Here is a 72,089-nt window from a genome sequence, read left to right as displayed (position 1 = left end):
GTGGTGATGTGTGTGTGCTGTATTCTTTTGCCTCTCCTCTCTGATCTGGTGATTGCCCTTCTCTTCTGGAGTGTTGCAAAGGATTGTGGTTAGGGAAGGGGCTCGTGTTATACTCAGCTATGTGGGTGTGTCCATATGGGGGAGTGCTGTCAGGTGTGTTGTGTGGGTTGTCCTGGGATTTGTATTTTTCTTTTTGCCATGTGGTTGTGTCATTGGGGTGTTATTTTTTGTTTTTTGGGGGGCATGGCTGGTTTGCTTTGTGCACTTTTTGGCCTTATTGTGGATTTTTTCATTTGGCCGCCATATTTTTCACGGATCGTCCGCAGCGGTGGCTATGCAGCTCTTCAGCTGGCTCTCCCATTCATCCCTATGTGCACCCACAGCGGTCAGAAACAGCGGAACGTACCGTGGGACCATCTGGGATATCCTAATTTCCTGTGCGGTGTCTCTGCTATACTTGCGGCAGGTTGGTGTTTTTCCGCTGCGGTTCCGACTGTAGCGGACGGATTTTGGCCATCTCCGCCTGCTACTGGCAGTTTTTCTTGGCCCTGTTCTACCGCGGTCTGTGTTTTTTGGCAGTTGATCCTAATTTGGCCGGTGATTTTTCCACGGTACAGGCGGGCGGTGTTTTTCCGCTTCCATGGCGGTCGGGTGGTTTTCCGACCGCCATCCTAATATGCCCCCAAGTTTCAGTTTGAATTTCAATGTAATGACGTCAGCGCGCCATGCGCACGATCATTATTACATTGAAAAAAAATACCTCGGGAGGCAGGAGAAGCTCTTCCCCACCTCCCGAGCCCCCCATCCCAAAAAAAAGAAACAGCAGAGGGATTCAGTAAGCTTGTGCCCATGACGGAATGGTTCTGTCATGAGCGCACAAGCATTGGTGCTCATGACGGAACCATTCCATCATGCGCACCGAAAGGGTTAATACCAGTACAACCTATTTCAATGTGCAAAATGACAACTGTATGTGTAGTAAGGATAATGTCAGAAAGCATGACTCCAGTGGCTGCCATATTACTTTTCAGAGTTCCAATGAACTCACCTCATTGCTGTTAGATTCACCCAAGGTGACCTCTCCGACATCCCTGAGTCAGAGATACGTGGTTAGGCAGGTCCTAGAACCCATGCCCACGCTTATCGATAACAGGTCACCGGTGGGGTCCCTCATAAATTACAGGCAAACACACACACAGTGAAAACCCTGGTCGATTCCACAGATAGATAGTTTCACCACAAATAAGTCCGAGATAATTAGCCCCAATAACCCCAGAAATACCACAAAGCTATATACCACATGTAAATAAGTACACCAACCCAATCAGGACACGTCATGCACACCACACGTAATCATGCGCTCCTCACATCGGACATCTAGACACATACATACTGACCCACATTAGCTCTCCCCAAGATCGAGAGTCATCTGTGTCCTTATCAGATGCAGACATGTGATTGATTTATGACTAGGGTACCCTTATGGAATGTAGAGAAAATTTTATTGTAGCTCATGAACTGTATACATTGACGCCCAAAACATTGTACCTGAGAGATTTTGAGCAGAGGCATTCTGACTATGCTCTCCTCACCACAGCATTTAATTAAACCAACATGTTCCCGTTTTTTTAGTTAATTAAGGTAAATTTATATTCAAGCAACAATTTGGCTCAGATACGTCAAAAAAACACCAAGGTTATAAGCCATCCCAAATGACCTTTATATAGGGTAATCTATAGAACAATTACTATAGGGTGTGATTCGCGACTTTGTAATATATAAATTATCATAATCCATTAAAATTCCCTGTCACATCGCATATGGTTGACAAGTGGTTTGGAAAGAAGACACAATTATTTTTTAAATGGCACCAGATATCAACACTTTTATATTCACATTCCTAATTACATGCTAAAAAAGAGGTCACAGGGAAACTGTCAGAAAGTAGCTTTTGGCAGTAAGCCAGCATAATTGACCCATGTGATCCTGGTGAAAAATAAAAATAAAAGCATGAAATGGAAGTAAAATGAAAATGTTATCTTTGTGTTCCAGGACGGGTCCACGGGTGGACTTGCAGAAAATGCTCGATTTATTCAGTTAGAAACTGAATCCTGCCTAATTCCATGATGCATGAGAATTGATAGCAAAGAAAATCAGTTTTAAAATGTTAGATCTGACACTTCTTCAGGAAAGGTTTTCAGCACGCAAATAAATACGCATTACTAATATAAAATCGGAAACAAAACGATTATCCGATCAATTCCTATAAGCCGGGATGCAGCCAGTACCCATCAAGAGAGGAGTCACAACCCTGTGACCCCTAGGTATCTTGTTGTCATGGTTACCCTGCACACTCTGGATCTGTGTTAGGGTTGATATGCTTTGTTGCTTTGGTGACAGATCGTTAGCCTCTCATGCTGTATATTAGATGAATAACAATTTACAGATGTCGACCAAGTCTCATCGTGATTTATTTCATGGAGGGAACTATTTATAGCTTCTTATTTGCTTATCCATACAGTGGCCATGGTAATAAGCTAAGAAAAGCAACCCAAAATAAATCATTTCAAGTGCTCATACCGACTCTCAAACTCTTTCTCACCAAATCTATAAGCGTAGAATGAGATCGACGAGAAGTAACCCCGTGGGCCGAAAGGAAGCAAACATGAATAGGTACATGAACACAAATCAACCTGAGGTGTGTATTGATAGCTCATACGCAATAGAAGGATGAACCGTAATAATCCAGGACTTTCCTCCTACAATTACATCCGAATACAAAACAAAATGTTCTAGGTTTATTTGGTCTCCTACTTAGTCCAACCTATTTCTAGGAATGCCCTCACCCACGTAAAAATGTGGCATGCTTCATCATTGGGGTTCCCACACCCTGGTCTTGATGGAGCCCAGGGTGGGCTCTACCACTGTTAATGGGAGTGAGGGTTTTTTAAAGAAAATTGCAGAATGCATACTCCACACATTCGGACCAGAGATAAATTAAATGATGTGTGATGCTTAGTAGTTGGAATATATACTTTTATAACGCGTTTTTTACACTGCAATACAATCATAGCACGGTTGTTACAACGCCCTTTGTGACCACGCAGTTCCATTACAATGCAAGTCGTTATAACGACTTGCGCTAGATGGCGTGCTGAACTTCGGAATAGTATGATGTCCTATACGAACTCCAGTGTGTGCAACACTAGCAAAGGTGTTGGAATAGTAAATCATACTATTCCTTAGTCTAAAGCGCCATCTAGCGCAAGTCGTTGTAACAACTTGCATTGTAATGGCTCTGCGTGGTCACAACGCGGTCGTGGTAACGGCTGCATTGTGATTGTATTGCGGTGTAAAAACCGCGTAGTAAAAGTTGTTCCCCTATAGTTGTGTTGATATTGGCATTAGCAGTGCCGGCAAGGGTAATGGGTGGTGCACGCTGCAGTGGACTCCTGACGAAGGCCCGGCACTTATTTTTTTCACAATTTAAGCACTGGATTCAGTCACATGAAAATCAATCTTGACCCCAATTCAGTCGGAACAGTCTAGCCTGATCTTCCAGAACTAGAACAGGAGCAACCAAAGACTAGTTCCACTCTTCAGTCAGCTGTAGCTTGGTTTCAGTGGCATATTGAGCACGGGACCCACTTCTGGGCACACCCTTGCCACGTAGGGTGATTCTTTTGCACACCATGCCACCTCAGTTTGGATCCAGCTACAGTCTTCACCCAGTTTCAATAAGAAAAGTCTTTCTTAAACAGCCTGGCCATTTCCCCCCTGAACAAGAAAACAAGTAATCTAAGACTGGTTTCACACTGATTGGAGCAGTGCTTTTTTGTATACGTCTCGATGCAGCCCAAGTAATTACCCATGGCTGAGATTAATTCAAGTATTCCAATCATCATTTCTTGTATACTTCAGTGCAATGCCTTAAGTAGGATGGATATGAACGGATTTGGGCACCATGACCCACTGGAACCAAGCTATGTGCTACTGATAAGCCAAAATAAGGGCGAAACCACTCTTATTTATTTATTTATTTATTTAGAAAGTTTTATAGAGCGCGAACAAGATCCTAAACGGATATCAGAGCGTTATACAATCAATAAAGGTTACTATACAACAAATAAATGTTACACATAGCACATACACAGAGCATCTTGTGTAGGCAGAGCAATAATCAACCTGAGGAAAAAACAAAAAGTCTAGTTGCTTAGATGGTCTATTATGACCGTCTTGTTAGGGACACGGATGTGATTGGAACCCAGATGTCTATAGTCCATAGTTAGGTGAATTTGGCCATCAGTATCAATTTTACCTCCCTTTTGAAAGAAGCAGTGGAGGGGTTAAGTCTGGTTTCAGGAGGTAAGGCATTCCAGATTCTGGGTGCCATCCCGGAGAAGGATCTGTTATATGTTTTCTTCTTGTGGAACCTTTGTGGTTTCAGTAGTAGGTTATCCGCACTTCTTGAAGGTCTGATCCCGCCAGAGATAGTCAGTTTCTGTGCCAGATATGTGGGTGCATTATGATGCACAGCTTTGTGTGTCATACACGCTATTTTCAGATGAATTCTGGCTTCAAGGGGTAGCCAGTTCAGGGATTGAAGATCCAGGGTGATGTGGGAGTTTCTTTTGGAGCCAGTGATGAGTCTAGCTGCCGAATTGATAGAGGCTCTTAAAGGTGCAGTTGATACTTTGGGAAGGCCACAAAGAGAGATAATACCGTATTCCAGTCTTGGTATGACTAGTGCTTGTACTGCCTGTTTGAAGTCGTTGGGTGGTAGGAAAGGTTTAAGTTTCCTTAGTGTATTTATCTGGAAGTTTGCTCCCTTTGTTGCTCATGTTCCGGCTCTGGTAGGACCTGGTCTGGCACTTCGATCAAGACTAATTTACATATGACTGGGCCCAAACTAAGTTGGCATGGTGTGCAAATTAATGATGGACTAGTATGGAACCCAGAGTAATAATCAATGGCTAAGATTAATACAAGCACTCCAGCCATCTTTTTTGTATACCTCTTTCCTCAGAGGCCAAAATACAATATGTTAAAATGTAGCAGCAGTCATGGAGTGGCGTTTTTCTCCTGACACTTCTACAGCATCAACCTGTGGTCCTCATCTTCTATGTGATGTGTGACGGTATTCCGCAAGGTGGAATCACCCTGTGCCTTCACAGCACTGTCATTAGAACAAATGCGTCTTTAGTATGCATTGGTTCACCACACAGGTCATTAAAAAACGTGCCTTTGGGAGGCGCTGGATTTTGGAATGGGTTATTTTACTATTTCAACTCCAGTATGCCCAACTGTAGAGAAGGTGTTGGACTTTAAATCCAACACCATTCCACCAATGTGCCCCCCTAGGGCAAGTCGTAACGACTTGCATGCATAACGAGTGCGCACAAAAAACGCGTTCGTTCTTTTGCCGGTGCTGTAAAGGCACAGCGGGATTCTGGATTCAATTTGAAGGACTTTACCCCTTAATGTATCTGAATTTGGCACTGTAGGTTTGAAAACTAAAAATATAGCTATCAGCTATGCTACGCAGTGATCTGTGAAACATGGCGCTATACTGGCGGATAACATATGCAGTTCCAAGAGGCACCGTGACAAAATGACTACCAAAGGTACCCAGAATCCCAAATATGGACATTCAGCCCCTTTACTAAACCAACCGAGAATCTAAATGCGATACAATGGAATGTCACCCAAAGGAAATCTCAGTAGCTATTATTAGTTTCAGGAAATTGGTTTATTATTAATTTTGTGTCATTGCAATCTATGACAACACAGGTCAGGGGAGCATCCCTAAATGAGTATGATGTTGGGGCCTGGGACAGACGGTGCAAACACCTGCCAACCCCTCTCCCCTGTGATCAATATCACTGTGATCTCCAGATCTCATCCTGATAAAATAGAAAGGAGGAAAAAGTGCCAGACATGGAAAATATTGTTACCATTACGTAAGATGCGTTGGCCTCATTCACCAATTTTAAAGACCACTTGAGTTGAACTTAAGAGTGTCAAAAATTCGTTTACATTTGTAAGCATATATCATTTACTAAAATTGAGAGTCTGAAAAATGCGATGGCTTTTCTGCATTGATATGTTTAAGTTAGGTCATTGGAAAAAGGGTGCACAGGGTATGGCCACACACAATTCGTGCATCACACTCAAATGTGTAAGTCATCATGGTATTTCCCAGGCACATAAAATTGCAAAAAGGCATTATCTATGGTAATGCATACATTCAGTAATCACTGCCCACGTTACACACCAAGAACAGAAAAATGATTGAGAGTGGAAAAGGACACAATTCATGGGGGTTTAAAATGTCGATAAAAATGGAGATCTAGAGTAGAATTCAAACTTTCTTTCTTCTATTTTTTTAAAGGGCCCTGTATTTTCTCATGTTAATCGAGACCAAGAAATGCAGTGACAAAGCTAAAAGGCTGGCAGCCGTGGTCAACACCAGACCTATTGGTTTCGCCAATGCTTATTACTTGTGCACTGCAGGTTTTTACTGAAGAATGGTTTTGGATCAAAAAATTGCATTTACCATCTCTGCACCCCTCAAATATTTGTTTTTTTGTTACTGAATATCTTGAACAGTTTCTGTCTTTAGCAATTCCAACATAATTTCCAGCATAAAATATTGACAATAAAACAAGCACTGACAAAGCCAATAGGTGTGGCTTGCATTTTGATTTCGGAGCAAAGCATTACAGGAGCTTCCTGTAGCGAAAAAACAAAACAAACATCAATTGGTTTCTGTATACATAAGGAATGTAATATATCATGAGTTAGTCTAATTTTGAGATGTAATTTAGTCCCTTAATAAAGAAGGCGGAATGTTGCATTAAGCAGCCAATAGATTGAGATGAGAGAGAAATAGTCATCTGGGGTGGGTCAAAGCCTACTCTATGTATATGCCAAAGAATTGGTAACAATAGGTTATGTAGAAAGCTGTGCTGTCTACCTAGACCTAAAAATGAAAGGCCTCAAAAGAAAACGTGGAAGGGTGAAAGAAAAGTGCATGTAACAGCAAAGATTGTGGCTAAATGAATAGCCAGAAAAAGACAAATTACCCAATACCAATGATTTGTAGCAGAAGTCAAAATTAAATTGTGGAGTATTACAGGGCACCTTATACTCACATAATAGTTAGGATTCAGGCCTGCTTTAACAACATTTTTCAAAAGACGTGTTACAAAATGAACAGTGAACATAAAATCCGTGGAGGTCTGACTACTGGAATACTGAAGTATTCCCTGATAGACTCCTCAGGCCTCAGAGTTTCGATTCAGAGCTGAATTCATGTAGTCATTAAAGCAGCAATGCCCAGATAAAGCACAGCTCCCATCAGACAATGCCCTACATGATGGGAAATGTACAAGCACTCCAGGGGCCATGCTCACACACGGGGCCTCATTTACGAGGCCCCTGGTGGCACTTTTGTGCCGCCCGATCATCGCTTTTTTAAAGCTCCTGTGGCGCAATGTTCCGCAGCATATTTACAAGGCCACACAAAGCCACCTTTGTGGCTTTTAATGGCCTTGTAAATATGTGCTCCTTTCACACAGAACAGTGCGTGAAAGGAACGTTCCATGGGTGTTGCTGTGAGTATTCCCACGCAACACCCAAGGGATCTGAAGCATTCCCAGATTTACGAGGAATCGCAAGCCTGGGAATGTGTCAGATATTAACGCCACTCCAGGGGTGGTGTTAGGGAGGCGCAACGAGGAGAAATGCTTTCATTTTTACTTGTTTTATCATCTTTCTATGTATGGTGCATTGTGCAGCACACATAGAAAGAGGACATTGCCTCAATTGATTGATTTTGTGCAGAAAGGTGTCCCTTCCTGCACAAAATCAATCTGCCCCGCAACGCAGGCACCCTTGCAACATGGCCCAAGGGTACCTGTGTTGGCTCATTGCAGCCCATTGTGCGTCAGCGCAGGGAGGAAGTACAGGAATGCGCCGTATCTCATAGATACAGCCCATTCCTGCCCCTTTCTTTTGACTCAGGGCAGCACAGCAAGATTACTTGCAGGGCTGCCCGGCGCCAAATCCTCATAAATGAGGCCCATGATTTTGACAGAAAGCACAGGCCTGGAACAGAGTGTCCAATCAACATGTGCCTTGCACCCTCATGGCATCTTGACACTATTCAATCTTGGGGCATGAATGTATATGTGTGTGCTCCTGATTGTGTGCTCCTGTGTCTGTGTGTGTTTGTGTGGGTTGGTGCATGTCTGTTTGAGTGTGTGAGTGTGTGGGTGTGTGTATTTGCATGTGTGTAAGTGCAGGGGCATCTTAAATCTCCTGCTTTAGCAGCTAAGGCAGGGATGGAGTTCATGATGGGCCTCTATTGTCTGCAGTTCAGCAGAAAAAAAGGCTCTACTGTGAATTGGCTGGTTGGTTGAGTGAGCGAAATGACTGATGACCAGGTATGTTAGCGAAAGGGTGGATAGATGGATGAATGAAAGAGTGAAAAGATGAAGGTAAGGATGGGTGAGTGAATGCATGGATGATTAAAAGGGGGTTGGATGGATGGATAAAAGTGTGGATGGATGGATAAGTGAAAGAATAGATGAACGATTAAAAGGAGGGGTCGTTAGGTGGATAAAAGGGTGAGAGCCTGGAAGAATGAAAGGGAGGGTGGATGAATGGATGGATGAAAGTGTGGATGGATGTATAAGTATAAGAATGAATGACTGAATGAATGAATGAATGGGAGGGTAGATGCATGGGTGGAGGGATGAAAGGATGAATGGATGGATGAGTGAAAAGGTGAAAGGAAGGATGACTGAAAAGGGTAAATAGATGATGAGAAAGAATGGATGGATGAGTGAAAGGGTGGATGGGTGAATTGAAAGGGTGGACAGATGGATGAACAAAGGATGAATTAATTGATGGATAGATGGTTAGATGGATGGATGAATGATGGATGGATGGATGGATGGATGGATGGATGGATGGATGGATGGATGGATGGATGGATGGATGAAAGGGTGGATGCTGGGACATTGTGATCCCCCCAACTTTAAAAGCTACAGTGGGCTGGAGTTCGTGATAGGCCTCTTCTGTCTGCAACTTGGAAGACAAAGAGGAGTGAGGGAGTGAGAAGATGGATATGTGAGTGAAATGGTGGATGGATGTGAGTTAAAGGGTGGATGGATGGGTGAGTGAAAGGATTGTTGATGGGTAGATGGGTAGATGAATGCCTTAAAGGATGGATGAAAGGATGGATGAGTGAAATAATCAATGCATTAGCGAAAGGGTAGATGGATGAAAGGATGGAATAGATGGATGGGTGGGTGAAAGGGAGGGTAGATTGATGATACATTCATCTGAGTAAAAGGGTGGATGAATGAGAGATCGAAAGAATGGATGGCTGAGTGAAAAAGAAAAAGACACACAATTGATGGACCGAATACAGAACAAATCAAAACATTCACCCTCAGTCAAGAGATCTGGGTTAAATCCATCATTCTTTTGCTCACCATGCCACCCCAGTTCGGACCAGGCCATATGCAAATCAGTCTTGACCCTGTGACTCATGGGAACAGTCAAGCTCAAACTGCCAAGCCAGGTCCTACCTGGACCGGAAACAAGCATCCTAGGACCGGTTTCGGGGTTTCACCCCTCTTCAGCCAGAATAGCTTGATTCAAGTGGCACAGTGAGCGCAGGACCCACGTCTGGCATACCTGGCGCACTAAGGGTGAGAAAGCAAAAGACACACAATTGATTGTTCTGCATTCTGTCAATCAACTGTTGTTTATGCATTTGTCACCCCGAGTGGGACGGGTATGCCCAGACGTGGGTCTCGTGCTCTCCATGTCACTGGAGTCAAGATAGCCTGGCTAATGAGGGTTGATACCCTGAAACAGGCCCCAGAATGCTGTTTCCACCCTGGTAGGACCTAGCCTGGCAGTTCGGGCTGGACTGTTCCCATGAGGAACAGGGTCAAGAGTGAAAAAGAAGGTAGATGGAGTGATGGGTGGGATGAGTGAAAGGGAGGATGGACAGATAGATGGCAGCGTGAATAGGTGCATGGGTGAGGGAAAGTATGAATGAATGAGTGAAGAATGGATTAAATAAAGGGTGGATGGAAGAGTTAAAGGCAGGGTGGATGGAAGGATTAAAGGGCGGATGGATGTATGAGTGAAAGAATGTATGGCTGAGGAAAGGGAGGGTGAGTTGTTTTTGCCTTCCTCACTTCCCTTTCAATATATCCAATATACGTCAGTTGACTTAATCTCTCTCTTATGACCCTATCCCTCTCTGTGCCTACATCTAATATCACCTACAATCCTCTCTTCTTACCTCAACTTTCTCTCCGCATCACTCCTCTCTCTGACCTCCTTGCTTTTTTTCCATCTGACCCCATGTTTCTCTCATCTACATCTCCTCTCACACACCATCTTTAGATTTCCTTCACCTGTCTCGCTCTCCGTGTCTTTTATCTTTTTCTCTACCTTACCATTTCCCTTACCTCTCTAACTCATTTCTATCTCAAATCTCAAATTCCCCTCACTACCTCATCTCTTTCTACCGCAACCCTTTGTCCCTCACTGCCTATCCTTTCATTTTACCTTGCCAATAGGTCACTGCCTCATTTCTTTTGTTCTAACTCAGTCCCCTTTCCTTCACCTCTCTAAATAGCCAACTTCTTTTTTTACCTCTAACCCCTCTATCTACCTTCCTCTCTTCCACACTATGGGGCATATTGGCGAGGATGAAAGCTGTTGTACAGCAGTAAACAGTTCTTGGCTGTGACCTTGAAATGTGTGGAGGTCTTCAAAGTCCCTTCATCTGGATATATATTGAGATCCAGAAAAACCAAGTTGTCCCTAGAAGTGGTGTTCGTAAATTTAAGGAAGGCATTCTGTTGGTTGAGCCAGATCATAAAGGCTTCTGTAGATGGAACGTCCCCTTCCCATATCACCAACACGTCACCAATATAATGTTTCCAAGTTTTTATGTTGGAAAAGAAAGGATTGCTGTGATGTAGGATTTTCTTTGTTTCCAGATGGTGCACGTAGAGACCAGCTATGCTGGGAGCAAAAGTGCTCCCCATGCTGGTCTAGTGCTTTTGTACGTAGATGATTTCCTCGTACATAAAGAAATTCTTTGTGAGTGCTAGTGACACACACCCCACTGAATTCCACATAAAATACTATTGTCAATAAGAATCTAGACCCAAACAAAAAAAAATAGCTTTACGAATGCCTGTTCAAGCTTTACTTGCTACTATTTGGCTAACACATGACAAGCAGCTCGAGCTTTCGACTGTTTTGAAATGCCCACGTTCCTAAAGGTTTAAAATATAATTCCATATTTCTTGGCCTCACAAGGACATGAATGAGCAAAACAGGGGTAAAACATTCAAAATTGCTCCAAATAGTAGGCCTCAAAATATTTCTTCACAGGGCCCTACAAATCCTTACAATGTCAATGATTAGGTGCCTTTTCCCCTCTTAAGGTGATTTTCCTTTGAAAATCGTGGGCATTCCAGACATCATGTGGGCCCATACCCGGGCCCCACAACCAGGGTGTACTGTGTGCATTCTATTATGTAAGTAAGTAAGTAAGTAAGTAAAGTCTTTATTGCTCAGTTAATTAAAACCATTGCAATTGTTAGCATATAAAAACCATAAGTTAAATACAATTGGTGTTTAAAAAAGACAATGACAAATATATGTATGTAACGAGATTAGCTTCGAGTGATAAAAAGAGAATAATTATAATGAATACAGAAATTTGTGCTTATTTCGGACTGAGCATAGAAATTAAAAGAAGGACTGTCTGTTGTTTTGCGCCTGGGTGTTAGGCCGAGCTATGGTATTTATTGCTGGGTCTGTTGAATCATGACAGTCCCCTGCAGTGTTATTGTGTCCTATTTTACCATTTGGGTGTCGGGCCATTACCCATATCGAATGAGATGATTCCTTTTCAGTTTTGGATTTCACTTCGTTAGTTGGCGTCGGCCTATTTTGGCCCTCTGTCATTCTTGTTTCTTTTCTGCTTTCTCCAAGAATTTGACGACATGGTTTGCTAATTGAATGTTCGTTCCGACCAAGCATGCCTTTACTGCCTGCCGGCGTGTTCTTATGCCCAGCCTGTTGAAGTACTTTTTTAAAAGGGATCTGCGCTCTGCGTCCATACCTTTGCAGGTGCGTAGTAGATGCAGGATGTCTTCCTTTGAGTTCCCACAGACTCGGCAGTTGATTGTTTCTTTGGGCCTTGTCCATGGGGGGAGATGATTTTGAACTGGAAGTTGGCCCAGCCGTAGACGTAGGAACTTCTCCTTTGTGCGCCTAGTAAACCTGACTCCTAAGTAGCTTTACAACAAACAAATGATGGACGGAATGCTGACAATGCATACATTCTCCCCCAGTCAAGAGATCTGGGTTAAATCCATCGTTCTTTTGCCCACTACACCACCCCAGTTTAGACATGGCTATATGCAAATCAGTCTTGACCCTGTGCCTCATGGGAACAGTCCAGCCCGAACTGCCAAGCCATGTCTTCCCTGGACCGGAATCAAGCATCCTAGGACCGGTTTCTGGCTCTCAGCCGTCATCAGCCAGGATAGCTTGATTCCAGTGGCGTAGTGAGCACGGGTCCCACGTCTGGGAATACCCATCCCACTTAGGGCGAAAAGTGTTACAACAAACAAATGATGGACGGAATGCTGACAATGCATACATTCTCCCCCAGTCAAGAGATCTGGGTTAAATCCATCGTTCTTTTGCCCACTACACCACCACAGTTTAGACATGGCCATATGCAAATCAGTCTTGACCCTGTGCCTCATGGGAACAGTCCAGCCCGAACTGCCAAGCCATGTCTTCCCTGGACCGGAATCAAGCATCCTAGGACCGGTTTCTGGCTATCAGCCGTCATCAGCCAGGATAGCTTGATTCCAGTGGCGTAGTGAGCACGGGTCCCACGTCTGGGAATACCCATCCCACTTAGGGCGAGAAGTGTTACAACAAACAAATGATGGAGGGAATGCTGACAATGCATACATTCTCCCCCAGTCAAGAGATCTGGGTTAAATCCATCGTTCTTTTGCCCACTACACCACCCCAGTTTAGACATGGCCATATGCAAATCAGTCTTGACCCTGTGCCTCATGGGAACAGTCCAGCCCGAACTGCCAAGCCATGTCTTCCCTGGACCGGAATCAAGCATCCTAGGACCGGTTTCTGGCTATCAGCCGTCATCAGCCAGGATAGCTTGATTCCTGTGGCGTAGTGAGCACGGGTCCCACGTCTGGGAATACCCATCCCACTTAGGGCGAAAAGTGTTACAACAAACAAATGATGGACGGAATGCTGACAATGCATACATTCTCCCCCAGTCAAGAGATCTGGGTTAAATCCATCGTTCTTTTGCCCACTAGACCACCCCAGTTTAGACATGGCCATATGCAAATCAGTCTTGACCCTGTGCCTCATGGGAACAGTCCAGCCCGAACTGCCAAGCCATGTCTTCCCTGGACCGGAATCAAGCATCCTAGGACCGGTTTCTGGCTATCAGCCGTCATCAGCCAGGATAGCTTGATTCCAGTGGCGTAGTGAGCACGGGTCCCACGTCTGGGAATACCCATCCCACTTAGGGCGAAAAGTGTTACAACAAACAAATGATGGAGGGAATGCTGACAATGCATACATTCTCCCCCAGTCAAGAGATCTGGGTTAAATCCATCGTTCTTTTGCCAACTACACCACCCCAGTTTAGACATGGCCATATGCAAATCAGTCTTGACCCTGTGCCTCATGGGAACAGTCCAGCCCGAACTGCCAAGCCATGTCTTCCCTGGACCGGAATCAAGCATCCTAGGACCGGTTTCTGGCTATCAGCCGTCATCAGCCAGGATAGCTTGATTCCAGTGGCGTAGTGAGCACGGGTCCCACGTCTGGGAATACCCATCCCACTTAGGGCGAAAAGTGTTACAACAAACAAATGATGGACGGAATGCTGACAATGCATACATTCTCCCCCAGTCAAGAGATCTGGGTTAAATCCATCGTTCTTTTGCCCACAACACCACCCCAGTTTAGACATGGCCATATGCAAATCAGTCTTGACCCTGTGCCTCATGGGAACAGTCCAGCCCGAACTGCCAAGCCATGTCTTCCCTGGACCGGAATCAAGCATCCCAGACATGGGACCCGTGCTCACTACGCCACTGGAGTCAAGCTATCCTGGCTGATGACGGCTGATAGCCAGAAACCGGTCCTAGGATGCTTGATTCCGGTCCAGGGAAGACATGGCTTGGCAGTTCGGGCTGGACTGTTCCCATGAGGCACAGGGTCAAGACTGATTTGCATATGGCCATGTCTAAACTGGGGTGGTGTAGTGGGCAAAAGAACGATGGATTTAACCCAGATCTCTTGACTGGGGGAGAATGTATGCATTGTCAGCATTCCGTCCATCATTTGTTTGTTGTAACGCTTTTCGCCCTAAGTGGGATGGGTATTCCCAGACGTGGGACCCGTGCTCACTACGCCACTGGAGTCAAGCTATCCTGGCTGATGACGGCTGATAGCCAGAAACCGGTCCTAGGATGCTTGATTCCGGTCCAGGGAAGACATGGCTTGGCAGTTCGGGCTGGACTGTTCCCATGAGGCACAGGGTCAAGACTGATTTGCATATGTCCATGTCTAAACTGGGGTGGTGTAGTGGGCAAAAGAACGATGGATTTAACCCAGATCTCTTGACTGGGGGAGAATGTATGCATTGTCAGCATTCCGTCCATCATTTGTTTGTTGTAACGCTTTTCGCCCTAAGTGGGATGGGTATTCCCAGACGTGGGACCCGTGCTCACTACGCCACTGGAGTCAAGCTATCCTGGCTGATGACGGCTGATAGCCAGAAACCGGTCCTAGGATGCTTGATTCCGGTCCAGGGAAGACATGGCTTGGCAGTTCGGGCTGGACTGTTCCCATGAGGCACAGGGTCAAGACTGATTTGCATATGGCCATGTCTAAACTGGGGTGGTGTAGTGGGCAAAAGAACGATGGATTTAACCCAGATCTCTTGACTGGGGGAGAATGTATGCATTGTCAGCATTCCGTCCATCATTTGTTTGTTGTAACGCTTTTCGCCCTAAGTGGGATGGGTATTCCCAGACGTGGGACCCGTGCTCACTACGCCACTGGAGTCAAGCTATCCTGGCTGATGACGGCTGATAGCCAGAAACCGGTCCTAGGATGCTTGATTCCGGTCCAGGGAAGACATGGCTTGGCAGTTCGGGCTGGACTGTGCCCATGAGGCACAGGGTCAAGACTGATTTGCATATGGCCATGTCTAAACTGGGGCGGTGTAGTGGGCAAAAGAACAATGGATTTAACCCAGATCTCTTGACTGGGGGAGAATGTATGCATTGTCAGCATTCCGTCCATCATTTGTTTGTTGTAATCCTAAGTAGCTTTGGCAGAGGCTGGTTGTATAGCTTTGGATAACTGTCCAGCCATGGGCCCGGGTTGCTAGGCTTGCTTTGTCCTCAATTAACGACATGGATCTAACTGATTTGTTAGCTGATTGTTTAAAGATGTTGTGAGATCCACTGCTCATCCAGGCTTCTTGTAGGCTCAGGGAATTTAAAGAGTGGTTGAGGTATAGCGCAGCCGCACTCTTACTCTTACTTTCCATCTCTTTCCATAGGTGGTGATTTAGGCTTGTGGATTCCCCTCTCTGTATCTTGTGCCATCTTTTGGCATAGGCACCCATTCGCTCTAGAGTTTGATTTCTCAGGCCAAATTCCAGCCTAATTTGTGCCTGGGAGGTGTAATTGGGCAGACTGAAAATTATTCTCATGGCCTTCGCTATTGTGCTGTTCAGTTGCTCGGCATCCCTTCCTCGGAGGCATTCGCTTCCGTAGGTCAGGGCCGGTGTTAGTTTTGCCTGTAGCACTTGAAGCAGGGGTGTGAAGTTTCGGCCGACTGCTTTGGTTTTGAGGTTCCTTAGTGCAATCCCTACGCTGATGCCCCTCCGTTTTATTGCTTCCTTTTGCTGGTTGAATGAGCCCTTTCTATCAAGAATTACCCCCAGGTACCTGTACTCCTCTACTGTTTCAAGTGTAGTCCCTCCCATGTGCCAATGAAAACCTGCTGATGATCTTTTTTCATTGATCCTCATTGTTTTGGTTTTTGAGAGGTTGATGGTAAGGTTGTTGTCTGTTGAGTACTTAAACGTGGTGCTGATCAGATGTTGTAGCCCTATCGGTGTTCTGCTTATTAGGACAATGTCATCAGCATACATTAGGTTGGAAATAGTAAGGCCGCCTAGGCTAGGGGCGTGAGAGTTAGTTTCGTCCAGCAGCTGTGCCAGGTCGGACATAAAGATGTTGAAAAGTGTTGGAGCTAGGACACAGCCTTGTTTTAAGCCTTTCGTGGTCGTTATTTTTCTTGAAAGGAAATCTCCTGGCCCTAGCTTTACTTGGACCCATGTGTCCGTGTGAAGTAGAATCAGCTGTGTGAGAAGGCCTGATGGGATGTTCCTTTTTTCCAGTTTTGACCATAGTAAGTTTCTGTTGACAGTGTCAAACGCTGAGGTGAAGTCAATGAAGCATACGTACAGGGGGAGATTAGCTGCCTTTGTGGCGTCAATGAGGAGCGAGAGAGCTAGCATGTTTGATGTTGTGCCCATTTGTTTGCGGAATCCTGTCTGGGTAATAGGAATTACTGCATTTCCTTCTGTCCAGTCCAGAAGCTCCTCTAATAGGAGACCAGCATAATATTTGGCTTCGTTGTCGATTAGGGCTATTAGTCTGTAGTTTTTTGGGTCCTTTACGTTGCTCTTCTTGTGTATTGGTGCTATAATAGACCCTTTCCATGACGCTGGGATTGTTGCAGTGTCTGTTATCTGTTTGAAGAGTGGCGCTAGGGCTGCTGCCCAGTAATCCAGGTTTTGTTTATACAGTATTGGGGGGAATCCCATTAGGGCCTGGCGCCCCCTCCGCTTTCCCCATCGTGATCCTGCTTATTATTTGTTTTTCCGTTGGGTCAAATGCGTTACTGCCCAATTGTAACGTCCGTGTTGGACTTTTTTTGGCCTTGTCCGGTCGACTAGTAGTTGTGGGCAGTGGCACTATGTTGAAATGTGCCTGAAGATGGTTGGCCCATGCTTCCTCGGATACATAAGAGTCAATGGTCAGAGTCCTGGAGTTCTGGAGTGAGTTAACTGTTTTCCAGAATCTTCCGCTTGTGTTGGTTCCTTTAGCGTCGTGTAGAAGTCTTGCCCACAGTTCATCCTCTACTTCCCTTTTGTCCTGCCAAATTGCTCTCTTTTTTTTCTGTTTTAAGTTTTGCATCTCCAATTGAATTGTGGGATCCGGTCCGTCACAGTGTAGTTTACGCAGCAGTTTGTTGATATTACTTTTCAGGTGCTTTATCTTGATGTTTTGGTTTGAAGCCTTGTCACAGTTGCCAGTTGAATCAGTTCCCTTTCCTTGACTTTTGTGGCTTTGACGACGAGTCTTAGGTTTCCTTGTGTGGGCCTGTCCCAGGCTCCTCGTGAAGTGTTCCCAGGCGTTTAGGTACTCAGAGTTGTTTGTGATGCTCTTTTCCCACCGGCTTTTTGCATCAGTTGTAAAGCCTTCCAGGTTTAACGTGTTACATTTGATTCTTTTCTGTGCCACCAGCAGTGAACAACCCAAGTTTATCGCCGGTCTGGCTTGCACCACCCCCTGGAGGTTAAGGCCAAATTCTTGGGGCTGGTGGTCGCTAGCTGACTTTGTGCCAATTCGGAAGTCCGTGATTTTCGCGAAGAGATGCAGGGATACAAATGTGAAATCTATGGAGGAGCTAACTGTTGAATTGTGAAACGTGGCTGACGGGGGGCTGTCATTTGTGAAGCGGCCATTTAATGCTGCCAGATTGAGGTGTTCTAGATCCTTAGTGCTTGAGATTGACAACCGGTTTTGGTTACCCCATTTGCTTGTTGTGGGATATCCCATGCAAGGAACAGTTCTTCTAACGATGTGTCCCTTGTTTGAGGCCCTCCCAAAAACATATTGAAGTCCCCTGTTACTATGAGGCTAGTGTTCGCTGTCTCTGTCAGTGTTTTTGAGATCTCTTCTACCAGGAGGTTCATTCCTGTTTTTTTTTCCCAGGGATGTAGGTATACATTCATCAGCCTTAGATTTTGTTTTGAATCTTTTCCCCTCACTTCTAGTTCTATTGTGAGGGAGCAGTTGTTACCTGTCTGTTTTGCGTTTATGTACTTAGATTCGTTGAAGGTCTTTATAGCAGTGTATATTGTAAGACCGCCCTTTGGATGGCCGTAGTTAGTAATTTGTGTCGCTGGGAGGTGATATGTGTTGAAGCCTTGGATGTGATGTGGTTGTTCTAGCCAGGTCTCCTGTCGGGCTATTATGTCAAATTTTTGAAGGTAGGAAAATAGCTGAAGGTCGTCTCTTTTGTTTCCTAAGCCGTTAATGTTCCAAGAGCATGTTCTTAGTTGTTGCTGTATGGCTGGATTTTTTTGAGTATTTTGTCAAGACTTTTCGGCCCTTGTGTTTATTGTCCTCGCTATCCAGTTCCAGTCGGTTTGATCAATTAGGTGTTGCTCTTGCCTATTTGATTGATGGGTCATCCTGGATACTGAGTGGCTTCTGGCCCCCTTTAGGACGCTTTCAGTTTTTTCTGATAGTAGCTTGCTCGTTGGCTCGTGAATTTGTCTCTCTTTTTGTGCCTTGCGTAGTGGTTCCGGGTAACCGTTTTTTTCCATTCTTTTTAAGCGTATCCCCCATGATAGAAAAATTGACTCGAATTCCATAATTCTCTTCGCGGTTTCATTCTTAACCATGTTGTTGTTGTGACCTCCAAGTTTGACAAGTGGTAACTGTGGATAAATTCCACCGCCGCTAGGTCTTTAGTGCTGATGTCAGTCAGACTTCTAATAGTCGATAGTAGGAGTAAGATGTTGCCTCGATTGAGGATGTCTCCGCTCCCTCTTGAGTTATAGTCTGGAATGAACAGTATTATGCTGCTATCGGTTTCCGCCTGGGTGGACTCCCATTGATTGTCATCTTTTATGCCCTTGTCCCTATGTGGGATATCATGTCTTATGACAGATTTTAGGTCCTCCCCCTGCCCTACCCAGTTTGTCATGTTGGCCTTGGCTCTGGAGTCTTCTTTTGGGGGCGGGCCTTTGCTTCTATCTGCTGTTGGTCCCTCCCTTGGGGTTGTGAGGGTGGGGTTTTTAATTTGTGGTGGCTCTTCCACCTTCCTGGCCGATGGGATTGTTATAGTTGTGGGCGGATTTACTGTGTCTTCTGCTGCTTCTTCTTCTGATGCTTCTTCTGCTGCAGCTTCTGGGATAGTGGTTGCCCTGTGGAAAAAAGTTTGTGTGTTGGCCATCTTATTTCTTCCTTTCCTTTTTTGTTTTCGTAGTCTTTTGTTTGCTGCCTTGGATTCCTCCTTACTTGCCTTTCCTGTAGCGTCATTGAGGGCAGTTGTCGTTGTGTCGGGTACATGCCCTTGCGTGTGTTCTTCCTTGATTGCCTTTCCAGTAGCATCATTGAGGGCAGTTGTCGCTGTGTTAGGTTCATGCCCTTGCGTGTGTTCAAGTTGTGTATTTGTTTGTGGCAGGGCTTCACTCTTTTGATTGGCAAGAGGCTGTCTTAAGGATTTCCCTAGGGTCTCCGCGTTAACTTCTAGGCCAGTTGGGCTGTTTGGCTCGAATTGTCCTTTTTGGCTATTTGGTGTAGTTGATGGGTTCTGTGTGTTTGTGGTAACTAAGTGTTCTCTGGGGAATTTAAGGTGTTGGATTTGACCCTCTTTCCCAATTCCTGGGTTACTGTGAGTTGTATTTTCCGTTTTTTGTTTTAGGTCTGCTAGGATGTCTCCCAGGAGTTGGGGGAAGGTAGTAAGTTTGTCTACTATTGTATAGCATGCACAGCTCGGCTGCTCTATTTTTGTTTCCGCTTGCACCCTCTTGATCATGCAGTTCATGTCTGCCAGCTTGTTATCAATTTTGGCTACGTGGATGGCCAAGAAGTTCAGGAGGGATAGTTGGATATCCATTTTTTCCGAATGGTACTGCATGGCCTTTATGTATAGTTGGAGCGTGTTTAGCAAAGATGACCATAATGCATCTGCACTTTTTGGGAGGTCATCAGTTGACGGGGCCTTCTCGGAATTATCAGTTGATGGAGTCTTCTCGGGATCTAGCTTTCTCTCTGGAGTACTGGCGTCGAGCTGTTTAGCAGGTGGTAAGTATGATGCTACCAACCTCTCCCGTTCTTCTGTTGTTAGCTGAGCGTGCTCTTCCATGTTGGAGGATGCAGGTTGGATAAGGACCAGGCTTGTGTCTGTACTTCTGTTTTTTTCCGAAGGATCGATTGCTTCTATAAGCTCCCTTACCCGTGTTTTCTCTGGCTTGTTTACCCGCCCCGTGTGGACTGGGGCAGGGGTTAAGATTTTTACCATGTCCTCGGTTGCTTCAGTTTCCTCACCTTCCGGCTTTGATTCTGTCTCTCTGTCCCACCTCAAGTCCGTATAATCTCTGCCTGACTGAATCCCCGGATTGTAAAGCTGATCCTGAAGTGTGGCCTGTGCAGACCTCGTGGTACTGCTGCTACTCCCTATGTTGGATTCTGCTTTGTTTTTTGTCTCAGTCTTGTTAGGGGGCTCTGGGTGTGGCTCGGTTAGAGTTTTCAGCTCGGTGGATCCTAGTGGATCTATTTTTCTTACGAGGTTTAGCTCGTCGCTGCTGTTCGCTTTCCCTGTTGCTGGATCTTGGAGCTGTGCGGTCACCTGGATTACGATGTTTGGCTCCATGGGGAGTCCCCTTTTGTTGGTAGCGTCAGTGATTGTGGTGTTGTCCCCACTACTGTGGTGGTGTTTTGGGTTTTCAGACTGTGCGCTACTATCCTTAGGTGTGTGAGAAACCCACGTTTTAGTGCCGTGCTTCTCTTCGATACCTTCACTGTGGTTGCTTTGGTTGCTTTGTGTGCCCCCTTGTGGTTCCATTGGGGAGGGCAGTCCCCTCAGATTGCTGTTTGTGGAGCTTAGATAAGAGCCGGGCTCTTTCAGAAATGAGAAAAAGGAGTAAATTTTGGGTTGAGCGCTCTTTCTTTCCGTTTTGCTATTGTTAAAGGCTGTTCTTTCCGTAATCTCTGGCGTTAGATCTAATAGCACGGCATCTTCTTGTTCTATCTGCACAATGACTGCGTCTGTGTTGGTGTTAAGTTTCCGCTTGTTGGCCCTGCGTCGTTTGGCGGGTACGTTGTCGTTTTCGATTGGTTTCCTAATTTTGCCTGACCTCATGGCATGCTTAATTTAACGCAAATTCCTGAGGGTTTTTTGGGGTTTCTGTGTGTGCCACCAACTGGCTCAGGATTCCTATGTTCCTTTGATGTAGAGGATTATTGGTGGGTTGGCGGAAATTTAGTATCTTGTCAAAGATTCCTTTGTCTGGCTTTTTTGTTTATTGGTTGTGTTACTGTTACTTTCTAACCAGGAGGGTTTTATTTGGTCGATGAGTGCTTGAGTTATGGGATGTTAAATTTTGGTTTTTTTTGTGCTGAAGATAAAGCTGAGAGTAAAGCTGAAGCTGAGGCTAAAGTTGAAGTAGTAGTAATGGTTTTGATAATGGTTTTGATTGACTTGCGCTCCAATATCCTTCCTTGATTGGTTGTGCCTTGGTCGTTAATTGATAGTTGTTAGTTGTTAGGTTTTGTTAAACTTTTTGTTGATATTTTTCCCCCTTTTTTTTTTTTTTTTTTTTTTTTGCTGTTTGCAAAAGTGCTGTGGGCGGTTGTTTTTCTTGTTTGGCTACTGTTTGGCTGTTGGCTGCTGTTAGCTACTGCTTGAGCAGCCTTCCACCCTTCCCCTTCTCCTCCTGCACGGCGCTCTCAAAGGCACTATGTCCAATCCCCCCCCCCCTTTGCTCACTAGTCCGGTGGGAGCTGGTCCGGTGGGGGCAGAGGAAGCGAGCAGCAGCTGTAAGTCAGGGGCTTTTGTGGAAGGCTTTTGTGGAGGGAAAGGTGGAGGCAAGGCGCTGGTGGACGAACGAGGTAGGTGCAAGTGCCACCCGCAGCTCTCTCCTCTCTAGTGTGCCGTCTCTCTCCACGCCGCTCCCGAGGCACTGCGGACGCCTAAGACGGATTCCTAGTGTCAGACTCACTTAACTGTTCGGCGAGAGGGAAGAGCGGGGCCACTGATCTCAGCGGACTCACCTGCCGCGATGCGACGGTCGTTGAAGCCCACGGCTCCTGCTGTACTGAGTCCCCTGACGCTGTGAATCAAAGCCGGGCACGGGCTGAATGCAGCAGCCCTATGGGGGCCCGGGGGCAAGGCGAGGCTTGGTCGCAAGGGAGGGATGGCCGAGGTGTTTCCTCCTTCTCCTTTCCTTCTCCTTTCCTTTCCCCCTGCCTTGTCCTGGCTCTTCGCCTCTGCTCCGGTCAGCTCTGCTCGCTCGCCGCCGCCGTTCGTTCGGCTTCTGAATCGCAGTAGCGCCCTCTGCTGACCGTCAAGCTCGCCAGATTCTCAGCATTGTGCGTAAGAAAACGTAATTCTATTATGTGGATATGGCTCAAGGTGTCATTTTTCTTCACATATTATAGACTTTCCATTCAATATGGGGTCTACGGTACAAAGTAGTTTTCCTTGGAGTATCCTGGGCATTTTGGGCGTTATCGTAACCCAGCCACCATATGCTATGTTGGCAGATTGTGGGAGTTTGAGTAATCATTGTGAGCCCTTCTTGTAATACTGTGACCATTCTAGGCATAGGATGGCCCTGCCAAAATGAATCTCTGATTGGCTAATTATAAGCATTCTTGCCAATATTGTGGCTGTAGCACAAGGTGGCCTTCCTTAGCATATCATGGATAGTTTAGGTATTAACTGGGCCATGCATAGGGTGGAGTTCCTTACCATATTAGGAACATTCTAAGAACTAGGGAGGTCCTGGCATAATAGGACTGTGCTTGGCAAATCATGGACTACCCAGGGGAAACAGCCTTTACAATGTGGGCTGAGCTACATGTGCCATTTCCAAACAAGCAGAACAACGCTTGCCTTAACCACACATAAGCCTTTACCAAGCATATACCTTGTTAGAAATGGGGGTCTCTAGAGGCAAGATGGCGGCCGCAGTGTGGGCTGTGTGAGCAGCTTGGCCCCTCGCTCCGGGTTTGGAAAGAGAAGCTGCATCGGTTGTTTCCCTCATGTATTGGTGGAACTGTTGCAGAACAGCGCTGCAATCTTTATGTTATGATGCCGGTTTTAAATTGCTGTAAACCAACTCAGATTTAGCATTTGGGACATTATTTTCTGCTCTATGCTGCTCGTTGGAGCCCGCAGAGTCCGCTGAGTCTGGGGAGGAGCTTTCTCATCTGTGCTCGACGTTGTAGCTCTTAGCGGTCAGATGGTGTCTGGACTTTTGCGATTTCGCTTGACTAAAGCCTCGGCTTGGCGGCTCCCCGCTCTCCTTTTCGGTGTCTTTCAGAGAGTGGTTCGTGGACACGGAGGAGCCGCCCGTCGAAGAATGCCACCGAAAGTATCGACTCGAAGTGCTAAAATACAGTCGGCAATGGCGGAGGACATTCAAAACGGAGAAGCTGGAGAGTCGGCAGTGACGGGTGAGAGAGAGGAAGGTGGAAATGTCGTGCTGGCCCAGAATCTCTCTAGTGCAGCCCAGAAGAGGGGGGGGGGAACGAGTGGTAATGGAAAAGACGGTAACACGTTCGGCAAAACAGGGGGTACAAACTCTCCCAGCTTTGTTTGAAAGGCAGACACTAAAAAAAACATTGCTGCAACCTGTACAAGGTAGGGAGATAGTTTTGGATATTACTGACATTGCTAATAATGTCTCGAGACATTGTAGCACTGGACACCACATGTACAACAAAGTTAATAGTAGTGGGCTCAGAGCAAGCAAAGGAGCAAGGAGAAGAAATCCAGCACAACTTCAATCCAGAGAGGTGCATTTTGGGAGCTGAGGTTTTCGAACGCCCTCCGTCGGAAAGGCCAACTGGCAGTTTGGATAATCTTGTATCGGAGCTAGATTCGTTGGGTTTAAGCAAGGAGATGCTATCACAGGACCTGTCAGGATCTCAGGAAATTGCCGACAACTTCTATTCTTTATCAGATCACTCGTCAGATGAAAGTGAAAGTACTAACTTAAGCAAGGATTGGACCGATTATAATGAAGAGGGTAGTAGCACGGATGACGGAGTTAGATCAAATACAGTCTCCCCAAGCTTAGCCATAACTACCGTTAAAAAAGCGAAAACAGGAGGAAGCCAACATACAAACTGCGATAAACAACCATCAGGTGTTGGTGAGTTTTGTGGTATGGTACCCCCGGAGAGTATAACGGCGGGACTAGATTTGGAAGATATCTCTAGGCTAGATGCAGAAATAGAACCTGTGGAACAGATACCGGCTCAGGAGATAACTCTTTCTACGATCTACAATACTATGATGGAACATAGAGCAGAAATAAAGTTAGAAAACACTCGTATGCAAGCAACTTGTCGCAAAATACAGAACTCTGTTCGGCGAGTAAATAAAATATGTTCTGACATGGCTCTCAGAGTGACCGAAGCAGAATCCAGGATTTCTACATTAGAGGATGATTTGACCACACAGAAACTGGAGATAAATTCTATTAGAGCTCATCGGGATGATACTAATTTTAAATTGGTAGAGTTGGAAAATCAAGCACGAAGAAAGAACTTGCGCATTTTAGGTATTCCAGAAAAAAAGGAACATTTGGACGTCCGGAAATTTATTTGTGAACTTTTTGCCGAGGCTTTTCCAGAACTGACCCTCTGGGACTGGTCAATGGAGATACAAAGAGCTCACAGGTTTCCCTTTACTGTGAGAAGAGCGAGGCAAGGAGAGGAAGACAGACCAAGAGCCATTCTTGTGCGATTTAATAATTTTCTGGCGAGAGAGGCCGTTTTTGGATTAGCAAGGCCGGACAAAAAGAGAGTGGCGAAAGGCTGTAACTTTTTCGTTAGACCTGATTTTAGTCAGGCAACAGTATCAAAACGTTGGCATTTACGTCAACTTATACCAGGATTCCAAGAAAAAGGAGCAATAGTCTATCTTCAAAATCCGGCCAAGCTTAAGATTGTAATTAAGGGCCAGACTAGGTTCTTTTTTTCAGAGATTGAGGCCAAAGAATTTTTACAGTCATTATAAGGTATGATTTAATCATTTAAGGATTTTCTGTAAGAGCAATTGCTTAGGGGAATCTAATATAGACGTGTGGGAAAATAAAAAAATATATATATATTCTCTTTCCTACCCAGTCAAAGGGGGGAGGGCGGCACTCCATACTCATAGGGACTGGTAGTCCATATGCCTCATATGGTGGGTTGGGAGGGGTGGAGGATATGCGACGGGGTGAGGGGAAGGGAGGGGTGAAGGTGGAGGGATGGGGGTCTAGGAAGGGTGAAAAGTCAGCAGCAGCCCCGGCGTGTATGCAGGTTGGTTCTCTATGTAGAAAGCATTATGTAAGGATTGTTCAGATAGAAAAGTTATGTGCTATACTATTTACTTTATTTGTAGTCGAGAGATATTCTTTAAGTTTTCTGAAGTATGGCTAGGAAACTAAAGATCTGTACTCTTAATATCTGCGGGCTTAATGACCTAAAAAAAAGAGATGTATTAGCTAAAATTGTTCAGCTCACACGTATCGATATATTATGTTTACAAGAAACCCATATTGCATGGGCTAAAAGGGGATGTTTGAAAAAGTTAGGGTTAGAATTGGTTGTCTGCTCTAAACAAACAGGGGTGAAGAGAGGGGTAGCCATCCTTATGAAACGGGGTCTAGGTATATGTATTAAGTCTTTGGAAGATAAATGGGGTCGATGGGCAATTAGCGTACTTAAGATTGGTCAGAATAGATTTACGTTGTGTACTGTATATGGTCCGAATTTGGATGATGCTGAACTTATGAAATTCCTAAATACAGAATTAGCCCAATGGCCTCAACCATTGGTGATGTGTGGTGACATGAATATCCATCTGGAAGCTAATATGGACATAAGAGAGACCCCATTATATTCTGGCAGAAAGCCGCAGACATTTACAGCCCTACGGGAGTTAATCCTAGACCATGGGTTGAATGATGTTTGGAATGCAATATATGCAGACAACCCAGGTTATACTTTTTTTTCGGCCCCACATAGTAAATTTGTTCGATTAGATAATTTTTTTATTTTATTGCAATATACAGCAAAGACCAATTTAGAAATTTTGCCCAAACTCATCTCCGATCATAATCCCCTAATACTTGATCTTACGTTGGGTCCGCAGATGGGAGAGGGAATTCACCCACGGTCTTTTGAAAGAAATTTATTATTGGATGAAGATTATTGCCAATTTATGGTTAAGGTGATACAGGAGTTTTTTAAATTTAATAAAGGAACTGCGCCAAATAAGATAGTCTGGGACGCCTTTAAAGCTACAGTTAGAGGGGAAACCCTACGTTTTTCGAACTCACGACGTAAAAAAATGATGGTCAAACATAGGAACGATTTTATGATGGTTATATCAGTGGAGCGTATATTAGCTGATGCGATTAGATTGGGTCAGGATGTAGCTTTGGCTCAGAGAGATCTTACTATTAAAAGAACTATAGTGTATTCTAGTATTGCTGACCAAATCGCTCTAAAATATAAACAATATAAAGAACAAGCATACGAATTTAGTGAAAAAACTGGCAGAATATTAGCCAAAAGGTTAAGGCAGAAAGCAGTATATAACGACATAGTTAAGATTATCGATGTAAACGGGGCTCTTCAAGAAACCAAAGAGGGTGTTCTAGAAGCCTTTCAAATGTATTATCAATCTCTATACAGCGCACCGGCGAACGAGATATCAGACTACGAAGAAGGGGGATATCTGATAGATTTAGAGCCTTCAGAACTTTTAGATGCACAGAAATCACTATTATCTTCTCCTATAGTCTGGGAGGAATTGGAAAATGCTCTATTAGATTTAGCTCCTGGAAAAGCAATGGGTCCTGACAATATCCCTCTTGAATTTTACCGTACATTTAGAAAGATACTTTAAAAAGTATTGATAGAAGTATGTCAACAATCTTTTCTGGGTAGCCCCCCGGACTCGTGGTCTGAAGCAATTATAGTAATTTTTAAGAAAAAAGGCAAGAAAGATATCGATATGGGGTCCTATAGACCGATCTCTCTTCTTAATGCAGATAGTAAGATTTATTCAAAGATCATAGCGAATAGGCTAAATAATCTTATGCCTATGTTAGTATGCAAAAGACAACATGGGTTTATCACGCAGCGAGACATGACAGATCATGTTAAAAGAATGGTATCTTTGCTAGATTGGTCACAGGCTTCTAATTCTCCAGTCGCTGTAGCCCTGTTAGACGTGGGAACAGATAGCCTTGCAATAGTGAAAAACAAAATTGGCAGTATTTCACTATTAGGACATGCCACACACATCAGGGCATGTCCTACCTTTTACATACAATTCACCCTGCCCACAGGGGTACCATGGGCCTACCAGAGGAGTGACTTACATGTAGAAAAGTGAAGGTTTAGGGACTGGCAAGTGTGTGCACTGGCCAAGTCGACATGGCAGTCCCAGACTGCACACAGACTCTGCAATGGCATTCCTGAGTCACATTTTACAGGCTGCTTCTGTGGGTGGCACAATCAGTGCTGCAAGCCCACCAACAGCATTTGATTTACAGGCCCTGGGCACGCATGGTGCACTGTACTAGGGTCTGACAAGTAAATCAAATAACCAATCATGGAGTCACTAATCAATTACAACAATTTATAAAAGAAGCACTTGCACTTTGGCACTGAACAGCAGTGGCAAAGTGCCCAAAGCATCTAGACCAGCAAAAACACATGAGGCAACAGCAAAAAATGGAAGGGAGACCCACGCCAATGGTGCCAAGTCTAACGTACCATAACCATGCACATGTATTGTAAAGGCAGTTAGCGATCTAGCATTGCAGCGAGTGGGCGGGGGGTGTTTCAGACTTCCTGTAGTCTGCGGATGGAATGTGGGCTTGGTGTGCACTTTTTAATACTTTTTATGTAGGATTTAGGGGGAGGGGAGGGGCAGTTTTTAGGGCCTGGGGCCGTTTTAGAGCTCAGGGCAGTGGGCTGGGGACAGGGTAGTTATTAGGGCAGGATTTTAGAGCTTAGGGCGGTGGTAAGGGGCTGTTTTTTGGGCTGGGGGGTCGGTGTAGGTATTAGGGCAGGGGTTGGGATTTCGGTTTTCAGGGCTTGAGGGAATTTATAGGGCTCAGTGCAGGGGTGCTGGGTTCAGGGTCTTTTTTTGGGCTGAGGCTGGACTTGGTTTTAGGGCTTAGGGTGAGGAGTCGGGTCCTTTTTAGGGCTTGGTTGTGTAGATTACAGGGATGGGGCCAGACTTTTGGGCTCGGGCTGGAGTGTGATGTTTACTACACATATACCTTTACCAATCATGCCTTTAAAACAAAATTAGCTGAAAAGGCAAGTGTGGTAAAGGAATGTGTAGTTAAGACGCATTCATTTTGTAAACACGTTGTTGAGGCACACGTAGTTTAGTCATGCTTGCTTCATTCATATAAGCACTACCCAGACATGGTGGAGGCTCTTGCCTATGGTGCCCTATTGCCACATTGTGCTCATTATGGTACCCATCATTGGCATATTATGGGGATTGTACTCTTTGTACTATAGTAGATTATTGTTCAGCTCTGAAGAAGAACTTGCATCAATCTACTCATCTCCAAAAATATTAGTGAAGGACTCTGTACTGTACAGACACGTTCTGAAAAGTCTCACCTACAAGTAAGAACTATCTACCAGAAAACATATTTGGCATGGGAACAAGGAGCTCTGAAATGCACTGAAAATATATAACACTTTGGAGAGGAAAATAACTCATTGATTGGTAGCCCTTTGACCCAAGGGTTATGCAGTTTATAAATATCAATATATGTTTTTGGTATTCGGACAATGAGATATCCTTTTAAGAAGTTGCTATAGTGGAACAATACTTTAATGAAACCTTTTGAATCGTTTTGAAGAGCAACTAAACCTAATACCTAATTTGAGGATCAGTGTGAATCAAAAGGAGCAATAATTTAACTGTGCTAACCCTAGCATATGTTTGCTGGCCAAGGATTCTAATGGGCATCTTGATATAAGACAGGCATTCTCCACCGAATGATGGGCACTGTATAGACTTGATTGCAAGACAGATTCTGTAATGTGGGGTAGAAATACACAAGAGTGCTGGATTAAAATGGTAACCTGCTAACTGAAACAATGACATTTGGAAGACAAAAAGGGGTATTTTCGTCAAAAACTAACAAGCTTTTGCTCAAAATGTAAATATTATATTAGGAAAAGGTAGTTTTTAGAAAATGTCCAATTAATATCTGAGGAAAACAAAAATGTGATGGGTGAAATGCTTGAATCAATTTCTACCAGTGGTAATTATTTAGGCTGCGTTCTAGTTCATTCTGCTGTTACCTACTATGCAACCTCAGACTGGAACCATCTATCTGAAAATCAGCCTTAGACCTGCAGCAATGCCAGGTGGCCTCCAAACTAGAAAACAAGCACCGAAGACGCTATTTGCGCCTCTTTGGTAGCTGGTAGTTCAGTTACAGTGGCACAGTGAGCATGGGACCCACGTCTGGGCACACCTGTCCCACTTAGGGTGTTTCAGAGAGGAAAACAAAAAAATGATGGGTGGAATCCTTGAATTAGTCTTAGCAAATGGTAACAACTCAGGCCACAATCCAGTTCATTTGTGTCTTGACTTCCATGCAACCTCAGGCAAGAACCAGCTATATGTAAATCAGCCTTCGATCTTCCAACCTCACACTGGCCGAAACCACGCGCATCCACAGAGCCAGAGCAGGCGGAAGATCCTTCTCTTACATTGCAGCCAAGACCTGGAATGAGCTACAGACGTGCCCCCTCCCTGAACACCTTCAGGAAGGCCCTCAAGACCTGGCTCTTCAGCTAAACAGATCTGCGGACCCCCCCCCTCAACGCCTTGAGACCCTCACGGGTGAGTAGCACGCTCACAATTCCCTGATTGATTGATTGATTGCTTTTGCTCCACGAAGAACAGTCAAGTCCAAAGTGCTAGGTCAGGTCCCCTCCGAATGGTAAGACAATCAACCCCAGACTGGCTTCATTCTGTTTGAACTTCTTCAATAGGGTGCGGCATGGTTCCAGCAGCAAAGTGAGCAAGGAATGCACGTTTTGTCATACTCGTAACACATAAGGCGTCACTCTGCAGAAAACAAAAAAAAGTGATGGATAAAGTGACTGAATTAATTTCAGCTACTGGAAATTACTTGCCGGTGCATTGAAGTACATCATGTTTTGCACACCTGCTTGAAGGCACATGCTGCATAGAAATTTGTCATCCTCTATATTAATAAAGCTTTTTTTGTGGCATTGCCAACACTCCTGCTGTCCGAGACCAGAGCATAAACGAGTGGTTCAACCTTGCCAATATGTCTGCATCCTGAACCTGAAAGAGATCTAGAACTTGTATATGAGATCTGTCTTACATGAGGGGTGGCCCTACTTCCTACTAACTAAGATTAGTAAATCTGTGAAATCTTTGGCTTTTCCGACTGCCTCCTCCAAGTGGATTATCAATAAACAACTAACAATCAGGAAAAATAAATTTGTGAGGAGACTATTGGGGCTACCCTCATCAACACCACTTATCCCAATGTTCCATGATTTAAATATGAGGCGCATAGGGGATCTCACAACTTTACAACCATTGCTTTACTGAATACGTTTGTGGATGTCTCCAGAAAAAAGCTGAGTTTGGATATGAAACACCCAAACAGCTTTTGCCCCATTTCACACCTCCCACTTCCTTCCAAATTGATTGAGAAACATACGAATATTGAACTGAGCACTTATCTATGTGAGGCCAAGATTTTGGACCCCAATAAAATTTGGGTTCAGGGAAGGGCACAGTACGGAAACTGCCCTTCTTAAATCCATAGAAGAGATCAGGAGAGTGTTGGATCAGGGAGAAAAGGCCGCACTGATCCTGCTTGACCTCTCCGCAGCCTTCGATATGGTCCACCATGGAGTACTGATGGACCATTGGCTGGCTTGCGGAGTGCAAGATAAAGCATGGACTCTCCTTAAATCCTTCCTCTCGGACAGACTATAGTTTGTCTGTTTAGGTGAGTTTTTCTCAAAACCTTTCTCACTCCCATGTGGAGTTCCACAAGGGTCATTATTAAGCCCTATGCTTTTTAATATTTATGTATCCTCCCTGGCCCCCCTGATCGCGTCATTCGGATTTTGTCTTACATCATACGCCAATGATACTCAAATTGTGGTATCCCTTCCACCAGGGCAGAAGAAGGCAACTGGAGAGAGGCTCCAGGAATGTATGGAGGCAGTAGGAAGCTGGATGACTCAAAACTGTTTAAAGCTAAATTCCAGCAAAACAGAGGTCATCCTGTTTTGGAACAATGTTAATTTTTGGACCCCAAGTTGGTTGCCTAATTCAATGGGGACTTTACCAATACCCTCCAGGAAAGGTAAAAACCTGGGAGTGGTAATAGATGACCATCGTGACATGTGCGGTCAAGTAAATGCCGTTGTCTCAGCCACAACATATATTCTCAGGACAACGAGGAAAATTCTGCCTCTTCTGCCAGAAGACAGCCAGCGCACACTGGTTACAGCCTTGATTATGTCGAGATTGGACTATTGTAATAGTCTATACTTAAACATGCAGGAGCGCGGTATGGAAAAACTACAGATGTTGCAAAATGCAGCAGCCAGATTGCTCACTGGAACCTCAAAATTTGCATCAATTTCTAGTGCAATCAAAAAACTTCATTGGCTGCCCGTTAAAAAACTGGTCCATTTTAAAACACTCTGTTTAGTTTTCCGAGCTCTTCAAGGTACAGGCCCAGCTCATCTGAAACAACAATTCCAGTGGTATGTGCCCAAAAGATCTTTACGCTCATCAGGTGCGAAACTAGCAGTAGTACCACCTATAAAAAAAGTTAGATGGGGGGGCAGAATTTTGCCGCTGGCGCAGCAAAGGCTTGGAATGAGCTCCCCTTCTATCTGAGAAATTCTAATGATCTATTGGCCTTTAGGAAGGCATTGAAAACATGGTTGTTCTGAACACCACTCTGGCAGCAATCTGTGAAAGGCGGGAGGACTGCAGCAAGCGCCAGGACACCTCAGGGTAACCGTGCGCTGTATAAGTTTTCCTAACATAACATAACAACTAGTGGCATAAGAGAAGGTGCATGAAAATTACTGGCCATTGAGACACGCCTCACCTTCCCTTGGCTAAGATTTGTAAGGAAATGGCTCATAGAGTTAGGTCTCGGATCATTTTGGACCGAGCCGCACATTTTAAATTCTAGTAGCAAAAATATATTAAAGAGAACTTATTGTCAACACATACTGATCATACTCCACTGTGACCCGAAATTAGGAAGGTTAACATCTCAATTCCTTACCATTAAACCAAACCCGAGTCGCGAAGAACTTCTTGACAATGTACAGCTGTACTTAGCAAGAACTCTCTATTTAAATTTAAGGTATAACATCTTACAGACTAAGAGCCATACAGCAAACTGGGGGGTCAAGGGAGATCACTCTTGTAAAAATATACTTGGAAGGGACATGGTGGGTATATGGAATACCCTGGAAGACGGATGGGAGACAAATCTACATATACATCCTGAAGTATGATGTGAGATAATGAAAATTTGTTTAAGTTGATTATTTGAACTTCCTGAAAAAACTCAGATCTTCAATTCTTAAAGAAATTAGACAAAATGTGCAAAGTACTTAGCACCAACAAAACAGTTAAGAAGTAAAAAACAACACAATAAAACCCCACAACTAATTTCTAAAAGAGAGAAATGTTTAATGAGCAGTATAACAGCAATCCGGGCAGGCAGACAGTGCAATATGTACACGATATTGACACCGCAAACATGCAGCAGTAACTTGAACCGCAGATTGATCGCGGGCCCCAGCCTTGACCTAAGGTAAGGGTAGGGACTGTGCGATTTTTTGCCCCTAAAGAAACACCGCATATCCCTTCTGGGTCACCAGGGCATGAAACATGTTGACCCAGATCTCGCACACATAAGACAAAGATCTCGCACACATGAGTAAATTGTCCTTCTCCATCACAAGAAATTTCCAATCTACACACATTACATTGATGTATCCTTGAGGTAGTTTTAACTCACCATCATGGCTTACTATCAGAAGATCTCCCCCAAAGAGCCCTCTCGAGGGGCCCGTGGGGTATTGCAGCACTGATCCCATGAGGAGCAAAGCCCGACCATGCAGCATGACACCCTCACGGGTGCGTGACGGCATCAATTTTTATTAAGGATATGCCCACCAGACTGTTCAATAGTCACAGAAACCTGCAAGGATAGACTATAGGAACAGTGACCCTCTAAGATTGCGCAATATTACAGCAAAACAACACAAATCCAATAAGGGGAACCAGAGATATAATTTTCTTAAGAATTAAGGTAAAAATCTCAGATGTTATTGCTTGTAGTTGACCGGACCCTAGGTGCGATTGTAGGACAACTGCGATAGGTAGCTGGTCAAATAAACCAAGTAAGTGGTTCCAGTCAAAGATATTGCCTTCTGACTTTGTCTCTGAAATTGTGGTAAATAATTTAATTACCGGGACTTAATTTGGTACAGAAACATAATAAAATAGCTCAGTAAATAAGAGGCAGAATCCGTGGTATTAGAGGTTCGGAATGGGCTTTATTCCAATGGTCGATTATAATCGGTTGCTCCAAGTTCCATCACCACGAAGGTTCAGGAAGTGAAGTTCTTACATTATTGACAATCAATTACTTTTATACAATAGGCATTACAGTGAAGCAAATACAAGAGGCGTAACAATTGATAGTGGTGATAATATATTCGTGCGTAGCAAAAATAGGCATAACTAGGTGTGATTTAAAGAACGTCATCAGATGTGATGTCATAAGAGGGCGGTTACATGAAAGAATTTCGCAATGTCAGCAGAAATACTTGGCAGAAATGCGCGCGCAGCAGCATGACGTGTGATTGACGTGTAACTAGGGGGTGAAGGGGACTTGACATTTAGCTCTACATGTGGCGACAGAAGTCTGGAGGGTCAAGTCAACCTAATCCCAAATCATATCTAACATCCTATGTTTAAAGAACTAAGTTATCCAGAAGAGAGGTCTTCTTAGAGTAGAATCTTATTCTATACTGACTATACTGACTGTTAGTGCGTGTACAAGCGTCTAAGTGTCTACACTAGATGCGAGGGCGGAAATCTTCCATAGCAATAGGGCTATGAATTACTTGCATAAAGACAGAGAAGCCGGGCCTTTGCTCGGTAGCTGGAAGAATGTTTACTTAAACTACTAGACAGGAATGCATCGGGCAGGGAATGGAGCAGATAATTTCGAAGGTGAAATACAGTTTTTGGCAGGCAGCAGGCTGATGTCGGGCTTCATGAGCCGCGCAGGGAATGAGACAAAGTTCATGGTCACAGATGCAGGCTCAGACTGGAGCTTTCAGAGGCAGAAGGCAAGAAGAGTTCGATGACAGAATCAGGGCCTACTTGCCTGGACTGTAAAAACTCATAAGTGAACCATATAAAGCCGGTGGCCTTTCGTACTTAAGAATGGAATATCCGGCCTATTCATGGCGGATCTGACAGAGGACATGTTGACGGTGGACGCACATGTGTTTGCGTCTTCATAACTGGAACTGGAGGGAACATACATGTACTTGTGATTCATACATGAAGCCGTTGGGGTCCAAGATAGGGGACATAACTGATCAGAAAAATCCATATTTCCACATTCCCTCCTTGTCCCCTACTTGCCCGTTAAGAGATATCAATCTTCATCAATCCATTGATCTGTTCATATAGCATCATTTGTTCTTCTTTCTTCTTCTGTGACGAATGAAATCTTGGTGGTGGAATACACGACGTGGCACACAGACCACAAATCGCTGGTCCACATTGTAGACATAGACAGCAACTGAGTAGTATGAGAAGGCCAATACCTAGGAAAGATAGGACCTTCCATCCAAAGGTAGATAATACACTCCAAAACCAACCGGACCAAGTCCAGGTGCCTGGATTCTGGTGTATCTGGCTTACAATCTTATGAAGGCGAGTTATGGCTTTATATACAGATGGCGAATTTTCTGGTATGAAAATGCAACAGCTTGATCCGATGACCCTACAAGCTCCGCCCCTATCGGCCAGGATGACGTCAAGGACAAGACGATTTTGAAGCACAACAATCCGCATAGCGGACTGCTCTTCTGTTAAATTGCCTAAGGCGGAAATAGTTTCGTTCACTACTGCTTCAAGGGTTCTAGTTAATCTACGTATCAGCTTACTATTAGTAACGGTACCTATATAGGGAAAGAGACCTTTATTGAAATCTGTGTATTTTTCCCATGCTGTTTCAGTATAATCGACTATCGGGAGATCTCTCCTTACTCTATTATATACTAAATGAGTGTTTCTGTGATAATCAGGAGGAGCTAGAAAAACAGGTGGCAAAAGGAATCCAATATAGCAAGTACCATCCCAATCTAGAGGTAAACGTACATATGCCGTCTGACCACATATGAAATAGGAATGGCGAGAAGCTCTAAATGTAGACTTGCCTTGATCACTAAATTCTACTATAGTGGTGCATCTACTATGGCCCATAGGTATGGAACCATTCTTTCTTACACATAGTTCACCCTTTACTGGAAATATTGACATAGCGGGCAAAATTGGAGTAGCTTCGGATTCGACATTTAGGATCATAAGATTAAGCGTAAAATTACCTAATCCATACACTTCATTTTCTAGATCAGTTCCTGTTCTCTGGGGAAGTCCCTCCTTGTTAGGGTGGCAGACCTTAAGCAAAACTAAGTTCAAATTTCCCCATACCCAGTTATCTTGATAAACTGCAGAATTCGAATCTAGAGAATTAATTAAACTAAACCATGCTCCACAGGAGCCGTTGTGTGTGAACGGGTATGGAAAGAGAGGTAGAATTCCTTTATAATTCTGATAGGGAGGGAGTCGGCCACATATCCAACAATTTGTAGCATTGCTAACCTGATGGGAATGATGTAACATACTAATAAACGTGTTATTGCGCAGCGCAACTCTATAAGACAACTCAAGCGGAGGTAATTCACTAAAAGAATGTTCAGCAGTAACATTGTAAACATGTCTAGAAATAGGAAAATATATGTGCAACAATATACTTGCAGTAATTATTAAAAGACTTAAGAAAAACAAAATTAATAACGTCACTATGCAATGACTACGCAGTGATTTACAGTACGCCTGTCGTTTCAACATTTTTCGGGTGCTTTCTCTATTCAGGTCCAAGGGATACATGTCAGAGACAATTCAACCGCTTCACCTTGGAGAGGACTTAAACAATCAAATTGCTTGACTGATTGGGCCTGAGTTTTAGTTTATAATGTTCGGAATCACTTTTTTCCACAAAAGGAAGTTTTGAGTCAATGGGTGAAGACACACGAGGTGTGGTATTCACATCTGATTGTAGTCCATGAAATTTCTTGATATGACTTGAGTGAATCCAGCCTTTTCTGCCCTCGATCTTCACGGCTGTCCTTGTGGTGAGCAACACCAGCTGAGGCGACTTCCACCTCGGTTCCAGCTGAGTCTTTCGATCAAAGTTCCTCACGAGGACCATGTCTCCCGGAACTACGTCATGGGGTTTCACCTCAGTGTTGTCAGGAAAGGCTGCAGCTACCTGTGAACGACAAGATTGTAGTGCAGACATCAAGGAAGCCAAGTAATCTGTCAGCATGTTACAGTTAATATCAGTTATTTTGCGTGGTATAGGCGTCCCCCACATATTTGGTGGTCTGCCGAAGATCACTTCATACGGGGATAGCCCTGTTCGAGAGTGTGCTACCATTCTTGTGTAAAAGAGTGCAACTGGTAATGCTACTACCCAGTCGACACCTTTCTCTCTGCATATTTTGGACAATCTAATTTTCAGAGTCTGATTATGTCTTTCTACGAGACCTGCTGCTTCGGGGTGTCGGACACAGTGGAATTTCCACTGATAGCCTAACAAAAGTGAAACGTGTTTCATTAATTCGGATGAGAACGGCTGGCCGTTATCTGAGTGCACAACACGTGGTAAACCGTATCGTGGGAAGAATTCTCGAACCAACTGTTTGGCAGTAGTCGGGGCAGTGTAATCTGAAACCGGGTATGCCTCCGTCCAACGGGAAAGAGCACAAACAACTACGAGAACATATTTGAATCCTCTACATCGTTCCATCTGGATATAATCCATCTGGAGGACTTCAAAAGGATGATCAGGAGGATGAAATCCACCCTGTTCTACGGGAACGCTTTTTCCTGGGTTGAACTGGCAACAGATCATACAGGTACGAACTTTTTGTTTAGCTGCTGCTCGTAAATGTTTATTGAACCAAATGTGTTGAATGCTATCTAGCATAGCTTTTTCTCCTAGATGTGCTGGACTATGTACAGTGTTAATTATAACTTGAACCATTGCATTGTTTAGCTGTTCTGTCAGCTAGATTATTGCCTCGAGAAATGATATCAGTAACTTTCGTATGAGCTTTACATTTCATGATTGATATTGCAATTGGTAGATGTATTGCATCTAATAAGGCATGAATGAGGGGTCCGTGCTGAATGTGGGTACCGTGAGAAGTTAAATAACCTCTCTCTCGCCACAGCACGCCGAAGTCATGTACAACTCCGAATGCATAACGTGAATCAGTGTATATGTTGACTTTTTTATTTGTGGCTTGAATACAGGCTTGGGTCAGAGCGATGAGCTCTGCGGCTTGAGCTGACAAGGTATTTATACAATTTGTTTCAACGATTTCAGTGTCTGTTGTGACTGCGTAAGCGGCCACTAACTCTCCTGTACTTGTTCTCATACATGAACCATCTACATACAACGTCAGGTCTGGGTCTGACAATGGGACATCGGTTAAGTCTTGTCTGGGTTTCGGCGTGATTGTAACAACTTCAATACAGTCATGGGCTAGTGGGTCTGTTCCGATCACAGGTAAAAGTGTGGCAGGATTCAATGTGTTGCAGCGTCTTATTTCTATATGTGGCTGAAACAATGTTAACTCGTACCCTGTAAGTCGCGCTATAGTCAAGTGTTGTGTTTGCGTTCTATTCACAAGAACCTCTACTGCATGTGGTACTTGAACTGTCAAAGGATGACCTAACACTATGGCATCGCTTTGTCTGATTGCTAAAGCTGTCGCTGCCACTGACTTCAGACACGCAGGCAAAGCCTGAGCTACGGGATCTAATGTACTAGAAAAATAAGCACATGGTTTGTGTGCTCCTGCTTGTTCCTGTGTGAGTACTGACAAGGCAGTACCTTCGCGTTCTGTAACAAAGAGTGTAAACTGCTTATGGTAACATGGTGTTGCTAAAACAGGTGCTTGACATAAAGCTGTCTTTAAGCTTTCAAACGCTTGTGTATGTTCCTGAGTCCAAGGGAGAACAGTCGATGTGGCTGCCTCCTGTGTTGTCAACTGAATGAGTGGTTTTGCTAGAAATGCATACTGAGGGATCCACTGCCTACAATATGAAGTGAGGCCTATGAAAGCCCGCACCTCCTTTTGTGTCTTGGGTATCGGCATGTTAGCTATTAACTGAATGCGGTCGGGTGTAAGCTGCCTACCCTCCTTGGACAGCGAGTGTCCAAGATAAACAACTCGCTGGACACAGAATTGCAGCTTAGAAGGGGACACCTTGTGCCCCTTTTCGGCTAGAAATTGTAAAACTGTCAGTGATGCTTTCTCACATTCGGGTTCGCTTCTTGCGGTGATCAGCAGATCATCGACATATTGAAGCAGAGCAGTGTTAACTGGCATGTGGATACTGTCGAGTTCTCGTTTCAGGGCTTGGCTATAGATGCTGGGGCTTTCTGTAAATCCTTGAGGTGCGCGTGAGAATTTAAAGCTACGTCCATTTAAACTAAATCCGAACAAATATTGGCTTTCCGGATCTATTGGGACGCTGAAAAAGGCATTCTTGAGATCAATTACAGTAAAGAATGTTGCTTCGGAATCAATAGCTGTCAGTAATGATGAGATATCTGGGACCACAGGGAATTGTGGCACAATGCATTTGTTTAATTCGCGCAGATCAATAACCAATCGATATACTGGCGGGGCCTTCGGCTCTGTTCGTTTAAGAATCGGAATTATCGGGGAATTACATACATTGGAGTCTGTTTCCACAACCACTCCTTGGGCAATGAGCTCGTCAATGATTTGTAGTAAAGCCACTACAGCATCTGGTGGTAACTTGTATTGTCGCATTCGTGGTAGTACCACTCCTGCCTTTAGTGTGACTCGATATGGTGTAATATTCATGCAACCAACATCAGTAGGGCCTTGTGCCCATAGATGTGTAGGTAAAGTCTGCAATCGGGGATCCATGTCTCTAGACACATAATGACCTTTAAAATCACGTAAAAACAGTCTTACTCCTTCCGGAGAACAACATATTATAGCTCCTAGAGCTTTCAGTGTTTTTATTCCTAACAAGTTTTCTGGACATGATTTAGTAAGCAATAAATCTGTAGTTCGGGTCAAAGGTCCTATCGTAAGTGGAAGAGGTTGTGACACTTCATTAACAATAGGTTTTCCTGAAAAACCAAGGGAAATATTCTCTGAGCCTGAGAGGGGTGCCCCTGGAACTTCACTACGTTTTATAGTTGTTCGACTTGCCCCTGTATCGAGTAAAACTTTTCTGTCTTGGCCTAATAATTCACTATGTACATAAGGTCCTTCTTGGTCTACAGGGATCTCGATAAGGGGTAAGTCAACTTCCCTCTCTAGGCTTGTTCATGCGTATCGTTGATAATCAGGATAGTCATACTGTGCGGTCTGGTACAGTTGTCGTGTCGTGGTTTGTGTGGCAGCAACAGGCAGCGCTGGTGCCGCTGGCACGAACTGTATAGACTGTGGTGGAGCTGGCATGGACTGCGCATGCTGCGGGGCTCCTTGTTCATTCTGATCCTGTCTAGGTGGCCGTGGTCTTTCTTTTGTATTACCTATGGCGATATTATGTTTCAAAACTGGACAATCGTGTACGTAATGACCTGGCTTTTTACAATAGTTGCATATCCCTTTTATAGGTCCTGTTGAATCACCGGAATGTGTCGTACCCTTTTTATGTCCTTCAGCTGGAACTGTCTGGGAGACTAGCATTTTCATTTTCGTGTCTTTCATGCGTCTTTGTTCGTGTTCTTGTTCATCTCTAATTCTATTGTGATGGTACTGTAACATTTGTAACATTTGTGATGGAGTGTTACCTTGCCAGGTACTCTCGAATTTTAATACTCTATTCTTCACTTGAGGCAAGGAATTTTCAACTAATTTTGTCACGAACAGATGTGGGTATGATTCGCTACTTGCTTTTATGCCACTATTTATACCAAAACATTTTTCAAATCGGGCATAGAAATCACTAGTGTCTTCATCTTGCTTTTGTTTACAGGCTGAAATTGTACCCCAATCTTCCTTTTTCGTAGTCAATAAACGTGGCAGTACCTGTACTAGTAAACCTGGTAGTGCTTTAGTTTTATCCCCCAGTCCTGCTCCTGCAGTTCGGGCCTTTTCTTCTGCTTCTAATGCTGACCATTCTATCTTTTGGTCTCCTACCTCCCACTCTTTTTCCCTGAGTTTTTCATAAATGCCAGCAGGCATTAATACCTTTAATATTGTCATAATGTCGGGATAGGTATACTCTCCCATGAGTAACATGTCTTTAATTTCTCGGTGAAAACCCGCTGGGTCTTTGTCATGACTGGGTACCACTTTCTTCATTTCTAACAATTCTATTTTCGATATGGGTGTATATACAAATACGCGTTTAAACTCATTGTCCTCGCCTTTTATTGGGTGTACTTCTCGTAAGGGATTCTGTCTGTCCATGTAATACGTGGTTCTTTCCTTAATGGGCAGTGAGACATGGTCTGGGCATACAAAAAGAATGTACTGTTTTCTTGATTCTAGTATTTCTTTAATTAATTTAGTACCTGAACCTCTCCATCTATTCATGAGTAATTCAGTCAATATATCAGGCAAGGGACCAGGATCCGAATGCTGACTCTGATATAGTATAAGGAGTTGTTGAATCATATAAATCCCAGCTAACCGCTGTTCATCTGGGGTGAGATTCAAAAATGTGCGTGCTACTGTATCATCACTATACTTCCCGGGACTGTCAACCCAATGGACAGCTGACCTGGCCAATTCTTGTTCATCCATAGAATCGAGAAAATGATAACCCCTTCGTTCTCGGAGTAGTTTGTCAGCTGCTTGGAATGAATGCTCGTTAGACCTTATATTTCTTATTGGTGTTTGGAAATTCCTGTTACTATCTTGACATATCGGACGTATCGGGTCAATAAGACATCTATTACTATTACAAGATCTTCCTCTACTTACATAGGCTATGGTGTCTGACTGTCCTGTGGGCAGTCCTGATCCTTCCTCCTCGCTTTGTTCGAACTGGTCTATCGCTAATCTTTCTTCGTGTAGGCGTTCTATTTCTTTACGGATCTTTCGGCACATGGCTATTATACAATTTTGCTTATCATGTCTCCCTTCTGATATATTCTTGCTCCATCTGGTAAGAATTTGCATTGCTTCCGGGTCTACCCCCGGTCGGTCCTGATTTCTGATCACACAATTTATAAGGAAACGTAACAGTTCCCCCTGTATCTCCACTTTCTGGTATTCCATAGCTCTATTAATACATTCTGAATCTCGCCCTGTTTGGACAAAATGGTATATATTATCTAGATGCGCCGTCATTCCTGGTAACTTCCCTAAATATACTGCGGCTCGTCTGATACGTAATGATGCCATGATCATTTCGTCCTCTTTGCCGGGCACGGGGTCATATCTACAATCTACAAGAAGTTCTTTAAGCGTACGGGCACTTATGAGTTTGGGGGTACGTGAATGTGCTGACTCTTGAAAGGTAAGTTTATTTATTCTAGGTGGCGTAGAAAAAATATTGGTAGCACCTCCGGTAGCCCCGTCTGGGGTATCGGGCGCGAAAGGGTTCGTTGAACGTGATACAGCAACTATAGGTGTGGACACAGCTATAGAAGTAGCTGTAGGGACAGATGTAGAAACAGATGTGCTTGTCGGAACTTGTGTCAGGACTTGTTGCTGTAGAGATACGGGTACTGGATCTTGGCGTTGGACCTCCCTGGCAGGTGATCTATGTGGGGCGGGATTAGCATACTCGGGAGCTGCGTCATCTAAATATGAGGAAAGAAAAACATCTTCTGCCGTTCTAGGATGCCCCTTAGGATGTACTTTTATTGGAAATAATGGGGGTGGCAAGTCTCTTGGTATCCCTGGGGTAGCCTTAGGTAATCCTTCGGCCAGAAGGGGATACATACCATTCATAAGGGCATTTCTTTGTCTGTCTACTTGTTCTAATTTCACTCTGGTACCTTCTTCAATCAATATATTCTCTCGGACTTTATTTGAATTTTCTCTATTTCTCTCTTCCTGTCGGAGTGCTTTTTCTGTACGTCTATGAGATTCTTTACGCCATAACTCAATGGCGTCTTTCTGTGACTGTCTAACTTTCCTTTTCCATAACTCTTCCTCTACTTTCATGATGCACTCTGCATCCCAGGTCCCCGCTGCGGGCCACCTCTGACTTTCTAGTAATTCCTTGGTGTAGTCTACCCATAAATCAAGAAATAATATAGCGTCTAAGCCATGTTTATGATACATGAAGTACCCTGGAGTGTCCCTAGGAGGAATAGGAACGGCTTCTTCGAGTACCCCTTTTCTTGTTGTGATCTGTCTTAATTTCGAAAAGAGCGGCATATTGAAAACTGATCTGATACTTGATTTTTAACAAACTTAATACAGTAAACACAACAATGAACAGTCATTCATACCACAATATGCAGAACGTTATTAAAACATTTAACATTTAACCTTTTAACTGAGCAACGATGTTGATGACGATCTAAGGAAAACTTAATCACTTAAACATAATACTCGATTTTAACTGAATTATTCTGAATTTATATACTTGATATACTAGATATACTGCTAAACAGTACAGATACACTGCTGAAACAGTGCAGACCGGATTTGTGTACCCAAACCCGTCTTGACCGGCACAACCTATGTGCACGTCAGAACGCCTCCCCAGTAATGGTACTCACCGGGTAGCTCGGAAACGGAAGGCCTCGGAAACTGAACTGAACTTGAACCGGACTGGACTCGACTCGAACACTTCTGACACTGGACTCGACTTGGGACTTCGGAAACTGGTGGGCCTCTGTATACCTCGGATCTTGCTCTCTCAGCTAGGCTCTGGTCGGGATACTTCGCACTTCTCACCGCCTCGTCTGGGTGTTGATCGCAGCCTCAGTCGCCCCCGCTTGACCGGAGGGAGATACAGGAAATCCTGCTGGTACGCGTTATTGTCCGTCCAGCTGTGGCAGGAGACCGGGCCTGCAACGCACCGCCGGCGCGTGAGATGAGAAAGTGTCCCTATTCGGGCGCCATTCATGTGGTAAATAATTTAATTACCGGGACTTAATTTGGTACAGAAACATAATAAAATAGCTCAGTAAATAAGAGGCAGAATCCGTGGTATTAGAGGTTCGGAATGGGCTTTATTCCAATGGTCGATTATAATCGGTTGCTCCAAGTTCCATCACCACGAAGGTTCAGGAAGTGAAGTTCTTACATTATTGACAATCAATTACTTTTATACAATAGGCATTACAGTGAAGCAAATACAAGAGGCGTAACAATTGATAGTGGTGATAATATATTCGTGCGTAGCAAAAATAGGCATAACTAGGTGTGATTTCAAGAACGTCATCAGATGTGATGTCATAAGAGGGCGGTTACATGAAAGAATTTCGCAATGTCAGCAGAAATACTTGGCAGAAATGCGCGCGCAGCAGCATGACGTGTGATTGACGTGTAACTAGGGGGTGAAGGGGACTTGACATTTAGCTCTACATGTGGCGACAGACGTCTGGAGGGTCAAGTCAACCTAATCCCAAATCATATCTAACATCCTATGTTTAAAGAACTAAGTTATCCAGAAGAGAGGTCTTCTTAGAGTAGAATCTTATTCTATACTGACTATACTGACTGTTAGTGCGTGTACAAGCGTCTAAGTGTCTACACTAGATGCGAGGGCGGAAATCTTCCATAGCAATAGGGCTATGAATTACTTGCATAAAGACAGAGAAGCCGGGCCTTTGCTCGGTAGCTGGAAGAATGTTTACTTAAACTACTAGACAGGAATGCATCGGGCAGGGAATGGAGCAGATAATTTCGAAGGTGAAATACAGTTTTTGGCAGGCAGCAGGCTGATGTCGGGCTTCATGAGCCGCGCAGGGAATGAGACAAAGTTCATGGTCACAGATGCAGGCTCAGACTGGAGCTTTCAGAGGCAGAAGGCAAGAAGAGTTCGATGACAGAATCAGGGCCTACTTGCCTGGACTGTAAAAACTCATAAGTGAACCATATAAAGCCGGTGGCCTTTCGTACTTAAGAATGGAATATCCGGCCTATTCATGGCGGATCTGACAGAGGACATGTTGACGGTGGACGCACATGTGTTTGCGTCTTCATAACTGGAACTGGAGGGAACATACATGTACTTGTGATTCATACATGAAGCCGTTGGGGTCCAAGATAGGGGACATAACTGATCAGAAAAATCCATATTTCCACAAAATGGAGGATGGAATGCTCCAGTGGGGAAAGGGTATTGACTATCTGACAAAGAGTTCACCAAGCTGGATAGCCTTTGGGTGAGGTCCCGCCGAAGCTGTTGTTTCTGGCAGGAAAAGCTCTGAGTGGGAGAAATTCTAGTTTTGGGGCTGCCAAAGTCCTTCTTTGCCGGGTCAAGATTTCTACCAAGATTTCTACTTTCTGACTTGGGACCTGATTTATATGCTGGCAGGGAGGTAACTCTGATGCAACGCCGATGGAGCTCCATCCCTGTCAACATAGTTGTCTGCCCTCCCGTTTTAGATGTGGGTGGACCTTAAATTGTCTACAGTGGAGACTATTCCTACAACATTACCACTCAGAGATGTAAATTTCCAAGCAGGTGTTTTAGTTTAAGTGAACCTTTATGTAAAGATCCATCACTCCAACAGAAACAGTCAATGCTATTTCATAAAATCATCTTCAAAGCATCCTCAACAGGACAGTCCCTTAAAATATTCAATATGAAGAGACATATTCAACAAAGGACTAACATATGTGACGTAAAGATTTCAGCCACACAGAACAAAATAGTAGATTTTGTATCAGTACCATTAGTATTATAATTAGGGGATATGATCAAGAACGTGTGATAATTACCACAAAAGTAGCATAACGCAACTCTGCACTTCGCAGTAAATCACGGGAAATAACGCAATGTTAACGTGGTATTCTCAAGCCGGCGATACCAAGCAATAGGCTCACGATAACGCGTCAAATGTCCACGATAAAGTCAACGCGACGTTGCAAGAATGCAAAACACGAATGCAAAAAAAGCTGCGATGAGGCCAATCGCGATGCAAAAATCTGCGAAAACCAGTGACAGGCTTGCAATTCCCACGTGTCATGTGGGAAAATGCACTATAAAAGTAACAAAAAAAAGGAGAAAAAAAAGAAACTGCATAGCACCATGAATGCACCCGGACCGAGTGCACAGGACAACGCGAACCCCACAAGCCCCACAGAATACCAGCAAGGAACCTCGTGGTTGGGGAAGGCCAAGGAGAAGAGGAAGAGGCAGATGGGTTGCAGTCCACAGGAAAACCAGATCAGTGTCACGGAGGTGACAGAACACTACCAACCACTGAACATCAATATGACAAACTTGAATGCAGTCGGAGTGTCGAGGAGGTCTATGGAGGAGGACAAGAGGCGCTGGCACGATGTGAAAAGCCAAACCAAGCACAAACCCGCTGCCAACGGGAAGGCAGCAACGGCGACAGGAGGTGGGAGTCCTGCGCTACAGGAGCAGCTGGAAGAAATGGAGGCCACAGTCATCAGTGTGGAGACTGCACAAGGAGTTGGGAGTCCCGACACAGCTCAATAGAACCTGACACAACATCAACAGGGTGAGTAACGACCAGGGCCTGGGGGGACGGGAGATGGGCACAATGGCACACATGCACAACGATGTGTAGCACACTGCACACCCACAATGACACTGGATCATGTCCCTGATCCCCGTGGCACACTGCTGCACACACACATAGCAATAACAGCACATCCGACGACAATGTAGTACAAAGTGCAACACCGACACTGCAGAACAGAGGACACAACTGTTTCCGCTCTTCTGTAGAAACAGGTCAATCACATATAACATAGTAGGAAACTGTGAGATGGAAATGTACGTGTGCAACCTCACATCCGTTATGTAGTCCAAATGTCCACTGTCCCGCATCAAATATTCAGCATCTCCCAAACAGTCACAATGTACATTGTCATACAGTCTGCATATAAACTAGAACAATGCGCCAACATACATGTCAACACAATGTCAACATGCATCTCCCCTTCACATTGCAGAGGGACAAACAACATCTCCAGCAGAGCAGACCACACTACTCATCAGAGACGCTGGAGAGGACCACCACACCTTCGACATCGATGCCCTACAACAGCCCATGGACATCTTAGGCAACCCACCCCAAGGAGCAGGGCAGCCAAGCTACATAGAGGAGACCCCAGCCCCTGCACAGACCACACAGTAGGAAGCACCCGCCACCACAGCTGGCTCCCAACAAATCACCTAGGCACACATCGCATTCCAATGCCAGGTGTCAGAATGCCAAAAGGAGGTGGCCGAACAGGTGTGGGTGGGGTCAGAGCTCATGAAAGCCGAACTAGCTCACATATGTGGGTGTAGAAGTCACATCAGGGACCACCTACACCCCACAAAGGAGACCCACACCATGACAGAGACATGCATTTGCACATTTTCTGCAATGAACCACACCCAGAGCCCCGGGATCATCATTCACACCCCCACGCTGGACCTCTGTACGACAGCCCAGTCCACTCCTCTTACGTATTGAGTGGGTGATGACAAAGCTACATGTCCAAGGTCTTACCCGCTGCCAGCAGTGACATGGTTGCGTCCGCTGTACACAGCACAATGTAATGTTGTAGGCCCTCATGCATACATCAAGGCAACACAGACACACGCAGATAGTTTGTGGAACTGGCTACGGGAACGTGCACCCGGCCCCTTTATTGGCAGTGCTGGATGTGTGTGGGGTGAGTGTAAGCCAGCCCGCACGGAGTGGTTGGTGCTGGCAACAACTTGAACAGTGAACACTATTAAAACGGAAACAGAAAACACCAGCATTACAGAGACAACTGCGGAGCATCATGGTGGTAGCCGGAGCAAGTACAGAGTTCACCCAATATGCAAACAGAAGTGTCCGTGAGTTGCAGTGCACTGAGGTCGGGCACTAGAGCTGAGCGTGCTCATGTGAAGAAAATGTCTAGGATTGTGTCCCTTCGGGATATTCCTGATGCAGCTACAGTGGGGTTGGTTACACCTGCATCATCTTCCTCATCATCGTCCCAGGCCTCCGACACTGCCTGAGGTGACTTTGCTGCGTGAGCTCTCCACAGCACACAACTCATTCAGAATTGGTCCATGAGTTCTGGTGTACTGAGTTAGTGGCACCTGGAGTGCTGAGAAGGGTATCAGGCAGATGATGGCATCCACGACATGTGTGAGCAACTCCGTTAGTCTGCCAGTACAGTGGTTTCGACTCTGGCAGTTGGTGTTTGGAGGTGGTTCTGGTGGTGGTGGCATGTGCCTCCTGCGGTGATGTGATGTCCAGGCCAGTCAGAACTCAATTTGATGTGTGCACCCTGGTGGAGCGCTGTTGAGGCCAGAGGCAGAGGACAGCGCAGGGCCACAGACACATGGCGTTGATGACCCCAAGGCCATCGTCTCAGAGGCCATCCAATATCTCACCGGACAGGGTCCCTGACTTGAGCTGCACAGACGGTGACATGCGGTGCACTGAGGTAGGGCCACGCGGACTGGGCGGGTCCTCGTTGATGTTAAAGGTGAATGTGGCGGAGGGTTGTGGTGGACAGTGGAAGGTGTCCTCCAGGGCATGATGCAGAGGGCAGAAGCCATCCGGAAGCGGCAAATTGAGGAGTGGAATGCTACAGCCTCGTTTTCGCCCAAAAATCAGTATCACCGACATGATGATGAAGAAAACCCCCAGTCCATAGACTCAGTCGCCACCAAAGTTCAACCAGAAAGTGTCCGTGGCTGTTGGGGAAAAGACTTAGTGGCACCGGAGCTGAAGGGGTATGCAGTCTGCGATGAGGCCAGTACAATGATATAAAAGCTGCCATAAATAAATCAAGCCTGAGTTCCCAATGTGTGACCTACTCGACCGCAGTGTAGGCCCAAGGCAGTGGTCAGCAGGGGCCCACAGCCACGTGTCTATGGCTCGCGATGCACAGAGTTAGTGACACCAGAGCAGTTGTTGGCAGTGTCCGATCACCTCCGTGACATGGATCCTTTTTTCCACATCTTCCTCTTACTCCTCTCCATGCGTTCAATGATACAAACTCTGCCATACACCAATCAAGACTCAGTTCCAACTGTGTGACCCACTTGACTGCAGTGTAGGCCGAAGGCAGTAGTCAGCAAGGGACCACAGACAGGTGTCGTATGGATGCTAGGCACGGAGTTGGTGGCACCACATCGAAGGTAGTACAGTGACATAAAATCTACCATAAATCAAGACTCAGTTCCACATGTGTGACCGACTTGGCAGCTGTGTAGGCCGGTGGAGTATGTCAAAAAGAAAGGTGTAATGCGGGCCTGTGTCGGGGAGGCCGTGATGGTCTGAGGAGGCTGCTAAGCTCAGGGGCCTTGGGCTTCGGGCTTGTGCCGGCATGTGGTGGGCCCTCCTTGACACACGCCGGTGTCAGCAGGTGAGCAGTGAGGCCTGAGTACGCAGGTGTGGGCAAGACAGGTTTGGGGACAAGAGGGACGGGGTGCAGCAGGAACACAGGAACACAGGCAACAACGCTCATGGCAACGGCGACGGCCTCGTGGCGGGCTGGGAGGCGCCGCCCTGGCAGAGACATTGGGTATTCCAGAAGAGAACTATGCCCAGAGCTATGTGCTTTTTATTCACACCCCTACGCTGGCCTCGCGTACGCCGGGCCGGACCACTCCGCACACGCTTACAGGGGGGGACGTCACAAGCTACATTTCAAGGATCTTCCCCACTGGCGGGGTGACATGGTTGCTTCCACTGTCCACTACACTCCATACACCAGCAGTGCATGAGGACATGGATATGTCTGTGGTCTGCATACTGCAGTCTGTCCAGCACATCTCCGCCACACTTGGCATTGTGTACCTTCTCATTCATGGGTCACTTGCCTCGTTCACACATGCCTGGTTCCCACCTCTCCCCACATCCCGCTATTGTGTGGCTGAGGTGCCATGCCGTTGATGGCTCATGTGCATGGCTAGCCCAAGTTACCACAGTAAGTTATGCTGTTGTGTCTGGTGGGTGGGCATGTTGTTTGGCATGTTGAATTTGAGTCTGTGACGTGTGTATTCCCAGGTTTGTGAGTTGCATGATTGTGGAGTTGGGGGGTGTGGTGTGTTCATTTGGGTCTTGCCAACGAGCAGTGCATTTCCATGGGTGCCATCCTTAGCGCTGGTTGATGATGGAATGTCGGTAGAAGTAGGAATCATTCACACTGCCTGGGTAGTTGGCGACGACGTTGGTGGCGATTCCCATGTGGTCCACTGTTGCCTGCACATTGATGGAATGTGTGTGCTTTCTGTTGAGGTAATTGTGTGCAGTGTCACCAGGGGGCACAAGTATGACATGTGTGCAGTCAATTGCCCCCTAACACGTGCGGTAAGCCAGCTATGGCGTAGATGCCCTGCTTGGTCTCCAGCTGTTCCTTCGCAGTGTGGGGGGAGTATAGGTACTGGGGTACCAAGCTGATGATGGCATCTAAGACAGTTGTAAGGAACTTTGATAGGGCTGGCTGTGAAACTCCTCCGACTCTGGCGGTTGTTGGTTGGAAGGTCCCAGAGGCCAACATGTGCAGCACAGCCAGCAGCTTTGTCTGCGGAGGAATGTTGGTTGTCCGCTGTATTGGTACCGTCAGCCTGTGTGCAATGGTGGTCAGGATGCGTAGGATGGTTGTCCTTTTGAGCTTGTAGTGGTCAATGACATTCTCTGGTGTTGGGTCTGTGAGGTTGGTGCGATTTCTGAAGGTCCTCTGTCTTGGTCTGCGCTGCCTTGTGGTGGTCTGGCGTGGCAGAAGGAGTACGGGGGTGGCGGTCCTGGGTGTGGTGGCAGTGGGTGTTGTGGCCCTGTTGGGTCTCCGAGCTGCATGATCAGTGGCTCCATGGCATCTGTTGATCTTCAGGTGTGGCTCTGGGCTGTGCTCTCTTGTCTGGTACTGGTTGTCGTCCAACTTGCACCAGGTAGGAGGAGGTGTTAAATTCCTGAAGCTAACGCGCCTTATCGCATGTTTTGTGATCATATCACCTATCTGGCTGGTCGTTGAGAATGTTTCGAAGTGGTGTGTTTGCTGCTTTTTGCACGGGAACGCCTACTCTGCATATCATTAGCGTTAGTTGCCGGTGTCATCTGTGGCGATGTTTTTTGCGGCTGCTATTACAGATAAACTGGTGATATGGGCTGTTAGCACAGGCTTGTGAATGGGTCAATACATTTATTGCCAATTTGGCTGTGATAATGTGCTGATAACTCGGCGATACGTCCTTGATAATATACCCCTTCGTAGTAGAGCAGTTTTTTACCCATATGCTTTGGTTCGGAGTCAACTGGATGTATGTGGTCTGGAGTTTAATTATGTGGCTTAAATTTGAATTGTTAATTGTGGAATTGTGTGGGATGGAATTGTGTGGTGTGCAGTGGAATTATGTGGCATGGTGAATAGATAGGGCTGAGAGCTCCACAGAATAGATAGACAGGGAGATGGAGAGGGATAGGTACTGTGTGCATGAAGTGGTGACTGAACTCCGTACAGAGGAGCAGAAAGAGTGTGTGAGGAAGAAAGAAGATGGGGAGAGCAGGCCACAGACTCAAAAAGAGGCAGCGCCTATGTACACAAAAGATACCCCAAAAAAAGGAGGAGAGCATGGATTTGAGGGACGGAAATCTTGAAAAGGCACAGGAAACAAACTGTGCTTGAAGACCTTAAGTGAACCATTGTGAGAGGCAGGAGGAGGGTGTGAGAGGTGTGAGAGGTATGAGAGATTACCGGAGAGAGACAGACGAGTGGGAAGGGCACCTAGAGGGGGACGAGAGGTGGACTAGTGCACAGCATGAGGTGGTACAGGAAGGTAAAAGCCAGCCTCTCTGTGGGTCTATTGCACATTTATCAATGCTGCTGAATCAGAGGGCTGAGGAATGTCTGCATTTTACAGCCCCTTTAATCTCGGGGTAGGAGCACTCATTTGAATGTTGGAAGCCAACATCAAGAGGACGTGTACAATTGAACGACCCTATTATAACAAAAAGATTAAACAGAATATTATTATTACTGAACTGTAATACTGTTAGCCTTAAAGAGGGAGGAAATTAATGTGTATAAGGATAAAACCCATTTCTCAAAAAGCATTTGGAGGAGAAATTGTAAAAACACACCATAGAGCATGGAATCACATACACATGAGTTGGACACAGAGCTTTATCCTACTTGATTCAATACAGGTTGTTGCCTGAAACGATATCCAGAGTACATAAAATAAAATGAAAGGAGTAACGAGATTCACCTGTGAAAACCAGATGGTGAAACTCCGAATAGTGAAGGCTATGAAAAGTTATTATTAATTGTCGACTGTTGAAATGACGTACAGAGCCAGGAACAGCGTAGGGGTAGCATACACAAAAATAAAGTTGAAAGTACCCGCTGCCGTTTCTGGAATGCTTTAAACACGAAAATGGAGCATGTACCCAACGCCAACCAAACACAAACTAATGGCACTCGAACAACCACGTATACAAAACACTTTCCAATTTCTGTCCACAAAAGAGGATTTTATCTGATCCTGAGTTTCATTGTGGAGGAAACCATAGATGATTTTTCTGTTGATTGAACGTCCAACAGTGTAATTAGGCCGGAGTGTTGTAGGTAAACTAAAATGAAATACAATAATAAAAACTGAAACGACAGCGCTTGAAGTATAAGAATTCTCTCTTGCACTATGCAAACGTTACCGAATATTCTTGACCCTGCATATTTGTGCTCTCAAGATGTCAGAACTGTTACTAGCACTTTAGAATCCCTTCTTCCCCCAAGATGAAGTGCATAAAAATACACCATATATTAATACCTTATTCTTGTTTTTGTTTTTTTACCGACACATGGATTTTTGAGTGTCCATGGCGGTGGTGTTCCTGTGGGTGGCGTTGAATAATTCCTTTTTCTATAAATGTGCAGCACAGGCCTGGGGTGCCAAGCAAGCACCGCAGGAGCCAGGCACCGCAGCCAAAACTAAAAGTCTGCACAGGAAGCGTCCTGTTGTCCAAGCCAACACACAGCATGACGGGAGAGGAGAATTAAAAAGGTGCAAGCTGGTTGGTGTTGATGCCTCGGAGCAGACATGTAAGGGCTAAGAGAGAAGGAGGGTGGGCACAGGGAGAGGGGACGAGACAGGGCCAGAAAAATCAGTGCAATTAATTTTACAAGTTGAGTTCAGAATGGATAATTTTGCCACGTGAGGTGACGATGAAGGCTCTGCTGCCCAGGCACCTGCATGTTATTGTAAAAACACAGGACTTCCTCTGCCCATGCAGCCCCCTCCCACTGGGTGGTATGGACACTCAGCTGATCAACTGCTGGTTGAGGTCAACGGCCGTCTGCAGCTACAAGAGAAGGAAAGTGGCCTGCCACCCGCAGGTGGCCAGATGCGTGTGGGGACTGTCCTAGGCAGTCCCCGGCAAAGTTCCCAGAGCTGCCCTGCCCTGATCCCGGGCGCACTGCTCTTTGGCAGGGAGCACTTTATTCATCCCAGTTAGTTAGTGTGCCTGGTTACAGTGACAGCACGGATTAGATTTTCACTGTTATTAATATAAATAGAGGTGCGCGACTGTGCCATGTTGAACAAAGGAAAGGCGCGGCCCCCCACATAAAGATAAAGTGGGCGTACCCCTCTTCACCAATTACAAAAATAGTTCTTCCCAACAAAGGATGAAGGCTGAAAGTGGAAGAAAACTGTAGTTGGGCGGTGCTGCTTCTACGAAAAACAGAAGTGAGGTATTGCTGCCTGAACCACTAAGGAGGCAACAAAGAAGAAAGACACAGGATTGAATCAATGATAAACAGCAGGAGGGAGCAAAGTTCTTTATTCACTACAACAGGTCTTCCAGACAGCGCATGCGCGCTGCCTAGGTTCGACCTAAAAACGGGAGACGCAATCTCGGCAGGATAAGGACAAGGTGGAGAGGGAAGTATTTATTCAGCAATAACTTCAAAGATCTCTCATACGCAGAACACCTATTTTTCTTCTTACAAACATAAAGCTTCATGGGTGTCATTAGGACCCATTGTCATAATAGTAATGAGCCACGGAGGAAGCAACCTGAAAGGTCCATAATTACAGATATGACTGAAAAAATGAGCTGAGAAGGTGAAACTAAGACACCCAGAAAGCAGAGCACATGTTGGGGAGTGGAAACGGGAGAACAGGGTCCCCAACTAATTTTAGAGAGGACATGCATTCCCAGGGGCATAGCCTCGTGGGGGGGGGGGGGGGGTTGGGGTGTTACACCCCTCAATTAATGTATTTTCAAATAGTTGGGTACAGATGCTTTCAGTGGGGTATGATGTGGAGTCGGTCGGATTTCATACAGTAATGCACACACACCCTGTTTTGAAAGTCTTCAAAATATTGGTTACTTTACAAAATATTGTGTTTTCTCTCTTAGTACTCTCACCTATCGAATTTCTCTACCTTTCCACTGCCCCTTAGGCCTCTCTCTTGCACCCTGCTTGTCGTGTAATGTATTGAAGCATTATATGCAAACCTGATTGTCGGAAAATCTGACGCTCACACCCTCCTAATCTTACTGACCAAGATACACCCCTACGCATCCATTTCAGCCTGGACTGAGGGTCAGAAATTTCACTTTTATTTTGAAGATTCACACTGGCGGCCGGCGCTTTGGTTTTCCAGTGTCTCATGTTTTGCAGGCAGGTAGCTCAGCTACAACAAAACATACTCACAGAAGGCGTGGGTGCCCTAAGCCCTGTGGCGTCAGAGAGGTAGGGCGGGGGAGGACGCAAAAAAAATAATAATAATAAAACACCCTTAACTTGAGACGCAATGCAACATCCTCCTCTACCGGTCATCTCTCTTCCACGGGACCCAGCCAACTCCCCTAACCGATACTGGTGCTGCTCTCACCAGCATGAGAACAGCTCCAGGATTGGTTGGAGCAGCCTCACTGAGCACTCTCAAGAGCACTGAAGGCCTGCGCTTTCTCTAACCTAGCTGTATAAGACAGCTGGGTTAGAGAAGTTTAAAATGCGCATATCTGGCTGGCCGTTGGAAGATGGCTAGCCAAAGAGCCATGCGCAGTTTAAAGCACACAGCTCCCTGCTGCCACTCAGCAGAACTGGCCCTGCTGCGTCCTGTAACTCAGTTCAGGACGGGTCAGTTGGTGAACAATAAAATGGTAATAAATAAGCTGTATTACCATTTTATTTTTCAGCTCTGGCCTGGGGCTTTTCCATGTGGAACGCCGCTCCTCCGCTCAAACGGAGGAGTCGCCTCTGCGTGACCTCTCAAGGTTTTCCTTGTTCTCTTAAGTAAGCTTCTCTAAGTAACTCCATTTGTTTTAACATATAACAATACTTTAAAACAAATGGAGATGCATAGAGAAACTTACTTGAGAGGTCGTTTGTGCACCATAGCAGTGGGATTTGACATCTGTACTTGAAACCCTATCCCCGCTCTCCCTAGTGAGTGCCCGGCTAGTAACAACCACAGCAGAACCCAGTTTGCGCACGTATGGCAATAGGTACAGCTAAAGAGCAGCACTGGTTGTAATGTTACGATACTTTGACACTTTTCGTATCAAAATGTAGAAAAACCTATTATTTTACACAAATAAGAGTGAAAGAGGAAAAAAGGAAAAAAAATCACTAACTCATTTTTTAACTGCTTTCAAATAGTTGCAAGTCGTCCGTGATACCTTCTGCCACTCATAACTTTCCTACAACGGTAGTTGCATTCAAGGACTTGTAGTTTTACTTTTAACTGTACTATGATGATCTCAAAATTGTATCATGCAAAACGATGCCGGCGGCTATGTTTTACATAGTTTAAAAAATGTTAAATTTCACTTCAAAAACGGAGAAAACTAGTTTTATGTGTTTTATGTGAAAACCAAAAGTAAACTTTATTGACATCTCCTTTAGGTACACTTTTCACATCGTGCATTTAAACATGTATTCACAGTGCGAATCGTTGGTGTCAAGCTGCAAGGTTCCAAAACACAAGGAATAGGTAGAGGGCAGCTGTTAGCAGCAGAAGCAGCTGGAGCAGTGGCGGTCACTCGAGCCCACCGTCCTGTCTGGGTTTCATTGAGGCACGTACACGACTTCGGCACTGATTCTGGTGCTGCCATTAAGGTTTATGCACCCTTGGCCTACCTAATTTGGAAGCCCCGGGAGTGGACTCACTCTGAATACCCATTGCAATTTATCCTTAACTGAACAGGTCTCTTTACATTAATTAGGAAATCGGTTAACAAGACGTGCTAAGACCACGCACAGCTCTTACTGTTGGATGGGTGGCTTGGATGTATCACCCTCATGTACATCGTCTTTACGTTTTGCCCTGAAGAAGTTCAATGTTTTGGACGAAACACGTTGGCTGTTTCCTGCTGTACATATCGCTTATGTGTGAATATGACTGAATAAAAAAAAGATTTCAACACATCTTTGAAAATCACTTTGAATTGTTTGGTTACTCTAATATCTTGAATATAATTGTTGTATGGTGCACCTTTTTACTTTGTATGGACGTGGCGGTTTCTTTATTGGGGTTGCGTCGCCCCTCTATTTGTTTTGTTGCCTTTGGCCACATATTAAATGTTTAGTTTACTATAAATAGGTTTTGATTATTCAATTTTATTTTAGCCGCAGTGTGCCGCATGGCCCTGGCAAAGTTTGCTCTTTTTACAGCAGAGTAAGCTGGTGTGGAGAGAGGATGGGGGCGGGGGTGGGAGCTTGAATGATTGACAGGACAACTGCTGCGCCTTCTTGGGGTGAGGTGCTCATGTCGGTTTCGGGTGCCTTGCTCTGACCAGCCCGTCAAACACACATGAACCCTCGCCTACCAGTGCAATGTACGAGCCCAGGGCATTCCTGCCACAGTGCCCAAGTCTCCTAAGGGGCGCTGGCAGCACCTGGCCGAGCCAATACGCACGCTGCTCTCACGGTGGTTGCTCACATAAACAGCAAGGGAGCAGCATCGAGATTGGCTCAGGAGTCGTGAGGGTGGAACTGTGGGCCAAGCTGGTGGTCGCAAGTTACATGCCTTTCTGGAGGCAAAGTCCCAATGAGTGGAGTGTTCTTCTCTCTGAGACGGACCGGAAGCGGACGGTAAGTCACTCGTGTCGGGAAAGGTGTGCTCCATTAAATAACATTGGCACAGTAATCAGAACACTGTGCACACTTACCCTTTTATGCCGCTGCATGACAAAAATGTGAGCAAATATTCAGGTACCAAATGGGTTTAACATAAGCACTGAACCATCATAACATATTAGCAGTGATGATTGTAATGATGGTGATGGGTGTGTTCATAAGGTCAACAGGGGAGTGCCGGGCTGGGCTCTCCCAGCAGAGACCGGAGTGGCCCGGGCTCCACCACAGGCAGTGGTGGCACCCAAGCCCTAGGCTTGGTGGATGATGGCTGTGCATCTAGAACAGGCCAGGTGCCAGGGTTACTGCATGTAATGACCGTAATGATGGGGATGGGTGTTTTCAGAATAGCATAGAGAAAGTGCCCTGCTGGGCCCTGTTACAAGAGGCAAGAGGGGACAGAGCTCTACCATAGACAGTGGTGGCATCGGGCCCCAAGCACAGCAGTTGTGCAACTAGAACAGGCAGCTGAGGATAGCACGCGCCAAGGCTATTTCATGTGTTGCAAGTAATGATGGAGCAAATGGTGACAGATCTATTCGGAGAACCACTGAGAAAGTGCGGTGCTGGCTCTGTCAGCAGAGGCAGGAGGGACCTGAGCTCTTCCACAGGCAGAGGCCACAGGGACCAACACAATCAATGGCAGACAGACACACCCAGGATGAACGCAATAGTGTTGAGAGAAAGCAAAGGGACATCCTGAGCATAAGTTGAAGCAATTATTATAATGTCAGGCTCACAGGCATTAGCAAGCCCACAAACTAACACCATAGATTTCTCCCAGGCTTTGCTATCATCGGGCACAAGGACATCCAAAGCTTCCTCAGGCAATGAGACAACCATGCGCTCTTAAACCTGGTCTAATTTCAGGCTACTAGAATACCAGGCTTTGTGAGTACTAAGCATGTCTCCATTCAGACTGATGCCAGCCAATAAGACAAGATGTAAACACTTCTCAGGCTTACCCCAAGCACTGAGAGTACTATGTTAATCAGCCACAGTCTGACACCAGGAAGCCTGAGTTGAGTACCAGCAACAAACCTCCACTGACCTCCCACTCCCCCCACTCCCTGCCTGCCCTCACTTTCCCTTTGCTGTCTGCTTCCCCTGTGTCTGTATAGTCACCCAAGTACATTTTAGGACCTCGTGCCCTGCCACTTTTCTCTCTGATATCCCAACCACTAAACCTACGGCATTCACTTTCTTTCATCCTCTGCACTGCTTCTTTGTTCACATCCTGCAGCACCCCTTTGTTCACATTTTTCTGGCTACAGACCAACCTCACAATGCCCACTTCTCCCATCCATTGCCCCTCTGGTAACCCTCTGCCTTCCCACTTCACTACCGATTACCGTGTCCACCACTGCATGTGTGCTTTATCCCTTCACTCACTCTCTACCCTCACCATGCCGTGTGCCTCTCTTCCATCCTCTGCTTCTCCACTCATCCTATGTCTTGTACTGTACTAGTGCTTATTATCACTATGTAGGGCACTGAAGCACTTGCATACATGGACAGTAAGCAATGCTAAACACTACAGACCTCGCACAGCTCAGACAACCCAGCTGGGGGATCAGAAAACCACAAGCCCAATAATGCGCCACACTGGGCACACTTACCCTTTTAAGCTGCTGCACAACAACAATGTGAGCAAATATCCAGGTACCCACGATCATACCCAGTTCTTTTGAGGCATATCAGTCCAGACCTGCATCGCTGCTGTTCTAATACCGAGACCGAGACGCATGTCTCCAATACGGTTCAATGACAAAATATCGAAGTAAAAAATATAGATGTAAAAATATTGATTACAAAATATAGAATGCAAAAATATCGACTCCCTATAACTAAACAGGTAAGTACAAAAATATAGAAAAAAAATATCAATGTGTAAAATATAGTTGTACAAAATATCGATTTTTATATATTTAAAATAAAATAATAAATTGAAATATATTAAATATAAAATTCATTTAAACAAAATATGTAGATTTATTATACATTTTAACAAATATAACAAATAAACAAAATTTAAAAAAGTTAAATACACATACATAAAGATTTACCTATATATATATATATATATATATATATATATATATATATATATATATATATATATATATTTACTTTAAAACAATTAATAAACTATTATTTTTTAATTTATTGTATACTTTTAGAATTATATAAAAATTAGCAAATATCTATCTATATCTATCTCTATATCTATATCTATATCTATATCTATATCTATCTCTATCTATATATATATTCAGTGAAAAAACCATAGGTTTCACACATGTTATAGTTAGCTGGACATTTTACTGATAAAAAACCATTGAAATTCCCCCGTTATAGTTAGTGCAGGCAACTATAACTCACGCGACCGCAATCCTCTGCTGATGCTAATACTGTATTTAGACACTTATTTGCCCATGTCTTCTTCCATTAAATTTTAGCTATACATATATTACAAATATTTTTTTTCATAAAGACACATATGTCATCAGCAGAGGATTGCGGTCGCGTGAGTTATAGTTGCCTGCACTAACTATAACGGGGGAACTTCAATGGTTTTTTATCAGTAAAATGTCCAGCTAACTATAACATGTGTGAAACCTATGGTTTTTTCACTGAATTTGCAAAGTTTTTTAAATGCTAATTCCTAACTATAACGTGTGTGAAACCTATGGTTTTTTCAGTGAATTTGTACGGTTTTTTAAATGCTAAGTTACTTTACGCCATTTGTGGCGTGCGCGCCCACTTAACGCAGTTCGATCCGTGCGCGCACGGTGCGCTTCGCGCACCGTGGGCGCACAGTGAGCACGCGGTGCGCTTCGCGCACCGCGCGCCCACTTTACGCTGTTAGTGCGTGCCCACGTTACGCTAGATGGGCCATGTACGCATGATGCGCTTCACGCACCGTGCGCACATGGAGGACATATTATGCGCTTCGTTGTGAAAGGTAATCTTTTATTTTTGCGGGTTAATTATATGCCATGCGCATATGGTGCCCTACGGGCATCATTTGCACACGGGGTGGGGAGAGTATGGATAATTTTTATTTTTAAAACATTTTTTACCGTACGCGTACGGTAAGCGTAATCGGCGAAATTTTCAAAAAAATTAAAATTGCCTTTTTGGCCTTGGGGGATCTTTGGGGACTCCTTCATCATGGCTAGGTGCTTGGGAGCTGTCTAAACAGCCCCTTTACATGTTTTTGGCCTTTGTTTTTCAACCCCCCCTCAGAGTGCGAGAGAGAAAATGGCGGCCGCCGCTTCCTGGTTTTGACCGATTCGAATGTTTACTAAGATCTAACAGCCAATCAGATTCGCGCTCGCGCACGGCACCGTACGCGTACGGTAAGCTTACCGTAAGCGCACCGTAAGCGCACCGTAAGCTGCCACAGATATATATATTGATTTAAATGCTATTTTCTCAGGAACTACTGAACATATTTACACCAGACCTACAAAAGGCACTTCCTTGACCTGAGGACTACCTCTCTGCCAAATTTCAAGTAACTCTGTTCAGCCGTTCGGGCTGTAGCTGTGTCTAAAGGTCCTATGGAAAAATGCATGGGAAAAACGCGTTTTGGGACCCCCCTTTTTTCTCAGCCCCCGCTTGACGAATCCCCCCCGAGACTTTCAGGGTAGGAGCGGAGCGTAGCGCCCCAACTATTTTGAAAATTTCGCGAGGATTCGTCGACCGGCGCCAAAGTTATTCCAAATAGAATGTTGCGGTTTTCCTATGGAAACAGGGTCCTAACTATAACTACCTACTGGCGACCGCCAGTAGGTAATATATATATATATATATATATTATCTACTGGCACGCCAGTAGATAGTTATAGTTAGGACCGAGTTACCATAGGAAATCTGAAAATTCTATTTTGAATAACTTTGACGCCGGTTGACGAATCCTCGCGAAATTTTCAAAACTAATGGGGCGCTCCGCTCAGCTCCTACCCTGAAAGTCTCGGGGTGATTCGTCAAGCAGGGGCTGAGAAAAAGGGGGGTCCCAAAACGCGTTTTCCCCATGCATTTTCCCATAGGACCTTTAGTCGAAGGCACAGCCCGAACGGCTGAACAGAATTACTTGAAATTTGGCAAAGAGGTAGTTCTCAGGTCAGGCATGTGCCTTTTGCATATATGGTGTCAATCTGTTTAGTAGTTCCTGAGAAAATTGCAGTTAAAAGTACATAAATATCTATAAGCGCGCACCGTGCGCGCACCCTGCGCGCACCATAACGTGCGCGAGCGCAATTCTGATTGGTGGTTACATGTCAGTCAACATTCGAATCGGTCAAAATCAGTAAGTGTCGGCCGCCATTTTGTGTGTGAGAGTGAAAAAGAAAGGTGGAGAACGTGAAAAGGGGGCAGGGTAGAGAGTTCCTGACCCCTAGCCTTTGTCAGGGGGTCCCTGAAGGACCCCGAAGGGTGAAAAACTTTAAAAAAACAAAAACATTTTAAGCGAGCCATTCCATATTACAGGATACAGTCAATCTATAACTATATACATAGGTAGGTTATTGTAAAATAAATATATAAAAAATATAATAATACATACATAACTTAGCATTTAAAAAACCTTACAAATTCACTTAAAAAACCATAGGTTTCACACACGTTATATTTAGGAATTAGCATTTAAAAAACCTTGCAAATTCACTTAAAAAACCATAGGTTTCACACATGTTATAGTTAGCTGGACATTTCACTCGTAAAAAAACATTGAAATTCCACCGTTATAGTTAGTTCAGATAACTATAACTCGCCGACCGCCACTCTATCACAAGGATGATGTCATCAGTGATGTCATGAGTGATGCCACTGACCATGTCATGAGTGATGTAATATGTGACGTCATGAGAAGTGGATTGCGGGCGCGCGAGTTATAGTTAGGAAGGAAATGGGATAGGGACATGGACTTGGATAACAGAGGACAGGAGGGACATGGAGAGGTGCACCAAACTGACCCTGCAGGGCAGGCATCAGGGTTTGCAGCAGCACAATACACCACACAGAGCATGCAGGACGGGAGTGCAGCACAACAATCCATAGAAAGCAAGAGGGAGGGGACAGGACCATGCACATGGACAACAGATAACAGAGGGGCAAGAGGCAATGGTAGCTAGCTGACCATAATGGACAGACAGGAGAGAAAGCTGCAGCATAACAGACCATAAAGGGCAGGAGGGACAGATCAGGGGCATTACAATGGAACAGACAAGCCAGGAGGGAGGGAGTAGGGGTCTGCGCATGTAAACAGAGGGCTGGGGGCAAGGGGGCATGGCAGGAGCAGCAAGATAGCCATGGAGGTCAGGCAGGATGGGCACTAGAAGCAAGACACACCATGAAGAGCAACAGTGAGACTGTGATGGCATACACACAGACCATGGAGGGAAGGTGGGAGGGGGTCAGGGGCAGCTAACTGACCACACAGGGAAGGCGGGAGGGGCCATGGCAGCACAGAAGACCATGCATGGCAAGTGGGAGGGTTAGTGGCAGCACAATGGCTATGATGGGCAAGAAGGAGGGTGCAGGGGCATGCACAAAGGACGATGGAGGATAGAAGGGAGGGTCATGACCTGTGCACAGACAAGAAAGTTCAGGGGAAGGGGCCTCACAACAGACCACACGGGGCAGGCAGGAGGAGCAGTTGCAGCACAACAGACTAGGGAGGGCAGAAGGGTGTGGCAGTACAATGGACCATGTAGGACAGGAGGAAGAGGATAGGGGCGTGGCATATGGACAGGCAGGGTGAAGGTGGCAGGGACAGGTTACAGTCATCTGACAATGCTAGGCAGGTGGGAGGGGAGTGGCAGCTCAACAGAACACTCAGAGTAGATAGGAGTGGCAGGTCCATGGGACATGGTGGGCAAAAAGGATGGAGCAGGGGCATGCACAAAGACATCGGAGGGCAGGGGGAAGGAGAATAGGGGCAGCAAGCTAAGCACAGAGTTTAAGCAGGAGGTCAATGATGGGGCATAGAATTGGGCAATGGAGGGCAGGAGGAGTGGACTGGTACATCATACTAAATTGAGGGCAGTGGCAGCACATCAGACCATGCATGGCAGGAGGGAGGAGGCTAGTCCATGGATTCACACAACAGAGGATAGGGAGGAGGGGGATGGGGCAGCAAGCTAACTGTTCAGAGAAGGCGGGTATTAGGCACTTTATTGTTTTTAAAACATTGTGTCTGTGTGAACTACTTAAAATATGAACAAGTATGCAGCATAATCTCACTTTTATTCAGGAAGAAGAGGACGTTTGTGACTGTGACTCCGGGCTCACTTGGCAGAAACACCCCCTGACCCTCCACCCCCTATCGCAAAATGTAATGCCCGTGAAAAGGGTAGGTGAACACAGTGTTATATAGAACATGGTCCTGAGAGCACGATTGAAAATGAAAACTAGATATAGTGTATGGTATAAACTATGCACCAAAAAGTGTGATATAAGATGAACCAGGCGTGAAATATAATATGCAATACATTGTGCGCAATGACAGATTCATTGGAGAGCGCGAGATAGCACAGGCACTAGCGCGTGCTATGCGATATGCGCCTTGGAGTGTAATATGCACAGGGCAGTGTTGTGTAACCTAACTAGTCTCTAAAGTTGTAATATAAAATATGTGCTGGGGAGTGTAACGTTGCATATGCACTGTGACAAAGATATGGATCCCAGATTGTAATATGTATGGCATAGCACTGGGCGTTATAACATAGGCATCGAGGAAGGCACGTTAGATGGGGCAATATAACCCGTGCGAAGACAAGTGTGGCATGACATATTCACGGGGTGGTGTTACAGTGCACATGGGCTAGAGAGTGTCATAGCATATGCACTAGCTAGTGGAATACAACACAGAGGTGTGTGGCACTCGGCAGGCAATGGTGGGTGTAACACAGCATTGGGCTCTGTCAGGAGCGCACTGTGACTCTCAAGTGATGTTCGTCCCCTTTCCAGAGAGTAAAATAAAAAGTATTACACATCCAGCAGTGGATGTGTGTTTTATGAACCGTGAGGGGGGTTTCTTGCATAGTTTTGGTCGAATTTTTGTCGAATCCCCTTTGAATGGCTTGGTGTGCATGTGTATTAAATGTGCCCGTCAATAGCTACCCATGTTTGTATAAATAAACGACAAGGGTGTCTACCGGGATTAGGCACGGTAGGGCATCAGACATGTCAGAGCTTCACTAGTGGTGGAAATACATTCCACGTGGATTCATTGCATGCATAGTCGCCTTTTAATGAATATCACGCAAATCGTCATGGTGATAGGTACGTACGGTTTGTCCAGCATGTCCTAGGTGTGTCTATAAATATATATTTTTTAAAAATAATAAAAAACAGTGGCCGGCCCTGGGGATTGGGGTCAAAAAAATATAATTAGGAGACAGGCCCTGGGGGATGGGGTCATCAGGGCCAATAAATTAGAATAAGAAGGGGAACCACACAGCCCCCCTTCTTAAAAAATTAAAATAAATAAAAGACTGGCATCGTGCCGGAGGCCATGCCCCCTCCGTGCAGCACTCTGCAAACGCGCCCCCAACAGGCATCTCCAGTATGCGCCAGGGAGCTGCGCTGCAGACAGGTGTTCTGAGGGCAAGCCCCTTTTTAAACCTCTCTGCAACGCAGCTCTGTGGCGCTTACTGGAGGTACCTAGTGGTCTAGTTTGACCCTAGGGACCCTTAGGATTCAAGGGGACTTAATCTCTCAACATAGAACAGCCACAGGGCGCGTTTACACAGTGGTGAAGGGAGGGGACGGGGCCTGAGGTGACGTGTGCAAACACGCACTATGGCACGTTTTAAATTGGGGATATAATTTCCCTTCAATACTGAGGGCCCCTGGGGGCTAACTAGCCCACCAAGTGCTTCCAGTAAGTGCCACTGAGCTGCATTGCAGAGAGGTGGTCCAGGCCGTGCCACATTTTACACCTCTCTGCAACGCAGCTCTGTGGCACTTACTGGAGGTACCTAGTGGGCTAGTTGGACCCTAGGGACCCTCAGGATTCAAATGAACTTAATCTCCCAACTAAAAACGGACACAGGGCGTGTTTACACAGTGGTGAAGGGAGGGGACGGGGCCTGAGTTAACCTGTGCAAAAACGCCCTGTGGCCTGTTTTAAGAGGTAGTTTTAATCCCCATGCCCTATTATATACTAGGGGCTTACAGAGGAGGTCATGCTAATCACAGGGGGACTCCAACGCATAATGTTCCCTAGTGTATGTAGGTGTTTTCACTGTATTCTAAGTGTCTTTTAACATAGCACTGGCACTAGGACTGGTTAGTCAGACTCAGTTACCACCAGTATCCGTCTGAAAAAGTTGAGGGTACAGGATGATTTTGCAACAAGGCTTCTTTCTGCTCTTCTTTTTGTTCTTTCTGCACGTTATCCTTCTTCCTGCACTTATCTTCATATTTGAGGACTTCTGTTGTTTCTTTCTGCACTTCTTTTGTTTCTTTCTGTGCATTTTTTCTTCTTTCTTCACATGTCCTATCTCTGTAGGCATAGTTAGAAATTAGCATTAGAAAAACCTTTGAAATTCACATAAAAAACCATAGGTTTCAGGCACGTTATAGTTAGGAATTAGCATTTAAAAAACCTCAGAAATTCACTGAAAAAACCATAGGTTTCAGGGGTGTTATAGTTAGCTGGACTTTTCACTTGTACAAAACCATTGAAATTCCCCCGTTATAGTTAGTTCAGCTAACTATAACTCGCGCGCCCGCAATGCACTGCTGATGACGTCACATATTACATCACTCATTTCAATGGTTTTGTACAAGTGAAAAGTCCAGCTAACTATAACACCCCTGAAACCTATGGTTTTTTCAGTGAATATATATATATATATATATATATATATATATATATATATATATATATATATATATATATATATATATATATATATATATATATATATATATATATATATATATATATATATATATATATATATATATATATCCACATCTCAAGGTTTCCCATTTAGGAGAGCCACAAACAGGTAGGTATTCATCCGTTTATTTAAACAAAAGTTGCAGCGCAGTAGATGGGAAAACACCAACAGTTCAAAAGCCTGACGCGTTTCATGCGTTCTCGGCTGACCCCGGTCGTGGGGGAGCCCTGCCATGGAAAAGTGGACCAGCTGGTGTCAACCGGCACGCAGCGCGAAGGGCAGAGAGGTCGTTTTTACAAAAGAGGAATTTGCAGCCTGGTAATGTGAGGAATTCCTTCCAGACCCTCTGGGGTTTTTTATGTTCGACATTGTGCACCGCATGTAAAGCAGCTCACTGAAGTAACACTTAGGCACTACGTAGACCAGCAGGCTCTGGGAGAGCCAACGCCCACTGGGGCAGGTGGTGAGACTTTAAATCAAGTGGTGCCTTTTGCAAACATGCGCTGTTCTGAATCCAAGCCTCTGAAGAAATGCGAGAACGCATGAAACGCGTCAGGCTTTTGAACTGTTGGTGTTTTCCCATCTACTGCGCTGCAACTTTTGTTTAAATAAACGGATGAATACCTACCTGTTTGTGGCTCTCCTAAATGGGAAACCTTGAGATGTGGATTTGTAAACGGCTGACCCCAGTCGTGGGGGAGCCCTGCCATGGAAAAGTGGACCAGCTGGTGTCAACCGGCACGCAGCGCGAAGGGCAGAGAGGTCGTTTTTACAAAAGAGGAATTTGCAGCCTGGTAATGTGAGGAATTCCTTCCAGACCCACTGGGGTTTTTTATGTTCGACATTGTGCACCGCATGTAAAGCAGCTCACTGAAGTAACACTTAGGCACTACGTAGACCAGCAGGCTCTGGGAGAGCCAACGCCCACTAGGGCAGGTGGTGAGACTTTAAATCAAGTGGTGCCTTTTGCAAACATGCGCTGTTCTGAATCCAAGCCTCTGAAGAAATGCGAGAACGCATGAAACGCGTCAGGCTTTTGAACTGTTGGTGTTTTCCCATCTACTGCGCTGCAACTTTTGTTTAAATAAACGGATTAATACCTACCTGTTTGTGGCTCTCCTAAATGGGAAACCTTGAGATGTGGATTTGTAAACGGCTGACCCCGGTCGTGGGGGAGCCCTGCCATGGAAAAGTGGACCAGCTGGTGTCAACCGGCACGCAGCGCGAAGGGCAGAGAGGTCGTTTTTACAAAAGAGGAATTTGCAGCCTGGTAATGTGAGGAATTCCTTCCAGACCCACTGGGGTTTTTTATGTTCGACATTGTGCACCGCATGTAAAGCAGCTCACTGAAGTAACACTTAGGCACTACGTAGACCAGCAGGCTCTGGGAGAGCCAACGCCCACTGGGGCAGGTGGTGAGACTTTAAATCAAGTGGTGCCTTTTGCAAACATGCGCTGTTCTGAATCCAAGCCTCTGAAGAAATGCGAGAACGCATGAAACGCGTCAGGCTTTTGAACTGTTGGTGTTTTCCCATCTACTGCGCTGCAACTTTTGTTTACTTAAACGGATGAATATCTACCTGTTTGTGGCTCTCCTAAATGGGAAACCTTGAGATGTGGATTTGTAAACGGCTGACCCCGGTCGTGGGGGAGCCCTGCCATGGAAAAGTGGACCAGCTGGTGTCAACCGGCACGCAGCGCGAAGGGCAGAGAGGTCGTTTTTACAAAAGAGGAATTTGCAGCCTGGTAATGTGAGGAATTCCTTCCAGACCCACTGGGGTTTTTTATGTTCGACATTGTGCACCGCATGTAAAGCAGCTCACTGAAGTAACACTTAGGCACTAAGTAGACCAGCAGGCTCTGGGAGAGCCAACGCCCACTGGGGCAGGTGGTGAGACTTTAAATCAAGTGGTGCCTTTTGCAAACATGCGCTGTTCTGAATCCAAGCCTCTGAAGAAATGCGAGAACGCATGAAACGCGTCAGGCTTTTGAACTGTTGGTGTTTTCCCATCTACTGCGCTGCAACTTTTGTTTAAATAAACGGATGAATACCTACCTGTTTGTGGCTCTCCTAAATGGGAAACCTTGAGATGTGGATTTGTAAACGGCTGACCCCGGTCGTGGGGGAGCCCTGCCATGGAAAAGTGGACCAGCTGGTGTCAACCGGCACGCAGCGCGAAGGGCAGAGAGGTCGTTTTTACAAAAGAGGAATTTGCAGCCTGGTAATGTGAGGAATTCCTTCCAGACCCACTGGGGTTTTTTATGTTCGACATTGTGCACCGCATGTAAAGCAGCTCACTGAAGTAACACTTAGGCACTACGTAGACCAGCAGGCTCTGGGAGAGCCAACGCCCACTGGGGCAGGTGGTGAGACTTTAAATCAAGTGGTGCCTTTTGCAAACATGCGCTGTTCTGAATCCAAGCCTCTGAAGAAATGCGAGAACGCATGAAACGCGTCAGGCTTTTGAACTGTTGGTGTTTTCCCATCTACTGCGCTGCAACTTTTGTTTAAATAAACGGATTAATACCTACCTGTTTGTGGCTCTCCTAAATGGGAAACCTTGAGATGTGGATTTGTAAACGGCTGACCCCGGTCGTGGGGGAGCCCTGCCATGGAAAAGTGGACCAGCTGGTGTCAACCGGCACGCAGCGCGAAGGGCAGAGAGGTCGTTTTTACAAAAGAGGAATTTGCAGCCTGGTAATGTGAGGAATTCCTTCCAGACCCACTGGGGTTTTTTATGTTCGACATTGTGCACCGCATGTAAAGCAGCTCACTGAAGTAACACTTAGGCACTACGTAGACCAGCAGGCTCTGGGAGAGCCAACGCCCACTGGGTCAGGTGGTGAGACTTTAAATCAAGTGGTGCCTTTTGCAAACATGCGCTGTTCTGAATCCAAGCCTCTGAAGAAATGCGAGAACGCATGAAACGCGTCAGGCTTTTGAACTGTTGGTGTTTTCCCATCTACTGCGCTGCAACTTTAGTTTAAATAAACGGATGAATACCTACCTGTTTGTGGCTCTCCTAAATGGGAAACCTTGAGATGTGGATTTGTAAACGGCTGACCCCGGTCGTGGGGGAGCCCTGCCATGGAAAAGTGGACCAGCTGGTGTCAACCGGCACGCAGCGCGAAGGGCAGAGAGGTCGTTTTTACAAAAGAGGAATTTGCAGCCTGTTAATGTGAGGAATTCCTTCCAGACCCACTGGGGTTTTTTATGTTCGACATTGTGCACCGCATGTAAAGCAGCTCACTGAAGTAACACTTAGGCACTACGTAGACCAGCAGGCTCTGGGAGAGCCAACGCCCACTGGGGCAGGTGGTGAGACTTTAAATCAAGTGGTGCCTTTTGCAAACATGCGCTGTTCTGAATCGAAGCCTCTGAAGAAATGCGAGAACGCATGAAACGCGTCAGGCTTTTGAACTGTTGGTGTTTTCCCATCTACTGCGCTGCAACTTTTGTTTAAATAAACGGATGAATACCTACCTGTTTGTGGCTCTCCTAAATGGGAAACCTTGAGATGTGGATTTGTAAACGGCTGACCCCGGTCGTGGGGGAGCCCTGCCATGGAGAAGTGGACCAGCTGGTGTCAACCGGCACGCAGCGCGAAGGGCAGAGAGGTCGTTTTTACAAAAGAGGAATTTGCAGCCTGGTAATGTGAGGAATTCCTTCCAGACCCACTGGGGTTTTTTATGTTCGACATTGTGCACCGCATGTAAAGCAGCTCACTGAAGTAACACTTAGGCACTACGTAGACCAGCAGGCTCTGGGAGAGCCAACGCCCACTGGGGCAGGTGGTGAGACTTTAAATCAAGTGGTGCCTTTTGCAAACATGCGCTGTTCTGAATCCAAGCCTCTGAAGAAATGCGAGAACGCATGAAACGCGTCAGGCTTTTGAACTGTTGGTGTTTTCCCATCTACTGCGCTGCAACTTTTGTTTAAATAAACGGATGAATACCTACCTGTTTGTGGCTCTCCTAAATGGGAAACCTTGAGATGTGGATTTGTAAACGGCTGACCCCGGTCGTGGGGGAGCCCTGCCATGGAAAAGTGGACCAGCTGGTGTCAACCGGCACGCAGCGCGAAGGGCAGAGAGGTCATTTTTACAAAAGAGGAATTTGCAGCCTGGTAATGTGAGGAATTCCTTCCAGACCCACTGGGGTTTTTTATGTTCGACATTGTGCACCGCATGTAAAGCAGCTCACTGAAGTAACACTTAGGCACTACGTAGACCAGCAGGCTCTGGGAGAGCCAACGCCCACTGGGGCAGGTGGTGAGACTTTAAATCAAGTGGTGCCTTTTGCAAACATGCGCTGTTCTGAATCCAAGCCTCTGAAGAAATGCGAGAACGCATGAAACGCGTCAGGCTTTTGAACTGTTGGTGTTTTCCCATCTACTGCGCTGCAACTTTTGTTTAAATAAACGGATGAATACCTACCTGTTTGTGGCTCTCCTAAATGGGAAACCTTGAGATGTGGATTTGTAAACGGCTGACCCCGGTCGTGGGGGAGCCCTGCCATGGAAAAGTGGACCAGCTGGTGTCAACCGGCACGCAGCGCGAAGGGCAGAGAGGTCGTTTTTACAAAAGAGGAATTTGCAGCCTGGTAATGTGAGGAATTCCTTCCAGACCCACTGGGGTTTTTTATGTTCGACATTGTGCACCGCATGTAAAGCAGCTCACTGAAGTAACACTTAGGCACTACGTAGACCAGCAGGCTCTGGGAGAGCCAACGCCCACTGGGGCAGGTGGTGAGACTTTAAATCAAGTGGTGCCTTTTGCAAACATGCGCTGTTCTGAATCCAAGCCTCTGAAGAAATGCGAGAACGCATGAAACGCGTCAGGCTTTTGAACTGTTGGTGTTTTCCCATCTACTGCGCTGCAACTTTTGTTTAAATAAACGGATGAATACCTACCTGTTTGTGGCTCTCCTAAATGGGAAACCTTGAGATGTGGATTTGTAAACGGCTGACCCCGGTCGTGGGGGAGCCCTGCCATGGAAAAGTGGACCAGCTGGTGTCAACTGGCACGCAGCGCGAAGGGCAGAGAGGTCGTTTTTACAAAAGAGGAATTTGCAGCCTGGTAATGTGAGGAATTCCTTCCAGACCCACTGGGGTTTTTTATGTTCGACATTGTGCACCGCATGTAAAGCAGCTCACTGAAGTAACACTTAGGCACTACGTAGACCAGCAGGCTCTGGGAGAGCCAACGCCCACTGGGGCAGGTGGTGAGACTTTAAATCAAGTGGTGCCTTTTGCAAACATGCGCTGTTCTGAATCCAAGCCTCTGAAGAAATGCGAGAACGCATGAAACGCGTCAGGCTTTTGAACTGTTGGTGTTTTCCCATCTACTGCGCTGCAACTTTTGTTTAAATAAACGGATGAATACCTACCTGTTTGTGGCTCTCCTAAATGGGAAACCTTGAGATGTGGATTTGTAAACGGCTGACCCCGGTCGTGGGGGAGCCCTGCCATGGAAAAGTGGACCAGCTGGTGTCAACCGGCACGCAGCGCGAAGGGCAGAGAGGTCGTTTTTACAAAAGAGGAATTTGCAGCCTGGTAATGTGAGGAATTCCTTCCAGACCCACTGGGGTTTTTTATGTTCGACATTGTGCACCGCATGTAAAGCAGCTCACTGAAGTAACACTTAGGCACTACGTAGACCAGCAGGCTCTGGGAGAGCCAACGCCCACTGGGGCAGGTGGTGAGACTTTAAATCAAGTGGTGCCTTTTGCAAACATGCGCTGTTCTGAATCCAAGCCTCTGAAGAAATGCGAGAACGCATGAAACGCGTCAGGCTTTTGAACTGTTGGTGTTTTCCCATCTACTGCGCTGCAACTTTTGTTTAAATAAACGGATGAATACCTACCTGTTTGTGGCTCTCCTAAATGGGAAACCTTGAGATGTGGATTTGTAAACGGCTGACCCCGGTCGTGGGGGAGCCCTGCCATGGAAAAGTGGACCAGCTGGTGTCAACCGGCACGCAGCGCGAAGGGCAGAGAGGTCGTTTTTACAAAAGAGGAATTTGCAGCCTGGTAATGTGAGGAATTCCTTCCAGACCCACTGGGGTTTTTTATGTTCGACATTGTGCACCGCATGTAAAGCAGCTCACTGAAGTAACACTTAGGCACTACGTAGACCAGCAGGCTCTGGGAGAGCCAACGCCCACTGGGGCAGGTGGTGAGACTTTAAATCAAGTGGTGCCTTTTGCAAACATGCGCTGTTCTGAATCCAAGCCTCTGAAGAAATGCGAGAACGCATGAAACGCGTCAGGCTTTTGAACTGTTGGTGTTTTCCCATCTACTGCGCTGCAACTTTTGTTTAAATAAATGGATGAATACCTACCTGTTTGTGGCTCTCCTAAATGGGAAACCTTGAGATGTGGATATATATATATATATA

The sequence above is a fragment of the Triturus cristatus genome, chromosome 7 (assembly GCF_964204655.1).
Source record: "Triturus cristatus chromosome 7, aTriCri1.1, whole genome shotgun sequence".
NCBI lineage: Eukaryota > Metazoa > Chordata > Amphibia > Caudata > Salamandridae > Triturus > Triturus cristatus.
This window is presented reverse-complemented; position numbering follows the sequence as displayed.